This window comes from Myotis yumanensis, unplaced genomic scaffold, assembly GCF_028538775.1.
Source record: "Myotis yumanensis isolate MYYU_CA2020_CCGP unplaced genomic scaffold, mMyoYum1.0.hap1 SCAF_1, whole genome shotgun sequence".
Lineage (NCBI taxonomy): Eukaryota > Metazoa > Chordata > Mammalia > Chiroptera > Vespertilionidae > Myotis > Myotis yumanensis.
Window position 1 is genome coordinate 76,062,234 of NW_027223752.1, and position 72,089 is coordinate 76,134,322.

At 38.2% G+C, this 72,089-nt stretch overlaps 1 pseudogene; it reads right to left on the reverse strand.

Annotated features, from left to right (window-relative positions):
• Positions 1-15,061: 15,061 nt before the first annotated feature.
• On the reverse strand, positions 15,062-17,636 carry LOC139005419 (N-acylneuraminate cytidylyltransferase pseudogene; annotated as a pseudogene).
• Positions 17,637-72,089: the final 54,453 nt, after the last annotated feature.

A 72,089-nucleotide genomic window follows, 5' to 3' on the forward strand; every position in this document is an offset into this window, starting at 1 on the left:
GGGCTTGCAACTTATTTGCCAAGTTATCTCTTTTAAATGACTATGTATCATTCTCTCTTCTCCAGACTCAGCTATTAGTATCCAGAAAGGGTTGCTAAGGACAGGGAAGAATTTCCTTCCAAGACCTTTGTCATATTCTTCAATTTGAGTAGCAATTCTCTCAAATTGAATTATATTTTATAATGAAAATAAATGCTTTTTGGTTTTGCTGTGTTATTTATTTTCTTCATAGATGGCTGTATGTCCTTTCATAAAATTATAAGAACTAAAGTAAACTTATATTCAGGAAACATATCGTGACCATTTGGACTTTTTTTTAATATCAAGGAAGAAACTTACTAGTCTCACAATCTTTTTTAGGTAATTCTACTTTGATGGCTTATTTAGTCAGTGTTACTGGAGCAAACAACAGAAACAAATTCAATTAATTAAGTAAAAAGTGAATCATAGCACTCCTTACACCATGATTTTTTTTCTACAAGATTTTAAATTTCTAGGTTAGGGCACCTTTGATTGGGTGAAAAAAGGAATATGTAACTGCTTTGTACTTTTTTACGAGGCTTTTGTTCCCATCTATTTTGAAATGTGCTGCAAATATGAAGGGTTTTAAAATTATAAGCAGCCAAGAAACAAATGTCTTTTACCACAGCATTTGCTATCTAACAGTCCCATGTACCATGCCCCCCCAAATATTTTTACATTAAAGATAAAAGTTTCAGTAACAATGACATCATTTCTGTGCAATAAAAAATGTATTTACTTTCTTCCTAAAAGAAAAGTAAATAAAATCTTATAATTGACTGTATCCAGCTTCAAGTCAAAGTTTAAGAGCATTGGCCATTATCTCAGAATTTTTCACCATCTGATCTTAATCTTCTGCACCTTATGAACTAAAATATGTTTAACAACCAACATACCTTACATTTAATTATGAAGGAAAAAGAAAGGAAGGATATATTTAGTTGAAATAACTATATATGTGAATAACAAGCAAAGAAGTTTGTGTAGATGCTACAGACCTTGTGTCTAGAGTTATTAATGAGGCCCTAAGCAGCATGTATGGCTTTCTTCCATGCTTCATGTTTCTTTTGCTTTCAGACAATACCGGGTATTCTTATCCAGTGGGGTGTCCCAAATCTTTGTTCTTGAGAAGCAAGGGCCCTTGGCGACACTGTCTCTATGCAATGCTGTCTAAGAGAGCTTTCTGAGATAAGGGAACTGTTCCACATCTGCCATCTAAAATAATGCAAGTAAGCCCTGGCTGGGCAGCTCAGTTGGTTAGAGCACCTTCTTGATACATCAAAGTTTTGGGTTTGACCCCCAGTCAGGGCACATATAAGAATCAACCAATCAATGAATGTATTCAGGGGTCCTCAAACTTTTTAAACAGGGGGCCAGTTCACTGTCCCTCAGACTGTTGGAGGGCTGGACTATAGTTTAAAAAAAAACTATGAATAAATTCCTATGCACACTGCACATATCTTATTTTGAAGTAAAAAAAACAAAATGAGAACAAATACAATATTTGTATTTGCATGTGGCCCGCGGGCCGTAGTCTGAGGACCCCTGGAACTAAACAGAACAGCAAATGGATACTTCTTGCTCCCTCCTTTCTCCCCTCTCTCTAAAGTCAATCAATAAAGTAAAATAAAATAAAAAAGTAATGTAAGTGAAAGTTGTTCTCTCCTGTCATATTCTGCTTCTATTCCTACACATAATCTCAAATATCAAATATCTCCAACTAAACTTTTCAATATTGTAGCTACTAGCCACATGTGGCTATTTAACACTTGAAATGAGGCTAACGAGACAGAGAAACTGAATATTTAATCATATTTAATATTAATTAAATGCTAAATAGACATTTATTAGACAATACAGCTATACAGCTTTAGTAGTCTTTCATTTATTTATTTTAAATGTTTTTATTGATTTTTTTTAAAGAGAGAGAGGAAGGGAAAAGGAGAGCGAGCCATCCATGAGAGGGAAACATTGATTAGCTGCCTCCTGCATGCCCACAACTGGAGATCGAGCTACAACCTAGGCCAGGCATGTGCCCTGATGGGAAATCAAACCAGTGACCTCTCTGTACATGGAACGACACTCAACCAATTGAGTGAGTCACACCAACCAGGACCTTTCATTTCCTTTTATTCCCAGACATGGAAATACTTGGAGGTACCCCAAGGGATCACCAGGATTCTTTTTATATTTTTTATTGTTTCTCTTTTTTTTTTAGAGTTTTCTAGATCCTCTCAGAGGATATAATTTGATATTACTGCAGCCACTGGGCACTCGTAGACATGTCACTGACTGCACCCCCTTTTTAAATAAACATTTTATTTTAGAATAATTTTATTTTGGGGGGGAATCAAACATTTAGTCCTTAGCAGTGTCTAAATTCAGGGTGTTTTTTTTGTGTGTGTGTGTGTAGATGAATGTCTGTTCTAGCACCATTTCTTGTAAAGACTATAATTTTTCATTGAACTGTCTTTGTTCCTTTGTCAAAGATAGTTGACTATATTTGTGTGGGCCTATCTCTGGGCTCTTTATTCTGTCCCATTAATCTATGTGTCTATTTTGTAATCAATACTACACTTTCTTGATTACTGTAGATTTATAGTAAATCTTGAAGTCCTGGAATGTCAGTTCTCCAATTTTGATTTTCAGTATTATGTTGTCTATTCTTGGAATTTTGCTTTGCATATAACTTTAGAGTCAGCTTGTTCATATAAATAAAACAGTTCATTGGTTCAATTTTTGGTGCTTTTGTAAATGACATTTTTAAAATTTTAAAGTTTAATTGTTTATTGCTGGTATATAGAAAAGTAATTAACTTTTGCAAGTTGTACAAGTCCACTGTAATTGTTATCTTTGCTCTTTCAGATAAGGTGTTTCTTTCTGCTGGCCCCCAATTTCTTTCACGTTTTCTCTTTTTCTTTGGTTTTCAGTAATTAGAATATTACATGACTAGGGGTGTTGGTGTGTGTATTTGGTATACTTCCTGCTTTGTGTTCTCTGAACTTCCTGGAACTGGTTTGTGCCTGTCATTAATTTTGGACAGTTCTCAGCCACTATTCAAAATATTTCTTATGATCCATTCTCTCTCTCTTTTTTACCCCTTGTATTCCAATCATGCATATGTTACATCTTTTGATGTTGTCCCACAATTCTTGGATGTCTGTTCTCTAATTCCCCTTCTCCATTCTTTTTATCTCCAATTTAGTCTGGGAAATTTCTATTGATCTATCTTTATGTTCTTTTATTATTTCCTCAGCTATGTTAAGTCTACTGATGAACCTCTTGAAGACTTTCTTTATTTCTATTACACTGTTGTTTTTTCTAAAGTTTCCTTTTGATTCTTTCTTAGAGTTTCCATATCTCTTACATTACTCATCTATTTTTTAACATTCTTTACATTTTCCATTAGAGCCCTTAATGTATTTATTATAGTCATTTTAAATTCTCTGTCTGATAATTTCAAAATCAGTGTCATATTAGAGTCCAATTCTGGTACTTGCTTTTTCTCTTTAGACTGTCTTCTTTTGCCTTTTGACATCACTGTTATTTTGTTGTTGTTGTTGTTGTTGTTGAAAGCTAGACATGTTGAATCTGGTAATATGAACTGAGGTAAACAGGTTTTTAGGGTAGGATTTAAGCTAATCTGACTAGGACTTGGGTTGTGTTAATGTTTGCTATAGGAGCCCGAGGTTTCAGATTTCTTTTGTGTCCTTGTTTGTATCATCTCTCTTATTTTAGGATGCACTCCTCCTCAGAGAGAGTGTCTGGCAGCTTTTCACGTTGTTATTTCATTGCTATGGTTGTGAATTGTGACAAAGAGAGAGCATTCTATATTCTTGCAGTTATCTCTCAATCTTTTAGTGACATGTGTCCCAAGGCTGTGACCTTCAAAAGTGTTTTTTGGGTGGTGTAGCTTCATATCCTGTCCCCCACTCTCTTCTCTGGCTGTAGTATGTCCAATCTATTTCATTAAAGACCTAGCCAATGGTGATGATGGTTTCCTCCTCCCTCTTAGGTGAAACTGGACATCTGGAGGGAGCAAGAGTGGGAGGAACCCCTTCTTCTATCTGAAAGGAGGTTCCAGCAAAGTATTTTCTTCTGGAAAGTAGGTCTTTGCTATGGAGACGGCTAATGGAGAAGGTCCTGAAAATATTTCACAATGATTACCCTTCTCTCCTTGCCAGAGCCAAGAGGGAATCTTTCTCAGATCTTTACACTGAGAACCTGGTAGAGTTCCTGGAGGTAAAGCCTACAAAAGTGTGAGAGCACTCCTAAAACTATGGTCCCCAGAAATTTCTCATTTTCACACTAGCCTCAAACAGCCACCAGCAAAATTACCATTAACGTGTTCCTACCAGTTTATGGCACAGACAGCTTCAGCCCTAGGGGAAAAGATCTTGACTGGGATTGTCTGATGTGACTGCTTGCCCCAAGACCTCAATTCTTTAGTGGATCTGATATTCATTTGTTCAACTTTTTCTCATTGGAAGGACAGAATGAAAATTTCAAGCGTATTTTCATGTCAGAACTGAATCCACTAGTTTCTCACTTAACAATTGGATCCATTAAAATAATTTCTGCCCTGCCAGCATGGCTCAGTGGTTGAGCATTGACCTATGAACCAGGAAGTCATGGTTCCATTCCCAGTCAGGGCACATATCTGGGTTGCTGGCTCAATCACCAGTATGGGGTGTGCAGGAGGCATCTGATCAATGATTCTCTTTCATCATTGGTGTTTCTATCTCTCTCCCTTCCTCTCTAAAATCAATAAAAATATATTTTAAAAATAATTTATAACAGTTCTTGAACTATGGTATCACTTTCTTAATTTTTCTAGTTCTTTCTTTCAGTAGGCTTCTCTAACAAGAGACTGAGCTCTACTTTTCACATATAAGATTCCTCTGAAAGATCAAGAGTGCCTTGATTCTATGCAGCCAAACAGAAACCTGTCTACCAAATGTTTGATGGCAAAATTTGAAGCATGCTTTTCCCAACTGAGTATGTACTGTTAAATTTATGTACTTAGAATTCTACATATCTTATAGATACCAAGTGATCCTTTAGAATGCATTATGTCACATTTCAATGTAGATAATCATAATTTGCTTGTCTTTTTTTTTTGGACACAGACAAAAACCCTTAATATGGTAAATGAGTTATTCCATGGTTAATGGCCTCTGGCCACAGCCTAATTGTATGCCACTGTTCCCCTCATTCAGTGTCTTTATGACACTGGTTTCCTAAAGTTCCTCAAACATTCTTTCCTATTGCATTACCTTCATATATGCAGTTACTTACAACTATATTATCATCCTCTCCCTTGGGAACTTCAGTTCATACTTAAACTTTCAGTTTGCCAGTTTTTCAGAAAAGTCTTCTGTGGTCCTTTGATTAAACTGTCTCCCTAATATATATTTTCACATAGACTTGTATATTTTAGGGAAATATTACAACAATAATGAATTATTTAAATCATCATGTAATTATTTGTTTGTTATCTGTATCTCCTATTGAATTTTAGCTCCAAGAGGTCAGGGACTGCCTACTTGTTCACTGTTATATCCTTTGCACCAACAAAGTCCTGGAAAACATTTTTTGTATGCATGGATTATGAATAAATGAGCATTCAACCTTCATTTTCATGTTTCGGCAAACCAAATCCTTGATTTGGTTTAGGGACCACAGAAACATAAGGCAGAAATGACACAAGTAGAGGTTCTCAAGGAGAAAATCAGGAGCAGAAATTTAATTTGAGTAATGATATGAAATTTCTCCCTTAGGGAAATTCAGAAATATTTGTAAGAAGGCTAGATTTCTTGCAGTTATACAGATGTTGGATGACATAATATTTTTGGATACCAAAGGAAAGGATGTTGTGAAAATGCTCAAGAATTCAGGAGTACTCAGATTACAGCCTTGGTTATAAATGATTATTTTTATTATCAACTAGCTAATCTTTTCTATTCAAGTTTCTCAAAGATTGGAATGAAACATGAGAAAGTGCTTCAAAATCATTGATGACAGAATGATTTTCTGGGTGAGATTTGTGGTGATCTCAAGTCTCCTGAAGTTATCATAGGACTTTAAGTTTGAAGATGGCCATCAATGACTGCTTCTGGATGAGTGTCACACTCTACTTAATTGTGGGGTGAGCTTGTAGGTACATAACTGTATTATTAATAATTCTAGAGGCCCAGTGCACGAAATTTGTGCATGGGGGGAAGGATCCCTCAGCCTGGCCTTCACCCTCTCACAATCCAGGACCCCTAGAGGGATGTCACAGGGATCAGGCCTAAACCGGCAGTCGGACATCCCTCTTGCAATCTGGGACTGCTGTCTCCTAACAGCTTGCCTGCCTGCCTGCCTGATCACCCCTAACCCCTCTGCCTGCCTGCCTGATCACCCTAACTGCTCGCCTGCTTTCCTGATCACCCCTAACCACCTCTGCCTCAGCCCCTCACCCAGGACCCAGGCTTTCCTCCTCCGTCAGGCCACTGGCAACTGGACCCAGGCTTCCCTCTCTCTGGCCGGCCACAGGCACCAGGGACCTGGGCAGTGCCACCCAGGCCCTGGCTTTGGCAGGAAGGACATCCAGAATGATGTCCGGAAGAGGTCTGGTCTACCGGTCCAATTAGCATATTACCCTTTTATTAGTATAGATTATTATTAATACCATAAAGCGTTTATTATGCAAGTGTTTAAATCCAACAAACTGACCAAATAATTACATTGTACTAGGTGTGTTCTCATATATAATAATATTTAATTTCCAACAGAACTCCACTGGGTAGGCAACATCATTTTTGTTGTTGTTGTTTTTTGTTTTCTTTACAAATAACAAAACAGGTTCAGGATGAATAAATAATTTAGCCATGATCATATAGTTGATTTAGTGCCAAAGAGAAGATATGAACCTTAGTTTTCTAATTCCCTTGAGGTTACAAACCTCATTTTGTGAACAGCTTTATAGTCATTATCTCTATCTTTGGCATTTTTGGAATAGACTTTCACATCTAATCACTTTAAACATTGATAACATTAACCTGTATATTTATTGGGCAGGTACACAGATTAATACTATGTCTTTGTGCCAAATTTTATAATTATTTTCCCAACCTTAATCCAAAGAAAGAATACCCTGCCCTCAAAAACAAAATTCTAAAAAAAAAAAAAAAAAGTCCACTTAAACAAGGAAAACATGGAAATGTGTAGAATATCAAGGTTTTTAAAGCAGCTGTTACGTGTGGAAAGTGAGCATACTTTATGGCAGTTTTTAGTATCTGTTCCAGCTGTGTAATATAATCTGAAAATTATACAGAGTAGTATTCATTTAAATGTGTAAACTTTATTGACAAGAAGACAGCTTCAAAAGAAATAGCAGAACCCATTTTGTCAATTTTGTTTGGAGGAATTTCTTGGTAAATAAGAACAGAACAGAGCGTGATAACTTATATGACACTTTAAATTGCATTTCAGGGCATCTGGCCAAGTTTTCAACTTGCATAGCATGAATAAGAAAGCAATTCTGTCTAATTAGAACACAAAACCATCTTGGTAAATGTGTTATGTGTTGATATTTATATATATGATGTACATGAGCATTGTTACACACACTTGTTACACAGGCTCACCCACAGTTGGTTTTTCTTATGAGTGACTCTTTAGAAGCGACTCTGGGAAAAACATAGCTGGAACATTCATTTTGGGGGATTGTTCAGCGTATTGCGGGGCATCCGTTATCTCTGGATTCTGCCTACTAAATGGCCATTATGGTGGCAACCAAAAATGCACTCATAAATTTCCAAATGCTTCTTCAGGAAATGCATTACTCCTGTTGAGAACGGCTGCTCTGAGGAGTGGCATTGAAATCAAACTAGGTCAATTGGAGTCCTTCCCCAGGGAATTTCAAACTGGTGCTGTCCAATCTATGAGAATGACTGTGGAAACTGCCCGTGGGCATCTCCTTGGCTACATGGAAATGGTTGGTCTGCAATAAGAGAGAGTAAAACTGACATACAGAGCCGAGAGGCAGCAGACAGAGCTAGACTGTACTGATGTCTACCTGCCCTCCCCTAGATTTAGTGACGTTCCTCCTTTTGCTGTAGCTAGTTCTGGTTGGGTTGCTGTTGTTTGCGATTAAGAATTCTAACATGACATAGGTAGTTTTTGAACATTATTATTTTATATTAGGCATAATCAGTAATCATCATCCCTTTAGTATGATGAAAGGAAATGAATAAAGGAGATAGTCAATAAAGGCAAAAAATGAGAATACCAGCAGAGAGTTATTCAAGGTTCTGATGGATTATATTATGAAAATAAATTTCCAGGAATACTTACTGGGTGAAATTGAAACTTTGTATATGTATTTTTAAAATGAAAAGAAATTAGATTATGTAAAGAAAGTGTGTGCTGATTTTAAATATTAGGGAAGAAAATGTGTCCAAAGATAACTAAAACATTATATCTGTTCCATGTAAATTCCTTTCTTGAAATGGTAAGCTAGGGCACTGCTACTCACATAATCTTTACTAGGTGTTATTATGTGCTCTCTGGCAAGGATAATGTTTTCATTGGAAATGGTTACCTTATTAATATAGTAGATGCTTTCAGGAAACCAGTATCTATCAACATTTTGTCTTTGGTCCAACTTTGGTATGGATATTCTTTGGAAAGTCTACAGGAGAGATTTGCATTACAATAAATGTTTAGTTACATAGAGATCAACTATAAAATATGTGGTAGGATATATAATGAAGCAGCAATTCGAAACCAGGCAATGTTAAAGATTGGTAAATACCACTAATTATGTCTAGTGTTGTTTCTGCAGCAGAGTATGAAGCACTCTGGCTGATAATCAACTATAGTTAGAGATGAAGGACATAGATATTGTGTTTTAAGGAGAAACTCATTTAAGGGGAACATTAATGAATAAATTCATGTCATATTCTCAGTTTATATTTTTAAAATATCTAATATTCAGACACATGCAAATATTGATTTGTGGAGACTGCAGAGTAAAAAAAAATAGAGGCTAACATATGTTTACTTTTCAGCTAATTTCCATTTATCCTTGTTCCTCTTATTGAAATTGTTCTTTATTGTTATGAGAACCACCAGTCTCCCAGCTCTTCCCTGTTCTCCTGACTCATGACAATTCTCCTGAATGCCTTTGCTGGTCCACTTACCCGCACACCTCTGTCAAAGCTTTTCAAATGGACACACCTGGGAGCAAAAGGAAAGTCACATACACAATAGATATTGGCTTGGGGATTCAGAATCACGTATGCCAAAGCCTTTGTAACAGTTGCTCTTATTGCCATTTCCTTCCTTAATGCTACAAGGTGGTATAGGCCCTCCAAAAATAAGAGCTTAATGTTTATTTTTATTTATAGAGCAGAACAAACACAAGACATATAGTAGGAAGCAACATCTCTCTATATATTAATATAATATATATTACATTAATATAACACTAAATAATTTTAGTGCAAGGGAATGATATTGTTTTTGTCCTGTTGTCAATGCACACTTCATTAAAATTTTTTGATGCTAATTAATTAACTTCTAATTACTCACACACATTGATTTTATCTAACTGGAAATTATTAATACTATGAAATGAAAGCATTGGATGATAAGATAAAAATTCTTTATTTAGTTATTGATTATGAGAGATGAAAAGAATAACAATAATAATCCTAGTAAAAGTTCACAACCGAGCTTTTACAAGTGTCAATTAAAATGGAAGGAAAAGAAAAATACCATAGGATGTATGCACTCACAAATGAGAAAAAGGTTAGATATTATCAAATTCTGTGATTGGAAAACCAAACAAAAACAGTTTGAAATTATTTGTTTTGATGGAAATACTATGCTCTTTATCATTCAACAATGTGTTTATTTCTCTATTTGATACAGTGAAACCAAGTAATCTTCTCTTTATTGTGTGTTGTACAGACATTCAGGTCTTGAAAACTTGGAATTTTTGAATATAAGCTGTAAGTTATGGTCCAATTCTTAAACAAAGAACATTACGTCCCATTATGTACTTCATTGTTTTGTTAATTAACTTTTGTAATTTTATTGCTGTTATTAAGAACAATATACAATTATTTGTAATATGTTGTTATAACTCTACTTGCTACTAATAGAAGGAAATGATATGGATCAATAAAGCTTCTATATAATTTGCATCTAATATTTAGAGTGTAATAAATTAAGAAAAAAATCACAACAGTTAAATATATTTAGTGACACAGTCATTTCAGTTATATTAGAAATCTTACTGTTTAAGTCAGTAAAATTAAACTAGAAAATAGTTTTTAGGACTAAATGTTATGGAAAATTAAAGTGCCTGAATAGAATGTCAAAATGACCAACCCAACTGTCTTTTCATCTTTAAATCTTATGTGACCTTTTAAATGGATCACTATATCCAATGCAAGAGTTTTTAGTTTGTTTTCACTTAAGCTACTATTTAACATTTAACATTATATATGGAAACATAATCAGAATACTAGAAACAACATCTTTGGTGAAGCTCCTAATTTTGTAAAAATATTTCATATAATCCTATATAATAAAAGCCTAATATGCAAATTGACCAAACTGTGGAACGATCAATGGAATGACTGGTCGCTATGATGCACACTGACCACCAGGGGGCAGATGCTCAATGCAGGAACTGCCCCCAGCCTGCAGGTCCCAGGCCAGTGCCAGCGGGGGGCCCCCCAGTTGCCCCACTGGTCACCCCAGAGATCGGCCCTGATCTCCGGCCAGGCCTAGGGACCCTATCCATGCATAAATTTTGTGCACCGGGCCTCTAGTCTATATATATAAAAGCCTAAGTGACCGTTATGACCGAATGACCAGAACAACCGGTTGACCAGTCGCCATGACACACACTGACCACCAGGTGGCGACATTCAATGCAAAAGCTGCCCCTAGTGGTCAGTGCACTCCCATAGCCAACATTCTATGGCTGTCCAACCTCCTGTGGTCTCTCCCCCTTACGCCGGTCCCTCCCCCAGGCCGACTGGCCAATCTCTCCCAGTCCCTCCCCGAGTCTCTCCCCCAGGCCAGCAGGCTCCAATTGGCCTGGCCCCGATTGGGACTGGGCAAGATGACCCTAATCAGTCCTGATCGCCGGCAAGGCCTAGGGACCCCACCCATGCATGCATTCATGCACTGGGCCAGTGTTGTATATATTTCAATAACATGAAATATGGAGTTAAGAAAGAAAGAGAGAGAGAGAGAGAGAGAAAGAGAGAGAGAGAGAGAGAGAGAGAGAGAGAGAGAGAAAGAGAGAGAGAAAGAAAGAGAAAGAAAGAAAGAAAGAAAGAAAGAAAGAAAGAAAGAAAGAAAGAAAGAAAGGAAGGAAGGAAGGAAGGAAGGAAGGAAGGAAGGAAGGAAGGAAGAAAGAAAGAAAGAAAGAAAGAAAGAAAGAAAGAAAGAAAGAAAGAAAGAAAGAAAGAAAGAAAGAAAGAAAGAAAGGTTGGTTAATATAGTAGGCACTTGGTAAATATTTATTGTATGAATAAATTAAATTATTTCTGTGTTTCAAGATTTTGTTTCTGGACACCATAAAGTTAAAATTAACCAGTTCTTTAAAATATGCCCATAGATGCTTTCCCTCCCTCTCCTTTTTTCAATGCCCCCAGGGTTGTCATCTTGACCTTCCTCACTTCTAAGCTCCAAGAGTCCTTCCTTTGCCTCTATAACTTGTTTCCTAAGCCCATTTCTTCTAGGAATTACTTCTTCTACCGCTGTGATTTTCTAAGTAAATGTAAAAAAAAAAAAAATGCCCATTATCAACAATTACTGCTTATTTGTGTCAGTAATAACATGGCTTAAAATAGCAATTTGGGGAAACAAATACACTTCTGCCCTCTTTTCCCCCTGCTGTCTATATACTTCAATTCTTCAAAATATCCCCCATGCTCTATTTGCAACTTTAATGATTATTTCTTATTAGCTCCAATATGTCTAGAAGGGAGTAGGTGAATGGCTAGAAATGGGAACAAAGAACATAAATGAGAATGGAGGAAAAAATAAATTTCTTTTCTAAAAAAATGGCAGAATGAGTTGTTTTCAATAAATTATGGGCTATTTGCCTACTTAATCCCACCTTCCCCCAGCTCCCAATATGAACCTTTAATGAAAATGAAAGAAAAATGCATGCTAAATATACTCCAAGTCAAATCATGTTGATGTTTTCCTTTCTTCATTTCTGTAACTGATTTTGGCACCTTAATACAGGGATGATAGCATGCAAATCTTTATACAATAACCTAGTTAGGATTCCCACAATAAGTAACTCCCATATCCATCACTTTTAAAGCATCATTGCAAAGACTGGAGTGCAGCAATGTGCCCTTATGTTTCTTATTTTCCAGATCAATCTGTTTTTCTTAATTTTAATTTATAATCAGCACAACTGAAGCTTCCTAATCATATCAGATATGCCAATCCTTTCAGAGGCAAATCTGATTTAACATCAAGGAGCCTGGCTCATGTTCATGGAGGAGGAGTTTTATTCCCACTGCTCTCCAGAAGTTTTTGGCTGGGACTTAACACATTTATTCAGCTGAGATTCAAACTCGTTTCCTCATACTTGGTGGGCAAAGAATCTCTCTCATTTCAGCCAAGCAATCTCTTTGGTCAGCATAGCAGAGGGTGTGCCCAGGCAGGTGACACTGAAGTTTCTTGTTTGTAGTTTTGGTGGAGAGGAAGAGAGATAAAAAATACACACAAAAGGAAATTGCTCTTGAAAAAGTCTGGAATAAAATAAAAGCTGTTGCTTTGAAGGTGAAGGTGTGTTCACCTCACACGTTTAAAGGGATGCATGAGAGATAGAATGTAGGCTTATCATCCTATTTTGTTTTGCATCTCAGAAGAGTTTAACCTAACAGACAAATACCACTGATTCTATCTTAAGGGATACACAATTTTCCAAGGAGGCACTTTGTGGGTATTTTTGGCCTGCAAAACAGATAGCGGTGAGCTTTCCTTGCTAGCTGCAAGCTGGAGCTTGTGTCAGGCTTCACTAGGCACACAAGGCTCTGATTTTGTATCATTAAAGACTCATTATCTCTTTTAACTTCTGTTGAAAGCATTCATCCATAGCTCTAGCTACTACTGAAACAATAGAGGCTCCTCGCTCAGTAATAATGCCTTTTTTTCCCTTTTGCCAGCTTAAAGAGCCTTTAAAGGATGGATTGGCTTTCACAATGCGAAACAAAAAGCTACTGCTCAGGAAAAATATGAAAGGTTATTGCAATAAGTAACTTCAATTTTAAAGAGTGGAGGAATATCATCAGATGTGAGTTTCTCAGAGCTGGGAGCCTGCAGATACCTGAATACTAAATTCCTATTGGGGAAATATTGCATTTTCCAAAGGAGAATGGCATGCCTTACTTACGCTTAGCCTCAAAGAGAGAAGTGCTTTAATAAGAATGAAACAGGCTTGGTGTATTGATCTTGCCAATTTGTTTGGTATTAATATATTTTTGGCAGGGAGCTAAACTCTCCATTGAATTCAACAGTGGATTATATGAACAGTAATTTCTACATTTACTGGCTTTGTTTACACTTTCATTATACCTCTACTGCATTATCTGATGCCTTCATATAGTTTTCAATCTTATAGCCACTTTAATCTCCTCCTGCACTCAGCATATCTGAGTGAGTTTGTTGGCATAAGGGAATTTTGAAGGTTATATTACAGTACATGAATCAACAGAAAATGAAATGCACTGGAGACATGATCAGCCAGTTTTAATTCATTGCAGAAAGTTATAGATACCAAAATGCATTTAATGTAATCTGATCTCTTTATTCAGTCCTGAATTTATGAGCAATTCACCAGGAGTCAAATGACAACTTTGTTTTAAAAATAGTAGTCTATATTGAATGCCATTTTAATATATCTCTGACATATTTACATTTAAAGAGTAGAGAAAAGTGGAATCTTTGAACATAAATTTCTCTGTTCATAGAAAAGAAAAGCCCAGGAAGGATGATACTTTTGTTCACTGAAACATTATCTGTCATTGTAACAGGTCAGGTTGGTGATAACAGTTAAATAAATCCCGCTCATCAGTACAGCTGGTAAACAGATTAGAAACCCCCTAGATTACTGAACATTTCATTTGAAGGAGGAGGCAAATAACGTCATTGCGCTCAGCGCTATAAAAAACATTCTGTGTCAGCAAGCCTGCTCTTTGCCTAGAATGATCAAATGTTTTTGGTTCAGGCTGGTCAACAAGAAGATATGGACGGTGGCTTCCCAGACAATTTCCCTAACAGCAACACAAATAGATGTTAAACATCAATCAATTATTGTTTGTTTATAATACGTGATCCTTCACTTGGGATCCCAAGTTGTTTTGGTAAGGTTGACCCCATCAAAATCACTCCTGTTACCTGGGAAGAGATAAGATAACCCCTTCTCACTCATATTGAGAAATCTTTTCTCACACACCATAGCATTGGAATTTAGGTTGAAGGGCAAATGTGGAAATACTACTTGCTATTTTTATTTTAACATACAAAATTTATTATCCATTTCAAAGCAAATACAATTTTTTGTGTGTGTCTTTGAGAATTTTTTTTCTGTGAAATGTATTTTTTTTTAAGTTAATAGAAGAGCATGTCTTACCACATACACTGTCCCCAAATAAATAAAATATCAGCATCATCAAAAGCCCACAAACACACAGTTCTACAGGGTACAATACAAAGTAAATTTTGATCGTGTTCTTACTTGCATTTACTAAAAATGTGAGAAAGACTGTAAATCAATCTCTAAATAATAATCTTGCATAAAGAGAAAAGTATAGCACAATTATTTCACAGAAGGTTTTGGAGAGATAACTTGAGAAGACTTTGCTTTAAAAGATATGAAGAGATATCACAAATCAAGTCACATGTCTATAACATTAAAACATGGAATTGTACTTCATCAAAAATAAAAGTAAAATAGCTGAAGAAGGCTGTCTACCCCCCCCCCCCCCACACACACACACACACACACACATTATACTAACTTCTGTTTTTGGCAGGAATTAACAACCTTTTCCATTAGTAGGAAAATGTGCTCTGCAAACTCTCTGAGGGCACCATGGCCACCATTACACTTGTAAATACACCAACAGCCTTCTGGGCCGTGGAACAGGCATCAGCAGGAATAGCACTTAGGCCCGCTTGCTTCAGGCACTCCTCATCAGACACTTCATTTCCAAGATATGCCACTTCTTTCCAGCACAGGCCCATTTATTTTCTCCATCCATCTACAACTGCTAGCTTGTCCGGTACAGTGACTTCCATTTTGCAATCCAGTTTTAAGGAAGAGAGTGTCCGCTTTGAACAGGCCCTTTCTGCGATTAATCTCACCTCAATACCACTTTTCTTTAATAAACTTATGCCAATAGCATCTTTTACATCATAAGATATTATTTCTTTTTGGTCTCCTGATACATAAATGTGGCCATTGGTGAGACATCCATCAATACTGCAAGCCAAAATTTTATCTCCTTAAACTTCTCTTTGCCAAAATAGCCATATCTTAGTACTCGTTGTTCCGTAATAGGCCAATCAATATCCACATCTCTGTCCACACTGTGATCAGCGTGCATTTTATAGTAGGCCATTTTTCCACCGTGTAAGTAACCCATCTCTATCAAATGTCTCTTAGCAAAATAAAATGAGCCAAATATATACACAAAGAGCCAGGGTCTGTAACATCCGAAACAACCGAAGGGACGACCGAATGCCAGGCTGTGCATGCAGCAGGCTCAGGTAGGCGGGGACTGGCCAGCAGGATGAAATGCTGACTTCTTGGAGAGAGAGAGAGCGGGGGCTGATCAGCAGCTGCCACCACTGCTTGTGAGGCCCGGAGAGAGAAGCAGGGTCTGATCTGCAGCCTCTGTGGCAGCTGCTGCTCAGCCATTGACTCTCTCTCTTTCTAAGCCTCGCCAGCAGCTGTGCCTCTCTCTCTCTGAGATGTCAGCAGTTCAGCCTGCTCGCCAGCAGCCTGGGGCAGCTGCTGATCAGCCCCGCCTCCCTGATCAGGACCAGAGACTCTGACTGGCATAGAAACCGACCAATCAGAACCAAATCTGGCTGAACTGCGAAGAGCCAATGGCTGCCTAGGAGGCAGAGCTTTTGATGCTGACTGGCATAGAAACTGACCAATTAGAACCAAATCTGGGTGAACTGCGAAGGCAGAACCTAAGGTGGGGGTTGTGGAGGGGTTTTAAGGGCAACAGCTATTTGGTGTAAGGTGTAAGAAAGTGGTTCATTTTTTTAATGAGCAGTTTGGCAGTATAGTGCATATGGCTGGCTATCAGTCCAGATATAGGGATGATGTATTTTTGTCTGCCAAGAGCATTTCCTCCTGCTGAAAAAGACTTTCCCCCCACCCCCATTTAAGCAATCCTATCCTATATAATCTATCTATACTAATAAAAGGGTAATATGCTAATTAGACTGGGTCAACCAGCCATCTTCTGGTCATCTGATTTCCTTCCAGACAAAGCCATGGTAGTGGGGGCCAAGGCAGAGGCAGTTAGGGGCAATCAGGGAAGGGCAGTTGGGGACAACCAGGCAAGCAGGGGAGGGCCATTGGGGGCAAGATCAGGTTGGCAGGGAGGGCAGTTAGGGAAGAGATCATGCCTGCAGGGGAGGGCAGTTGGGGGTGAGATCAGGCTGGCAGGGGAGGGCAGTTAGGGGAGATCAGGCAGGCGGGCAGAGGCAATTAGGGGCAATCAGGCAGGCAGACAGAGGCAGTTAGGAGCCAGCGGTCCCAGATTGCGAGAGGGATACCCAACTGCCGGTTGGGATCGGGCATCCCCTGTGGGATCAGGCCTAAACCAGCAGTCGGACATCCTCCAAGGAGTCCCTGATTGGAGAGGGTGCTGGCTGGGCTGAGGAAACCTCCCCCTGCCCCTGTGCACAAATTTTGTGCACAGGCCACTAGTTTTCATATAACTCTCCATCCCAATCTTGTTGACGAGGTCATTTAGCTGGATTCAAATTCAGAGGTTCAGTCACTTCATGAATTCCTTTCTCAATTTCACTTTATCAAAATTGAAGGCACCGCAAAACAAAGAAAATAGAATCATATCCTTCTTCTTGAATCATTTCTGCAACTTTTTGAAGGTCAGTAGGATGTAAACATTGTTAAGTAGCTTGAATATTACCTACAATGTCAACCTCATTGTGCTAAGAAATGATATGATGGCATCTAATGAGGTAGAGCTGTCTTTGAAACTTCAGAACTTCTTCGATGAACTTGTGCACCACATTGTTTGGCCACATTCTCAATTTCATCATGGTCCATTGAAACCCACACACTCTGGAAGACCCCTGAGTCCAGGGCCGCATGCAGGACCCAGCCAATGAGCGGGACACCTGCCAGATGCTTAATGTTCTTCAAAGGTATGCCCTTGCTGCTACCCCGGGCCAGAATTAAGGCCGCCAGGTGTGAGGCTTCTCCACACACCAGCCCTGGCTGCAGCGGGAGTTGTGCTGCAGCTTCGGGGCCGACCCTGGGATGGCAGCCTCCGCGGGTTGGAGATGGAGGTTGCAACCCTCTTCTCCACTGAATCCATTTTCCTCCCACGTTTCCTCCCCAGCTTCTCCACATCCGGGAGCTCTTCTCTCGAGAATTTCTTATTGTTTATGTAAAAAAACTATGTAATTTTATTAAGCCCAAGGAAATAACATCCTTTGATAAGCATCTTAGCTTATTAAATGTGGGAATTATTTTCATTATTATAAAAACATACTGTACAGCACTTATAAAGAACAATTACATTTAATGATTATGTTTATATTAGTTATAAATATAATTGTATAAAAATATATTTTATTAAGTATGTGAAATAAAATTGTAGGTTTCATAACCAATTTTTTGTAATAACTAGTGGCCTGGTACATGGATTCATGCACATTGAAAGGAAATTAATTAGAAGAAATATTTTAATATCGCTATTTGCCCTTTCTCTATAATGGAACTGTCAACCAAATTCACGATCGACTATGACAGATTAAAACACAAACATGCAATTGGTGCCAGTGAGAGCTTATATGTATCTTGCATGTGTGAGTCAACGTTTATTTTTAAATTGCCAGTGTGAGTCATATGTTCCTGCCGGTTGGTCGGTCAGATGGTCAGACAGATGTATGGTCAGTCACTTAGCATTAATATACATAAATAGCCTTCTGATGGAGGTCATTCTGAGTGATTAGCTTAATTGATAATTTTGTAACTAAAATTGAATTCTGCATTACTTTAGAATTAGGACATTCATTGAAAACATTTTACTAACAACAATAAAATGACTATTCTTATTTAAGAGTTGTAAATTTCCATTCTAAAAATATTCCTAACCAAAAATTGACTACTTTTAAATAGTACTTTTATTATTTAGTTCATTTTACACTGGAAAAATTATGACATAGTACTATATTTCCTTTATATTTATTTTAAATGTAGATCATAACACCCTGGCTGGTGTTTCTAAGTGGTTAGAACATTGGCTCACATACCTAAGGGTCTTGGATTTGATTCCTGGTCAAAGGCACATACCTGGTCAGGACAGGGTGCAACCAATCAATGTGTTTCTCTCACATTGATATTTCTCTCTCTCTCTCTCTCTCCCCCCCTCCCTTCCACTCTCTCTTTAAAAAAAATCATTGGAAAAATATATCCTCAGGTGAGGATTAACAACAAAAAAATAAAAAAATAAAAGTAGATCATAAGGATGGTAGAAAAAAAAAAGAGTTGACATATTGGAAAAGAAAGAATTAATTTGCAGAATCAATGGCCAGATATCCTAAATTTTTTAGTTTAGAAATCAGTAGTAAAAACAATTCGTTAGAATCACACAACGACAGTCTGTCCAAATAAACCTTTATCCCCAGAGAGAAAGCTTAATCCAATCTAGTTTAAACAAAGTGAAGGGTGATTTTTCCAGAGTCCAGCAAACGTCATTGTTAGAAACTACTTCTTAATATACAGCCTGAGTATTTCCTTTGCTCCATTTCATCTAACTGCTCAATTTCTTTTGTGTTTCTTTCAAAAACTGACTAGCCATACCCTTCCTCAGTTTCCACCCCTTCAAACTACATTTAGTTCTTTATGTTTTCATTACAGTTCAATTCCTCTAATCAAAGTTGTTTACATTTCTCATTTTTACCCTTTTTGGGGGGAGGGGAAAAATCTGTGACACAATAGTGTTTTAATTATGCTCTTTTAAGTGGTATAATGAAAGAGGCTTTTCTAGCTTATAAACACTGAATTTGTAATACTGTAGCTCAATTTGTGATGCCTATGAAAATCATATCCCAGGAGCTTTACCATATTAATAATTTATTGTATTTCTTCCTTTTAAATATCTATATACTTTGAAATTCTCAGGATAAATCTCAAGTGATCTTTATTTTCTATACCGGTACAACTTTTCATGGTTATGCCAAGTTTGCCAAATAGAATGAGAATTATATATTATAACTATGAGCAATCTTTTACAATCTTAATAACTATTTCAACTATATTTAAACTAGAAGCCCAGCATCTGAAATTGCGCGGTCCCACCCACCCACGTGGCCTCGCTGTGCTCGCAGACCTGCCCACCCATGCATACCCCGCCACACTCACAGCTCCACCCACCCGCTCCGGTCTTTGGTAGTTATGGCTCGGGCCACAGGCCTTTTTATAATATAGATTGCAAAAGTGAGCACAGCCCTAACTGGTTTGGCTCAGTGGATAGAGGCTCGACCTGCGCACTGAAGGGTCCCAGGTTGGATTCTGGTCAAGGGCATGTACCTTGGTTGCGGGCACATCCCTAGTAGGGGGTGTGCAGGAGGCAGCTGATTGATGTTTCTCTCTCATCGATGTTTCTAACTTTCTATTCCTCTCTCTTCCTCTCTGTAAAAAATCAATAAAAACAATAAAAATATATTTTAAAAAGTGAGCACAACGAAAATATAATATCTTTAACAGAAAATGGAAGCATTAACACCATCTTGGGTACACAGTCTTTAAATAAAAATAATAAATGATTTAAATTGTCATTATTTTGTTTTACCTTTGGGATGAAATGCCAAAAGTTGTATTAGGCATCAGAGTTGATTTTCTTTGACTTTAAGGCAAGAAGAAAGGTGGTGCTGCTGGAATAAATGGAATAATTGAAGGCAGTAAGGTTTATGATGAGGAACCATGAGAATGGAGTCTTACACAACAGTTTGGAGGAGGATATGCCTTTAACTTAACAGCAAGGGCTTAGAAAATTAAAATCAGTTTTTGCGGAGGATAAGTGCCTGTGGTCCACTTACACTATCTCAAACCCCAAATCAACATTCTCTCATTCTTTTGCATCTTTCCCCATTCTTTTCTCCAACTCAGCACTTCTCCATACCTACCTTTAGGAGTTGGCTTTTAAGAGGTTGAGATTTTATCCATTCTAGGAAAGTTAACATTTTAACAAGATTTTGCAAGTGAAAAGATTTCAAGATTTCAGGTGTGTAGAAGATACTTTTATTTTTATTATTATTTTGTAATTGTTATTATTGAAAATGTTACATAGATTCCCCCTTTTTTTCCACATTAACCTCTCCCAGCCCACTCCCGTGCCCCCAATAGAAGATACTTTTAAGCCAGATGCTGTTTGCATAAATAAGTCCAACGTTCTTGAGTGTGGAGTCCATATACTTACTTCCTTCAAATTTCAATTGCATTATAAATGTTGCAAATCATTTAGATATAATAGTAAAAATCCTATATAAAAAAAAAGGATAATATGTAAATCCACCAAACGGCAGAATGACCGTCACTATGACACGCACTGACCACCAGGGGGAAGATGCTCAATGTGGGAGCTGCTCCCTGGTGGTCAGTGCACTCCCACAGCGGGCGCGCTGCTCAGCCACAAACAGGGCTGATGGTTGGCAAGCGCAGCAGCGGTGGCAGGAGCCTCTCCCACCTGCAAGCAGCACTAAGGATGTCTAGACTGCGAAAGGGTACAGGCTGGGCTGAGGGTACCCCCCCCCCCCCCCCAGTGCACAAATGTTGTGCACCAGGCCTCTTGTATTTTATAATTATCAGAAATGTGATAGAACTGATCAAGTATATAAAACCAGTTGTGCAAATTGGCTAGTATGAGTAAGAATTCTTTCTTTGGTGCTAACATTGAAACTTTTTCATTTTGGTAGAAAATACTAGTAAGAAAAAAATATATGAGGGTCAACTTTTTTTGAAATATCAATCATTATCTTGTCCTGATAACCTGTGCCTGCTCCACCAATTTCTGTTCAGTTACATCTCTGCAGTATGCTATCTAGGACACCTCTTCATTTTGCTGCATGGGCAGTCATGTCTTCTTGAAAACCATGGGTCTGCTTACCATAAATAATCTTAAGAACAGTTACGCTCTTGATAGGAACAAATGAAGCAATGGTTAATTGATGACATTCATAAAAGAATAAACAAAGCAATATTACAAATATTAATACAATCCGTGGTCTTCATACCAAACTTTGAAATTTGTTTTTACCTACTGGTCAGTAATTGAATACAATTAAACATTGTTCCATTATATGTGCATTAATTTGAATATTTATAATTCTTTCACATTTAGAAATTTGCTAACTATATTGCCAGTGCTATCGTGGAGTGCAAAAATAAAAGAAAGCACTGATAGAGAAGTCAAAACAGAAAATAAAAACTCTGAGTGTAGTTGAACCCAAAGGTTAGGGGCAATGGTGTGGGAAGGAAAGCTGGGATACAAAATGATGCCTGTTAATTCATATAACAACTGCATTTACCCATTTGAGGTAATGCAAATGCATGATAAAAGTAAAATGACCAGATCCAATTATATGCATCAATTCTATCTTCTTGAGCAATTATCACTCTTTCGTAAACTGTAATTTTGGCCACTTGTGTGTACCAACCCTTAACTGTCAGTAATTCTCTAGTTTTCTAGCATTTTGTAATGAGATATTTTAGCATACAACACTGCCGCTGCCAGCTATTTACATTGTAGAACTGAATTGCCAAACAGACATATAAAAAACATGGGAGGCAGCCACTTGCAGCATTCTTAAATATTTTGCTTACTTAGTTGATATTTAAAGACAGCAAATTATTGACAGAATCAGTGGTAATCTTGAGGGTCCAGGGCCATGGCTACTATTTTTCTTTCCATGTCATAATCTCATTAAGAATTATAGAAATCTTTTTCCTGTTTTAAATGATACCATGTAGGCAAGAAAAATCACAACTGCTGCTGTTGGTTATTTGGTTGTTACTAAAACTCTCTACTTTTCTTGGAAATATAATTTTTAACGAACTCCAGAAATAGAAACTGGTCATCACATACAAACCAATTTTTCAAAAAAAAATGTACTTCCTACAGGACTGGAGACTTGAATGTTTTCCATATAACCATGTCAGTGGGGTGGTGGCATTGTCTAGGAATTAATGTTAGGGGGAGTTTAGGATGGACATGGTTAGGAACACTCCCTAGATTGCTTCCCTCTTTCTTTAAAAAGGAAACCAGTGGGAATCTTAAATGCATGTTACTAAGTAAAAGAAGCAAATTTGAAAAGGCTTCACACTGTATGATTCCAACTACATGGCAGCCTGGAAGAGGTAAAACTATAGAGATAATAAAAAGATCAGTGGTTGGTTATCAGAAGTGGGGGTGTGGGGAGAGATGAACAGGCAGAGCACAGAGGATTTTTAGGGCAATGAAAATCCTCTGTATGGTATAATGATAGATATGTATCATTGTACATTTGTTCATGCCCATAGAATGTACAACATCAAGACAGAACACTAAGGTAAACTATGGATTTGGGGTAATTATGATGTGCCAATGTAGGCATACCCTTGGTAAAACATGTCCCATTCTGGTGAGTGGATGCTGAAAATGGGTGAGATTAAGCATGGGCACCAGCAAAGGGAACATGAGAAATATTAGTACCTTTGGTTTAATGTTTTTGTAAACCTAAAACTATTCTAAAAAAGATAGTCATTGTGTAAAAGAAAGCTATTGCACTGGTTCATCTCAAAGGTGCTTCAGAGTTTCTAGTGACTTTTAATGACACTTTATATTGGTTGGTTAGGAGAGGGGATGCTGATGGCTAGTAGAAAAGGGTGGCCAGGGACTCAGAGATTTGGATTCTCTGGAGCGTTTGTTCCTCACTAGTTATGTGATGCATGAATGCAGCCTGAGGGGTCTGAGGTCCTCATCTATCTAATGAAAACATTGACTTATATTTTTACTAGAGGCCCAGTGCATGAAATTTGTGAATGGGTAGGTTCCCTAGGCCTGGCTGGCGATCAGGACCAATCTGGTTCCCTGCCTCCTCACTTCCTCCTTCCTTCTCTCCCTTAGCTCCCTGCTGCAGCCACAGCTGGTTGCCCACTATGTTCCGTGCTGCCCCCTGGTGGTCAGCACACGTCATAACAAGTGAGCGAACTCCCAGTCTCCCCGTCGAACTCCTGAGGGGACACTTTGCATATTAGCCTTTTACCTATACTATATAATAAAAGCCTAATATGCTAAGTGTCCAACCGTTTGACTGTTCAACCAGTCGCTATGACATGCACTGACCACCAGGGGGCAGACACTCCGACCGGTATATTAGCTTGCTGCTGGGGTCCGGCCCATCAGGACTGGGTGAGAATGGCCGTACATGCCTTGGAGCCCTCCCGCGGTCCCTCCTTGGCCCCAATCACTCACCGGTGGGGTCCCTCAGCATGGCCTGCACCCTCTTGCAATCTGGGACCCCTTGGGGGATGTTGGAGAGCTGATTTCAGCCCAATCCCTGCAGGCCAGGCCGAGGGACCTCACCGGCGCACGAATCCATGTACAGGGCCTCTAGTATATAGATAATACCTTCAGATCTCAATATTTCTTTTGTCAGTTGTATATTTTCCCAAGTATTTCCTTGCTCATGATTATTTAAAGCTATTTCTATATATTTACTGTTCTTTGATTAATATCCTTGTATTTGTTGCTTTTTAAAATCTTTCAAAAATAGAATTAGTATGAGTATTTTGAAATGAATAATTTCTTATTACTTCTATTATTTGACCCACCTTTTTTCCTATTATTTTTGGACTACTCAATTAAGATTTTTAAAAAAATTCTTCTCTTTCCAAATCTCTCCCTGTATAGATGCCTTACTTTTTGAATTTGATCTTGTTTGCCATTTCTTGTAATGCTTCCTTTGGTCTGTGAACATCCCAAGCATATCTTTCAGAGATCTTCTGCACACCCTATTCTTTTTAGGGTGTCTTCATTGATTATTTATCAAAGCCTAGACTCTCTCTTTGAATTTGGAATGTCTTCCAACTTATCCTGTAGTTTTGTTTATTTTTTAGTTTCAACTAACATTCTATTAAGTCCATTTATATTTGAATATCCGTCATCTTATGTTGAAAACTGTATGTAGTACCTTCTCATGCCAAGATGTTTCTGAGTTCCCTTTCTTCTCTGAGAGAATGATGTCATTATCCACAAAGTCTCAACTGCTGGAAACATTGGTGGCATCCTCAGTCTCTCCTTTCTTATTCTTCATCTCATAGGTCACCATCCTTATTGCCAGAGTATCACCTTATGTATCCTTATTCCATATGCCATCACTCTGGATATATGTTTTATAATGCAAACCTATGTGAGGGGAGTTCCAAAAAATTGAGGGTGCTTGCAAGAAGAGAGACTGGCATCTCTTTTCTCAGTTGGTCATTTGGCTGAGCCTCTGACTTATTAGTTTTCCCCGCCTCTGCCTGGGCAGGACAAAAGAGATGACAGACCAGGGGAATAGAGGCAAAGCATCCTCAGTCACACAAAGGTGTGTGAGTTTCCTACAGGTCAATGGGCGTCATAGAGCAATGGGGGCTGGTCCCAGGACTCACAAAGATGCCGTGAGGTATTTTAATGGGGGCAGGAGCTAGAAGATTTGGAAGAGATTGAGCTGGAGCTGCTCGATGGCTTGATGAATACATGTGTGAGCAAATCAATGTTCAAAGCAGTGTGCAAAGGCAGATGTGAGGAACTCAAAAAGGAGAATTCGGCAAAAATAATATCTGCATTCCTCTGGTACAGATGCTATTTAAGTACAAAAACATGTATTTTCACCACTAAAATTGAAAGTCATACCAAGATGCATGTTTGTACTTCATCCTATACCCCTTTCCACCTTGGCCTCTCTTTTACTCCACGAAAGACATAGGATTGCTATTGCATTTTAAAGTGCCTCTTGTGTTTCGTGGTCATAGTTACTCACTGGCTAGTTCCAGGTGTTAACTACCATATAGTTACTGTGAAGACAATTATGTAAGGCCGTTGTTTTCCCCGGGGTCATCATTTTCCCTCTTCCCATTTCATAATGCAATACTCTCAAATCATCTGACATAGTTGCTTTACCAGTTTTTAAAGCTGCAAACACAATTTTTTTTCATGGTTTTAGACCCATGCGCATGTGATACTCTTTCAGAAAATTGAAGATATGCTACTTTTCTCTCTTAAAAAATAGTACTTTTCATTGCTTTCTGCTGCAGAGCTGCAAACCAATACTGCCATCCACTGTTCCTTTGGATAATCTTTTCCCCAGCAGTTCTTGCCAAGATGTTTTGAAGAAAAACCTGACAACAAAATTAAGTTCTTTGAAAAGATGGGGAGTTTGTTACTTCCAAGCAAGTGCTGCACTGAAGATCATAAAGGAATCAAACATCATGACTTATCTTCTTTTTCCAAATGCCTTGATGGAGAAAATGCTCTCTCAAAATGTGAGCAAGTAAATGAGCAATCTATAGAGTCCACTTCTTCCCGGACATCACAGGACGGGAAAAATCACCTTGTTCTTCTTTGATCACTGTTTAACTTTGCTTCCCGCAGCTCCCCAGACTCAGGGCTATTTCTCATCCCAGTCACAGTCTAATGATTCAGGAAGAAAACCTGTGTTCTCCTCCAAGCCAGCAAGCAGGGCATCTCTGTTAGTTTTATACTGCGGTCAGAGGGCATTCCTAATATCTAACACCTTTGATTTTGTGCCTTTTTTTTCTGCTCTCACATATCCCATCTTTTTTATGTTACCTCTCTTTAGTCTTATTTTTCCTATCTTCAGTTCAATTTCCTATGAATAAATCTATAACGAAGATCAGGAGGAATTCCTTATTTTTCTCTCACATGAAGTAGAACCGACCCTTTAGGTAATATAGGCAAAACCCAGAGGCCAGAATTGAAGGCAGATAATGGCACGGTTGGAAGGTCTTGAGGTGACCTGGTCCAATTCCCTGGCTCTATGAGTGAAGAACGTGAAACCCAGAGAGGACCAGTAAAACACCTGGGGCCAGGGAGTCAGTAAATGCCGGAGCCAGGGCAGGACCCAGACCTCTCTGCCCTGGTCAAAGCCTTATTCCTGCAAAATGCTCCTCCAGAAGTACAGTCCTCCTCTCTGCCTCTGGGTTACAGGACATCATAAATCGCTTTAAAAAAAAAAAAAAAAGCGCATATATCTCCCTGAAGGCGTCTTTGTTTCTCCATGCCTCTCCTACCCTTCTCTTGACTCCCACCCCCCGGAAAAGTAGCAGGATGTCTAGGTTGAGAAAGTGCTCACAACAGTAACATCCTTCTTCCATTTCACCCAGGAGAGGAGAAGGTATGTGAGTGTGATGGCCTGGAAAGGGGAAGGGAGGGGAGGACTGTCTGTCCTTCAGTCCTGTTTTATTAGGACAATTGAATGTTATTTTACTTACAGAGATTTATAGCTTCTACATTAGGAGATCTCAGTTCCTTCATTCATTCAGGCACCACTAATGTCTGAACTGCTCTTTGAATTTATGCAGGTCATATTTCCTTATTATCTCTTAAAATAGCCCTAAGGCAGCCCGCATGATAATATTAGAAAGCTGGGTAGTGGCCTCAATGTTTGTTCAATGCTATTCATTCAGCAACCACAACCTGCTTGAGAAAACACACCGATCTCTGGTTCCTGTTCTCATCAGATCTTAATCCAATGGGGTGCTGGCTTTTTTTTACTTTATGGATTGACCTTGTGTGGGTGTGCATTTGAGCTGTACAAAGTTTTACTGCAGAAGAAGATGGTGCTGGAATGCTTTAAGGAAAATCATTCCTTTCTCTAATAACAGGGTTTGTTCTAGAAAATGATTATCAAAGATAAAATTGATTTAGAAAAGTTATTAGGGATGGGTGTTTATATAATACACTAGAGGCCCGGTGCACGAAATTCATGCATGGATGGGGGTGTGTCCCTCAGCCCAGCCTGCACCCTCTCCAATCTGGGACCCCTCGGGGGATGTCCAACTGCCCGTTTAGGCCCGATCCCTCAGGGCAAGCGGACATCCCTCTCACAATCCAGGACTGCTGGCTCCCAACCGCTCGCCTGCTTGCCTGCCTGATTGCCCTAACTGCTTCTGCCTGCCTGCCTGATCACTCCCTAACCACTCCCCTGCCAGGCTGATCGATGCCTAACTTCTCCCCTGCTGGCCCAATTGTCCCTAACTGCCCTCCCCTGATGGCCTGGTCGCCCCCAACTGCCCTCCCCTGCAGGCCATCTTGTGTCCACATGGGGCAGCCATCTTGTGTGTTGGAGTGATGGTCAATTTGCATATTACTCTTATTAGATAGGATTGTGAGAGAAGGCCCACAGTGGGCACAAAGGGAACTGATTAGTTTGGTTAGAAGGTGAAAGGTAGTAAGAAAATGACTGCTTCCCCAAATCATATTATGTACCAGGCATTGTTAGGAATTTTTAATAAATTATTTTATTCCTTACAAAGCTCTGGAAGTAATTGTGATCATATCCACTTTCCACATGAATAGACTCAGACTGGGAGAAAAGGGATTTCCCTGATATCACTTAGCAGATAAGGGCCAAGTGAGTCCAGGTGTATCCGAATAGAAAGCTTTAGGCACACACTGGCAACAGGAAGTTGATTGACTTGTTTGGAGTAGAAATCTCATAAGGAATATTGGGACAGGGTCCTAGAAAGATGGGGACTCTAAATGCCTGGTTAAAGTTATTTAATTTTATTCTGTAGACAATGCTGAATTATTGGTGCTTTTAAATATAAGAAGAGTGTTCAAAATTACAATTTAGAAAAAGAAATCTGGTAGTCATGTGCAAAGTGGATGTTGAAAATAAGACCAATTTGCTATTCCAAGAGTTCATGAGTAATGTTAATGGGTAGATGAGAAATAACATTTTTATAGGATGACCTTAAAGTATAACACAAAATGAACTGACAATGTCAATAATTTATTCATTGATTTCATTATTGCTTATCACTGTGCTAAGTACTGGCATCTTATACTTCATTCAGGAACTTATATTTTTAATTGAACATATTATTTGAAAATAATTATAAATTAGTATATAATTATAAGAAATAATGCAGAAAGGCCCTGGCCGGATAGCTCAGTTGATTAGAACATAGTCCCAATATGCCAAGGTTGCAGGTTTAATACCTGGTCAGGGCACATACAAGAATGAGCCAATGAAAGCATTAAAGTGTGGAACAACAAACTGATCTCTCTCTTACTCTTTCTCTCCCTTTCTCTCTCTAAAATAAATAAAAAAAATTTAAAAATATGATGCAGAGCTAGCTTGTGTACCCTTTACCCAGTTCCCCAATTGGGAGTGTCTTGCAAAATTCTAGTGTAATATCATTTCCAGGATCTTGACATTGATACAACCCACTGATCTTATTCAGATCCCTCCGGATTTATTTATACTCAATGAGTTTACAAAATATTGGTTATTCAATAGGCCTAGTACCCTGTTACTATGCTCAGTTATTCAGTGTCTGTTGTAAATCCTCACCAGTTCCCCAGCTCACCACAAGGAGAGTCTCAGAGTCGTTAAAATGCACCTAGACCAGCCTTTCCTTCACTCAGGTTCCAAACTAACAGTTCTGAAACAGGGATTAAATCGCATTTCTTGTGGTTGAAATCTGCCTATGCTTTCCTTCATCTGGCTTTCATCTATCCTGAAAGTTATTTGGAATTTGTTAAGTATTTTTCTTCTATCATTGAATTAGACAGAGTCCATTAATATACTGGAAAGGTCTTCATTCTTAGAAAGCTGGTTATTCTACTGCTGTCAGGATTCATATTCTTCTCTAACCTGCTTGAATCTGTCTACTTGAAGACCTCCAAGTGGAATATACCAGACCCGCAGATGTTATTTCTGACTCAACATGAGCAGTGTGACTTAGAGTGATGTTTTTAACCTCTCTGGGCCTCAATAGTGCTTTCCACTTCAAAATGTCATGATGCAGTGTAAAGATGATCCTGCATTTTCTGCCTTTTTTCTCCATATTTTGTACCTGCTTTTAATCCTCTTGGTCCCCCAGGGATCTCATATTGCCTGCTGATATCCCCTAAAACCTCTTCTTAGGAGAGGATCTGCGGACTTATTGTACACTGTGTACATGGCTTGTGCTGCTAACAAGGAGGAGCAAATGTGGGATCGCACTTGGAGAAATCCAGGGTTGGCTGTTTGTGGGAAGCAGCATAAATGTTAAGAGCAGTGGACTCTGAAGGCAGACAGTCTGGAACTGAATCCAGGCTCTGCAACTTACTGGTTATGTGATATTGGAAATTACCATTTCTGAGCCTCAGTTTCTTCATTTGTATATGTGAATAGTAATAGTACCTTCTTCACAGCATTGGTTTATTTCTTTTCTTTATTGATTAGGGTATTACATACGTGTCCTTACCCCCCCCCCCCATTGCCCCCACCACTCATGCCCTCACCCCCCTGTTGTCTGTGTCCATTGGTTAGGCTTATATGCATGCATACAGGTCCTTTGGTTGATTTCTCTCCCTTACCCCCACCCGCCCCTACCTTCCCTCTGAGGTTTGATGGTCTGATCGATGCTTCTCTGTCTCTGGATCTATTTTTGTTCATCAGTTTATGTTGTTCATTATATTCCACAAATGAGTGAGATCATGTGATATTTATCTTTCTCTGACTGGCTTATTTTGCTTAGCATAATGCTCTCCAGTTCCATCCATGCTGTTGCAAATGGTAAGAATTCCTTCTTTTTTACTGCAACACAGCATTGATTTCTAATATAAGTTAAGTATATTGCATAGTACTTGACACAGTATAAGTATTTAACTATTAGTGTTATAATTTAAAAAGTCATAGATATGAGTGGCGTATGGCATTCACAGAGTGCCTATAGTTCTCCTGATGGCTAGATTATTTTTAAAAACTGTCTTTTTATATTTCCCAAATCTCTCCTTTCCTTCATAGTTGTTGTATGGTTAGATATCTTAACATTTTAACAAATGTATTAATTTTGTATCTAAAGAGTAATAAAACAGAATTTTATGAAGCCTTTCTTGTATCTATGTCATGCTCCAAAGATATCTATATGTGTTTTGGAAAAGGGAAGAGGACCAGTGCATTGTACTAAGTGTAGTCCTGCACTAAAACTTTAGACTTGTAACTCAAAAAATCATATATATATATATACATATATATATATATATATATATGTTAATCCTCACCTGAGGGTATTTTTCCATTGATTTTTAAAGAGAGTAGAAGGGAGGGAGGAAGAAAGAGAGAGATATAGATGTGAGAGTGACACATCGATTGGTTGCTTCCTTCAGCCATGTACATGCCCTTGACCTGGAATGGGACCCATGACCCTTCGAGGATTGGGCCAACACTCCAACCACTGAGCACACTGGCCAGGGCAACTCAAATAATCTCTAAAATAATCTTTTGGAGGAGGTATCAGAGTCTTCATTGTTTACAAGAGGACGCTAAGACTCAGAAAGGTTAAATAATTTGTCCAAGGTCACAAGTCTAATCCCTGCCAGGTCAAAAGTAGAACACAGTGATCTTTACACTCTAATGTATTGTCTCCTCTGTGTATTCTGTGTGTTCTTAGAGAAGCTATAGTAAAGTGAAATGATGGGGTAATACATACGTTAATGCAGTACAAAAATTCAAGAATTTGGTGACCATTTTATGTGAAAATAGTTTCTTTTTTCCTGTTAATCTTCACCCAAGGATATTTTTTCCATTGATTTTTTTTTTCTTTAGAGAGAGTGGGAGGGAGAGGGAGAGACAAAGAGAGTGAGAAATGTTGATGTGAGAGAGACACATCAATTGGTTGCCTCCTGCCACTGGGGATTGTAGTTGAACCCACAAACTGCTTTAGTCCAGGGGCCCATACTCTAACCACTGAGCCAAACCAGCTAGGGCAGAAAATAGTTTTTAAAGGCCCATTTGAAGTGCAACTTCCAAGTCTATATTTTCATTGCCAAATTCCAGAGAAATCTCAATGAAAGACATTAAAATAAAAATTTAAAAACATTTTTACTTTTTAATTTTTTAAAGGGTGAGTTAAAATAATCTTAATAACTCAATGAAAGTGTTTCTTTCTCTAATGTCTTTGTGTTTCATGCTTTGCAACTTGTACCTATGTTAACAGTCACAAAATACTTTAATATTTTAAGAGAGAAAATAAAAACAGTAAAACCAATGATTTGGTGTTATTCAAAAATGCCAAAATGTTTTCAACAAAATGTTGATTATCACCATGTCTATTCTCTTTCCTCTTCTCCAACCTTCTAGAATTCTCTACTAGGAGTCACGCTAAGGTTGAGAAGTATAACGAACACAGCAAATGCTACCCTAAACCAAAAACTGAACTAATAGCTAGGCAAAATGCCCTCTGAATAAATGCTTGTAAGATCAGTTCTAGGAGGGAAAAAGTCATTTGAAGAAAGGAAGGGTAGAGCAAGAAGCCCCCGAATTTATACCTCAAAAGGCCTTACTGCCATTTTCAGTCACAGACAAATATAATTTATCTGCTTCTTGTCCAATCCTTACTAATTCTGGAAGTTTTCAGCAACTTTTTTTCTGATTATTGATGATTGGTCCTTATGGTCTGATATGTAATATCTTTCCACTTGATTATTTAATCGTAATTTTTCCTATATGGCCTCTGGTTTTGTTTGTTTTATAAGTGACAGAAAATAAAATCTAATTCAATTATGTAAAAGGAGGAGTTTATTGAATCATGCAATCCAAGAGAAAGTTAATCAACAGTTAAACTTGGATCTACAAAAAAATAAGTAAACTTTGGATCTAGTTGAGGATCTATTGGCTTCAACTGTAATATTTGTGTTATTCACTAAATCTTGAATGTCTATCTTACAGCCTTCATAATCTGCCTAAGAATTTTAGAATAATAAATATATATTTATTTTGTTTATTTATATTAGCAGTTCTTAGTATTATCAGAAATTCTAATCGACTGCCAGATAGCACCAGCATGTCATTGACTAGGTTTCTTGCCACATGATTTAAATCTCAAAATTTTTGCCATAGAGGTCGTATGTAATCTGTTCAAAATCATAATATAAAATTTAAAAAGACCATAAAAAAATTAGGAACCTAAGCTCCACATGCACTTGAATTACATTGAGCCATAGCTGGTGTGTTTTAAAAATAATAAAAACTTTATTTTGTCTTACATCTAGACTTCTGATTACATTACTAATTCTGAAAAATGCCTGTGTACTCATTCAATGATTACTTAAGAATGATGAGTACACCAGACCCTATAGATTGCTAATACTCAGAACAGCTGAATTGTTAATATATATTCAAAATATAAGATGGTATTCCCATAAAATTATCATTTATCTCTACAGATGCTTTTGCTGGCATTGTATAAATGGGTGATTAAGATAGGTTGAAAAATTTGAGATATTGGCTTCATTAAATTCATGTTTACTATTCAATTTTAAAACTCATTTTTAAATTTTAAAAACAAAAATATTTTTGCTATCACTATCTATTCCATATCAATATTTTATTTTCATATGGGCTGATGTGATCTGCCAAATCCTATCTAATAAAGAGGTAATATGCAAATTAACCATCACTCCAACACACAGGATGGCCGCCCCGAGGTGGACACAAGATGGCCAGCAGGGGAGGGCAGTTGTGGGTGATCAGGCCAGCAGGGCAGGGCAGTTGGGAGGGACCAGGCCTGAAATGGATGGCATTTGGGGGTGATCAGGCCTGCAGGGAAGGGCAGTTAGGGGTGACCAGGCCAGCAGAGGAGGGCAGTTGGGGGGGAGGGGCAGGCCTGCAGGGGAGGGCAGTTGGGGGGACCAGGCTGGCAGGGGAGGGCTGTTAGGGGTGACCAGGCCAGCAGGGAAGCAGTTAGGCATCAATCAGGCTGGCAGGGGAGTGGTTAGGGGGTGATCAGGCTGGCAGGCAAAAGTGGTTAGGGGCATTCAGACAGGCAGGCAGGCGAGCAGTTGGGAGCCAGCAGTCCTGGATTGTGAGAGGGATGTCTGACTGCCCATTTAGGACCTAAATGGGCAGTCGAACATCCCCCGAGGGGTCCCAGATTGGAGAGGATGCAGGCTGGGCTGAGGGATACCCCCCCTTTCATGCACAAATTTCATGCACCGGGACTTTAGTTTTCAAATAAAATTGTATATTTTAAAAATCTTTTCATCCAATCAAAACCATTACTGTATGCACTTTCATATGAAAGTAAGATGGAATAGTTCTTGCCATACCAAAGCTCCTACTGAGAACAGTTAGAAAAGATAGATTAATTAAAAGACTATATGTTTAACAGCATCAGAGAGCTGTTGAAGCAATGAGGAATAGGAAGGCTGGGTATATGGAGAGGGGAGGACCATGAATTAGTAATATGACATTTTACAGTGTCTTTTACTGTGGTTATATTTGAAAATTCTGGGTATGAGCAAGAACCCGAGTTCCTGGGTTTTGTCCAGGCAGAGAGTAGTCTGCTGCCAAACTTCGAAGACAACAGAACATTTGGCAATCTTACAAGGCTGCATTAACAAAATTGGAAGCTCAAGAGACCTCAAATTCATGGTCAGTTTTCTCCTTAAGACACTTGCTGAATTCTGAATTTTGGGTGTGGGAAGATAATAGCTAAGTGGAAAATAGAAAAGCAGAACAGAGTTTCCTACAATTTTATAGTAAGGAGACAAAGACCTTAAGTCCTGACAGAGAAAGAGACTTTGGTAAGGCATCAGGGTCTCATTGAAAGCCCTGGTGAACTGTGCCATATAAAGAAAAAGTGAACTAAAATTAGACTGAATTCAGCTCACTCCCTAATTGGATTATGTTGATAAGCCTCTGCATTGCCTAGCTGAGGAAAGATTAAATAACTCTGGAAGATGAGCTAACTTATAGACTCTAAATGTCTATATGCAAATTTATGGCACTAAATCTAGTTATTAGGCCTACTAAAAGACAAGACTATGATATTGAATCTCAAGAGAATCATCAGAATACAAAAATATAAAAAACAGACCCAAAGGTAATTCACCTATTAGTGTTAGCAGACATGAACTTTAAGGTTGGCAAAGATGAATAGTTTTAAGACTAGATGAAAGATGAAGAAATGTAGAAGAAAAAATGGAGAATTTTACCAGATAATTTAAAATCTATAAAGTAGAATAAATTGACATTCTAAATCTGAAATCACATATCTGAAATTAAATGAATAGCTATATTAATCCACATATTCAAGAAACAGAATTTGAAAATATCCAAATTGAGTATAGAAAGAAAAAAATAACTGAAAATACCAAAAAGAGCAAATATGCAGAACAAGTTCCAAAGCCTCATCAAGCATATAATTGGAATTCCTTATAGTTGAAATAGAATGGGTTAGAAGATGTATTAGAAGGTGAGTAATTTTCTAAAACTAATGAAAGATAATGACTCACCAATTTAAGAAGTGCAATGAGCTAAAAGCAAAAAGATACAAAAAAACAAGACTTAGGAATTTTACAGTTAGACTGTTAAAAACCAAAAACAAAGAGAAAAATCTTGAAAGTATCAAGAGTAAAAAGACACTTCATGTAAATAACAAATTTACACTTGACTTCTCAATACAAACTATGGAAGCTGATAGAAAATAGAAAGTGCTGAGAGAAAAGTGTCAAATTATCCATCAATAGTAAAAATAAAATGAATAGAATACACTATTCATCAGTAAGTGAAAATAGTAAAAATTAAGTAAAAAAAACCCCACCCTTTTATTCATTAATAAAAATGCTCTCTCAGGAAAACAGTAACTGAGATATTTTTGTCAACAGCAGGCCTTCACTAAAACAAATACTAAAGGGTTTTCTTTAACCAGAAAAAATGCCCCAGAGGTAAAAATAAAAATGCAAAAGGGGGAGATAAGTGAAATTAAAGTATTCCTAAATACAGCATTATTGGACAGGAGATAAAAATAATAATTTGTAGTAGTCTGTTCTAGGTGAAGAATGTATATTGCAATCTCTAACATCACCAAAAGGATAATAAAGAGTGCATAACTAAGAAAATAATAGGGGTAATAATTTTTTTTATTAATCCTAAGGATGACAAGAGAAGAGGAAAAAACAAACAAACATAGAACAGGTAGGTCAAATAAAAAACAAAAGCAGGATGGTAGATATAATTAAAATGCATCAGGGATTATATTACATACAAAGAACCAACTATAAATCTCTAAGAAAAGGAAGATGCCCCAGTAGAGAATTGGGCAAAAATATTTGACTAGGTACTTAACAAAAGTGTATTACTAAATGACCAATAGACCTGAGAAGCAAGGAATTTTATTAGTCATCATGGAAATATAAAGCACATTGAGATCCATTACAAATACTTCAGAATGGCTAAAATTAAAAACAAATAAACAAAACAGGTGACATTAAGGATTGTTGACAATGTGGAGAAATACCAGTTCTTACTCAGTGCTGGTGGGAAGGAAAATTAAAATTGGTAAAGCAATTTGAAAACATCTTTGACTATTTGTGAAACTAGACCTACTGAATTACACTACATAGTAAATATGAACACAATAACTCAGTTATTTCCTCATATGTTGATACTCAGTACAAATGTATATAAGTTCACCCAAAGACATGCTTAATATTCAAAACAATGCAATTCGCCCTAGCCCGTTTGACTCAGTGGATAGAGCGTCGGCCTGCGGACTGAGGGGTCCCAGGTTCGATTCTGGTCAAGGGCATGTACCTTGCTTATGGGCACATCCCCAGTTGGGAGTGTGCAGGAGGCAGCTGAATCGATGTTTCTCTCTCATCGATGTTTCTAACTGTCTATTCCTCTCACTTCCTCTCTGTAAAAAAATCAATAAAATATATTTTTTAAAAACCAGTGCAATTCATAATAACCTATATACTAGAGAATGGATAAAGGTGTGTTATGTGCACTTGAGTTGGCTCTGACTCTTGACTACTCATGAAAGAGTACATATTGTATGACTTTATGTAAAGTTTAGAAATTAAGCAATGCTATAAGAAGTGAGGATACTGGTTATATTTGACAGGAGTAATGGATATGGACTTAAAGGTGCACAAGAGGGGCTTCTGGGGTCCTGGTAATATTTGGCAGCCTGATCTGGATGCTGGCTCCACAGGTATGTTCACTTTGTGATCACTCCTTTGGACTGTGCATTGGAAGTACTTGCATGCCTCAGTATGTATGTTATCTTTCAATAAAGAGTTTACTTATAAGTTATTAAGCACGTGCTAAATTTATATGACTGAGCTATGTGAGTCTCTCTTATAAACTGCTTTTCTATTACTCTGCTAGTAAATGCCCATTGTAACATGCCCTGACATATTATAGAGTGGCAAAATAATAATGATGATGATACATTGTTTATTATGTGTCATTTACCATCCCATGAAAATTTACATATATTTCTCCAAACCTCACAATAATCCTGATTTCGATAATGTTACACAAAAAATAATTTATTTGTTCAAAGAATTATTGGAAATAAAAAGCCAAATAAAACAAACATTTCATAATAATAAACTGAACGACCAAAACTCATGTGATTATTCAAAACATTGAAATCTGCTAAACCAAGTAGCCTGGCATCGAAAACTTTGTGAATTGCATCTGTTTGTATGGCAGTTCAAAGAGTCAATTACTATTTATTGAAAGTTTACTATATGCCTAGCATTGTTAAATACTGTGGTTCCATTCTTTGAGAATCAAATAAGTGATTCAGGACTACAAGAGTTAAACTTGCAAAGCAATGGAAAGAACAACACAAAGAAGTGTAGTTGAAACTATTGAATTATGTTGGGTATTCCATGATAGTCTAAAAATGAAAGATAGATGTAGGATGGAGTGATGGGAAGACATATTGGAGGAAGTAGGCTGGAATGGGCTTCAGGAAGGTGATTGACCAGCAAAGTTTCTTGGAGATCTAATTAACTCATGTGTTGGACAGATGAAGATTACCTTTTTATAATAGTATGAATTGATATCATAAATGGTTCTGATGCCATTATGATGTATCATGTGTGAATAATTAATGCTTAGACTAATGGAGCTATACATGGAACTGCAGGGGTATTACAAATTAGAATTTATGTGCTTTGACATAGCAGTGGGTAGATGCTGGTGTAGTGTTTGCCCCCTTCACTATTCACTATGCCTTACTCTTACCAGGGCGTGTGTGTGTATGTGTGTGTGTGTGTGTGTGTGTGTGTTTGATCATTAGGGCCACAAAATCCAGCTATAAACTGAATTCATAAAAATCTTTCTCAAAATAATTTGTAAAAATTTTACAATGTCTGGCCTGAGTAAAATGATTTGCAATAGAATTTTACAATTGGTCCGGTCTTCTGAACATAGTTTTAAACTTATCTTCAGTTAGAATTTTAGTTGAGAATATAATTTGGTTAAATTATCTTGAAATGCTAAGTGTAATTAGAAAATTTACTGGATAAGCCCACTCTTCATTTTATATGGATTTTTCTTTTTGCTCTGACATTATCAAGGCTAGAATATTAATTTGATAGACATCTTTGGGGAGAGGGTCAGGGACATAATTTAACTCATAACAACTAATTACTCTGTAACTAGTATTTATTAAGTTATGATATTTTATATCTTAGTTTCATTGCCACACCACCGGCATAGCAAAACACAGTGTTAAAGCTATGCCTTGCTCATGGTGTAGCATATTACCACTTGTATGTGAATGAAGTCATTTAGAATAATAAGTTCATAGGGCAGAGTATTTTGAAGGTGACTTTTACCTTTGTTAGATAAATTCTCTCTGCGGGAACAGGGGCCCAATTCACACTTTGGTGTTGTTACATTCACTGAGAATTGGAGACTTTAAAGGTTCATTAAATCCCAAATGATGACCCAGGAAGGGACTCATGCTCATCTATGATAAGGGTTTTACCATTCTGTACCAAAGCGAGAAAAAGCAGACCCATGCCATCTCTTGATTTAGCTAGCTAAATTTTTATATGATGAAGTTATGAACTATCCTTTATAAAAATAAAATGGTATTTGTTTTTTCAGGTTGCCTTTAATCTGAATATTATATCATCTTTGGTTTTTATTTAAAATATAGTTTATTTCATGAAATGATGCTGATCATTGGTTTTGGTTTGAAGTTCATTACTGGGCATCATAAAATATTATATATATATATATATATATATATATATATATATCCATGAAGTTTAGTTTATATCTGGGACTCATTAATCTAATCAAATGATGCATTTGATTCTTGAATTCCCTCAACAATATGCCCACCATACTGTGGTTAAACATCTTTAAAAAGAAGAAATGCCACCACTTTCTATTCTCATACAACTTTCTTAGAAAACTAAAAAAATTCAGTGGAGATTTTCTTGAAAATTTCTCTGTTGGCTTTTACTTCTGAAATCATACTGAAGCATGTAATCTATTCTAAATGCAGCCCTTCAAATATATAAAAAGGTATTGTTTTCATCCCATGTCTTCCCTTGACTAAACAACCCCCTTTTCTTTTTTCCTCAGACAAGGTGATTACAAATCTGATTTAGTTTGTCAATGATACTGAAACTCTTGACACCTAGGACTGAATTTAACATCAACCAGATATTCATACCTATTAGAAAGGGAGCATCATTTCCCAGTTCTAGATCCTATGTTTCAGTACCTTTTACTATTTCATTAGCTGTTTTGTGAGTTGTAACCCAATGTTGTTTTGCCTTTGGTTTACTGTTCTCACCCAGAGCCCTAAACTAAAGCAGGGCCAACACACTACAGCCCAGGGCCAGATCCACCTGTTTCTGCAAATAAAGCTTTATGCGAACACAGCCACAGCCACCATTTTGTATCCTCTGTGGCTGCCTTTGCACTGCAATGGCATGATTGAGTAGTTGCTACAGAGGCTATAGTGCCCACAAAGCCTAAATTATTGATTATCTGGTCCTTTTAAGAAAAAAAAATTGTTCATTGCTGAGCTGCAGGAGCATTCCTACCATGGCATTTTTGCAATAAGAAACAGGTTAAAGGAGCGAAGAGAATAATAAGAAAAGGTGAGAGAAGCGTTCATGTTTGCCTAGAATTAGAGCTAGTTCTCAATCTACCCAGAAAGAAGTCTGTACGGGAGAAGAAATGAACAGCTCTGACCTAATTGTTATAGATGAGACGTTTATTTGGGAAGAGGTTAGTTCCATGTAGCAAAGCTAACAGATCAGATGCCACAGTGCTGGGCTGCTCTAGAGAAGGCCAGACTGTGCTGGGGTAGGACTTGGAACTGTTATTTCTGATGTGAATCACATTAAAGTTCCTTTTGTCATAATGCTCAGGTCTCCTTCAACTTGAAAAGAAGGTGAGCCAAACAGTTCTATGATTCCCTATGTAATGTTCCTCACAAGGGATATTTTTACGAGCTGACTAAACAGATCCAAAAAAAGCCAAATACACCTTCATACACATACTGTACTGCTGTGGGGGATAAAGAACTAGCATCTGAAGAGACACACTGTTCTCAGTGAGAGCAGTTTCTGTCTTATCAAATGCATAGCAACAGGAGGCTGATCCAGCAGTTATCATTTATATCTGGGTGGTGGTTTTACAAAGGTTCTTTTATATTATGAGCAAACAAGCGAGAAACCAATTTATTCTTAATTTCTTTCTATGAAATGCATCCTGGCCTTCACAAAGGAAAGGCAAGAAAGACAAACAATGAAATGATATTAAAAATGTCCATGTAGGAATTATTATATTTGTGACTGAACAAATAGACACATGAAAAATCACCTTTGCAGTGAAGGAATTAGCATGAAAGACCACAGGCACAACTATGACCTATGCAAAATTCTGTTTCACCCTCATCTCATTCCCTCCAGCTTGGTGCTCCCCTCCCTCCCCTCACTAGGGATTTAATGCTCTTGTGCTGACTAGGCTGGTTCAGGGCATCTGCAGTCCTGCTGGTTAGTCTCAATCTCCTTCGTGGTCCTGATGTTTCCCTTTCATCAGACTGTGTTGTCCTGTATGCCATGCTCTCAGGGCCTCTGGATGCCATCATGGATCCTGCCTAAGAGACCAGAAGGAAATGCCCATCTGTGGCACCAGTTTTAGGAGAAAACTAAGAATGTCAGTCCTTACAGAATACAGGATTCCTCCATCAGATGATGCCCCTTGACTGGAGAGGTGACTGATCTACAGTGCCTTGCGGAGTCACATTGGAGCCTGAGGCAAAAGGAAAACAATGTGCTGCTCTCCACATGTATCAAAATACCTTCCCACAATTTTAATCAAGTGCAAAAGTTAATAAAAACTCTGTAGTTAATTTTTTTTTAAAAAAAATGATATTTAGAAACCTGCATGGCCCACTCTCTTTGCCCACCATTACTCATCCATGACACCTCCCTGGAGAGGAGCATGGTCACCATGTGGGTCAGGAACCCCACTGACTGGAAATAGCTGTTTCCTTTGCTCCAAAATACAAGATCTTGAAACAAACAACACAACACAACACAACTGCTACCTGTCTTTATTTTAAATTTTGATATGTTGTTCACCATGATTTTGTGCATTTGTTTTTGTTTTTAAAATATTATATGAAAATTATTTATCTTTGTTTACTGAGCTTTTTGTCTCTTTGAATCTTGCCCCTGAGAGGCGCCTCTCAGTTGCCTCCCCCTAATTCTGACCTTGTTAGTCTGTTATTCAGATTTTGTCTGAGGTGTTAAGTTACTACTTAAGGAGCAAACAATTTCTAATATATGTTATTACTAACCTAGTGTTTTTCAAAGGTCCTAGGAGCTCTAGAGATATTGTTAGTGTTTCAACAAAACAGAACAAAAAACAGACGAACAAAAGGCATTTTTATTGTTCAAGAGTTTTGGGAAATCCCAACTGTGTCTGTCCCTGTCTCTTTCTCTGGAAACTCACAGTCACATTAGCATATTAAGGTTCAGAGAAGTCCCGAAGCAAAGATAATGTTGGACACGTGTTACCACACTTATTGGACTTTTTGTTTCACGAAGCTTCTATTGTCATCTTAGTAGCCACATATACTTAAACTATTGCTGCATAACAAATAGCCCCACAACTTAGTGGTATAAAATGACAAGAAACATTTATTATTCTCACAGTTTCTGTGGGTCAGGATTTTGGAAGGTGTAGCTAGCTACTCTATTAAACAACAATAAACCTGGATGGTTGTAAGAGACATCTGTTGCCTTTGCCTTCCTCCCTCTCTGATACTAGCATGGGATCTGTCTCAGGAGGTTTAGTCATGATGTCCACCAGAACCGCAGCCTCTGAAAGCTGGACTGGGGCTACTGACCAGCTTCCAAGGTGGCTGCAAGTGTGGTTGGCAAGTTTGGTGTTGGCTGCTGGCAGAGGCCTCAATTCAGGAAGGTTCACACATGGATCTTTCCACAGGATGCCTGAAACCTCATCATATTCTAGCTGATGTCCCCCAGAGCAAGAGAGAGAGCCATGCACAAGCTATGCTTTTTATGACTTGGCCTCAGAAGTCCAATACCATCATGTTCAGGTCTTCACAACATTATTCATTAAAAGCAACTCATGAAGTCCAGATTGCACCCCAGAGGAAGAAGTTAGGTGTTGCCTTTTGAAGGGAAGTGAATGAAGGAAATTGTGAACTTATTTTCAATGATCACAGAACATCATGTGAGAAATTTTATCACAATCTTTTCTTCTGTTTTCTACCCAGATATTTGTACTCACTGAGGACAGAAATTCACTTAAAACTAGACCCAAAGCTGGCTAGCTAGCTACTCTATTAAACAACAATAAATCTGGATGATTGTAAGAGACATCTGTTGCCTTTGCCTACCTTCCTCTCTAATTATGGAAATCCACTTTTCTTTTGGCTAACTTTTCCCATGTGGGCTTGGTGGGAATGCCAGTCATGGTGCCATCAGCATCATTATTATCTCAGAAGTGAGCTCAGGACCAGGTGGCCAATCAGAGACCTCCAGTCCCCTGTTCTAATGATTGCATTAGTGATAGGCACATGGCTCAACACAGAACCATAATATTGGATTTTATTTTGCTAAAAGAATAGCAGATATAGTGTTGCAAGGAAGAAACCATTGTAATGAAGAGAAGAGAAGAGAAGAGAAGAGAAGAGAAGAGAAGAGAAGAGAAGAGAAGAGAAGAGAAAAGAAGAGAAGAGAAGAGGAAGACAGCAATGACAAGGGAGAGCACGAGACCTGATGATTCATTTGAATCCCTGGATCCAGTTCTGTGTGAAGCCATTTCAGTTATGTGAACCATTCTCTTATTTGAAATCTGGTGTGAATTGTATTTTTTAAAAAACTGAAGGAGTCCTAACAATTCTAGTATCATGACCCAGCATAGATAACAGGTGATTTTTCAATAGTGCCTTTTAAGCAGTAAGCAAAGCTGAGAAATACATTACAAAAAATCTGAGGAGCAATGGGTCTATTGGAGATAAAATTATTTTTGAAATGCTTCATTTTCTTTACCTACATTATTCATGGTTATTTTTATTCATTTTTTATACATTGGGTTATTTTTTGAAGTTTTTTCTTGTCACTCTTAGCTATTAATAAATATCCAATTGTTTAGCCAATAGAAAGTATCATCAAGCCTAATATTAAATACCCAAATTCTCATGAAAATACCCAAATTCTCATGAAAATTTAGAATTTTTAGCGCTGGTCAGGTACCTCAGCTGGTTAGAGCATCATCCTGATCCACCAAGGGTGAGGGTTCTATCCCTTGTCAGGGCACATACAAGAATCAACTAATGAGTGCATGAATAAGGGGGGCAACAAATCTCTCTCTCTCTCTCTCTCTCACTCTCTCTCTCTCTCTCTTCTCTCTCTCTCTCTCTCCCTTCTTCTCTCTCTAAAATTAGTCAATTAATAAAAACATTTCAAAAATGTTAGAATTTTTACCTTTCTTCTTCCCCAGCTCAGGCTAGACACAGTTTAGCTTTTAACTCTGTGCCACTCTAGTCAAAATTAGATAGCAGTTAAGGTCCCATTTGATTATTCTTCACAACTCCAACTAGTTTTTAGAATAGATTTTGGACAGGGAGCTTTTGCCACCAGTACATCTCACCCAGTGCACCTTTTTATTACAATACTCATTCACATCTGCTTATTACAGGTAGTGATGTGTATTGAGTCAGGAAAGTGTATTTTAAACATTTTTTTGTGGAAATTGAAAATAAAACAGTCAGAGTTTTTGTCTTTGATTTGTTTGTTGTCAGGTGGATGTGGTAGAGCTATCACAAATGGGTTCCCAGTGACATGATTGAGAGACATACATACAACCCCCTGTAGCTCACCTTAAAACATATTCTTTAGTTGAAAGAAAGGTGGACAGAGTCAGAAAGTCTGAGAAGATCTAAAAGAATTCTTGAATGAATAGAATAAGTCCTCACTTAATGCTGTTAATAGGTTCTGTGACGTTAAGGGAAATGACATATAACAAAATCAGTTTTACAATAGGCTAATTAGTATAAACAAGAACGAGGTTCCTATGGCATATCATCAACATTATAACAAAATGACATAATTCAAGGACCTGTTGTAGAATCCAACTCAAAATAGTCATTGTTAGCCTACTTTGTACAAGGAATATGGTATTAAATTTTGTGATGTTTGTAATACAGAGATCCTTCCCTTAAGGAATTTACAATTTTATAGAAGTTATAAGATATGTGATAAAGTACATATAATGAAAGGACATTATAATTTTCACATTAATTTACATATTTTGAACATAGCTCACTTCTTAACAAATATTGACTAGAGCAGATGATGAACACTTGATTTTAGACTCTGACCTTGTAGTTATTTGGTTCTTTTAAAACAGAAATGGAACCACCTGTTAGAGCAGTCACTTCCAATCTTTGAACTGAATGAAAGCTACTTGGTACAAGTGTTCTTTTATTGATTTTTAAAATGCTTTAATCAATAGTGTTGATTAGGTTTCCTTAAACCAGCGGTCGCCAACCTTTTGGATCTCACAGACCACCAGTGGTCCACGGACCACTGGTTGGCGACTGCTGGAAACCATTCATACCTAATTTTAAGTGCTCCCCTTATAACTGTTTTCTATATCTTTTTTACTTCTTCCAAAATTCACCTCGAATGTATCCATTTTTATCTGTGCTGGCAATGTTGGTTTTCCCCATGCAAGTTATTCAATCATATAACTTTAGTGCAGTCAATGAGTCAGTGTTATAACTTCACAAATGTTACCTTGAGAGATAGGTACCATTCTGTGATTTTATGGTTGTTATTTATATATAAATATCTAGTACCATTGTCTATAGCTTAAAGTATTGGTCAGACAGCAGGTAAGATTGAGTCAGCAAATTCCCAAATCAGTACTGTATAAATTCTTCTTTAAAAAACAAGATAATTTAACATTTTTTCCTTAGGATCTGGATTTATGATGTAAGTACCAAGTTAAAGGTCCAGGAATTTCACTGGAATAATGTTCAAAATCTTCAATGTAGCAAAAATATTGCAAGAAAGAACATAGATTTTTTGTGGTAGCAAAAACAGGTCAGTGGTAAAGAGACTCAAAAATCAGCCCAGAAGAGAAGTCCTTCTCTTGCCTCGGAATCTTCAGTTAGGTAGAGTGCAGGGAACCTTACAAAATGCCAAGTAGGCCTGGAGGAGTGTACAGTAGGAGGGTAATGGGGTAGGTCTAGGGATGGCAAAAACAAGGTTGGGGTTAGATTGTGCCATTGTTCAAAGAAATGTGTGGGTGTTTGGTCTCTGTCCTGTAGGCAGAAAGATGCCTTTAAAGAATTCTGAGCTTGATCTAATCTGTTGCTGACCTCAATGTGGGAGAAAGATTTGAAAAGTGAAAAAGTTAGAGGCAGAGTAAAAGCTAATTAAGAGATTGTTATAATGATCTCAGTCATGTATGGAATGTTACCCTGAATGTTGGCATTAAAAATTAGTCTAAAACTTAAAACGCATATCAGAAAGTCTCACTGGTAATTGTTAAGTCAAATGTATTTAGGGCATCAGAGAAATGTTGTCACCAGCCCTGTGTTAATGGCCAATAATAATTCAGATGTGAGTCAAAGATTCTGATGCTAAATCTAAAGAATTTTGCTTCCAGCCAACCTTTCCCTGTGTCCTACCCTTGTCCTCCAAATTCCATCATCAGAAGTCTAGGCAAGGAGAAATCTGGGAGTTAGGACATTTTAGAGTTTAAAACATTATAGCTTTAGGTATTTCACCTAAAAGCTGATAAATTTCATAGTGAGAGTTCCTCCTAAGGAATAATTAAGGTTTCAAGGTTAGGTATAAGAAAAATCTAAAAACCCGGATGATGAGAATTGAGTATTGATAGATGGACACAATGTTTAAGTGGTTGAAAGAAGGCCTATTGGGGCTTACAGTCCTTTCTACTTTAGTTATTTAGCGAATAATGATCTACTTTTATTCAGTTTTATGCAATGATCACCCAGAGGAGTATTAAGAGAAACATGATTTAGAGAACGATAGAGCAACGTTTTGGAACAGACAATGGATACAGCTTTGATATTGCAAAGATTATGGATCTAGATAAGGCACTTAAATAATAATGAAGGCTTTAGGTTCTCATGTTGAATGATTCAGTTAAGCACTATAAAATCCCAGGATATTCTGGCTCTTACCATTTGAAGTTAGTAGAAATAAAATTAGAAAGACCCAGGCTTTACATTTATACTTAAAATCATTGATATACTATCTTCCAAGAATAAAGAGATTTAGATTTTCAAGTGTTTAGAAAGAGCAGTGTGTGTGCGCGCGCGCATGTGTGTGTGTGTGTGTGTGTGTAGTATTAGCTTTTACTTGGCAAAATACTGATCTTTGATGAGGGAAACCAAAATTGTTTCAAATTATATGTCACAGACCTCAATTGCTCTGCAGAACTATTTTCCAGTTTGGTGAGTTGTTTTATTCCTTGACTCCTGTTTATACTTTTCCAACCCAGCCCGGGAAAATGAAATGGGTCCTAGTCAGCCAGAATTTTCTCCTGCAGTCTTCTGAACTCAGTGGCTTGTTAACAGTGCAAACCAGTCCAGTCTTTCTATAGGAAAATTTCTAAATAGGCTTCATCTCAACTCTGTTCTATTGAGGGGACCCACAGCATTTTCAGGGAGCATGGATTTTATGACTGCAGCTTGGATGCAGCTGTGCCTTTTCCAATCTGGGGCCAAGAGACAAAATGCAACATGAGATTTTTAAACATTCCAAGGCCCATCTGCCATGTAACCCACTTATCTTTGTGGCTGCAAGTTCTTTATTGATCCAAAATGGTAAAGAAAAAAAAAAAGGCAACAAAGGGGGGAAATGTAGGGGGAGAGAAAAGCCATAAATCCATTCTTTTGTTGTTCTTCCAGCAGCATCTGTGAGCAATTGTCACAATTACTAGTCAAACTGGATTTGACTTGTTGCCAACATGAATTTTCCAAAAATCCAATGTAAACAAACTCTGCAAGTACTTCCTCATTTGCCAAGCCAGTAATTATTTACTTTGTTTGGGCCTAGCATTAATGTCAGTTCAGCTTTACAGCCTGTAATGTGTTTGTTAATGAAACCGTGAGGTCTAAAGCTACATATTAACCTTGCCACCCTTCAATTTTGAGCTCAATAAAGTTGCACCATGGTTTTGTAAACTAGTGTTGGAGGACAGGCAAATGATTAATTATATTTTTCCCTTTTCCTTTATCCAAGCAAATTGTTAATCTTTAAACCTGCCTCTCATTTTAAAGTTAACAAAGCAAAATCCAGCCGCCGAGAGATATGATATCATTTAGACAAGTGGCTGTGGCTGTTTTGATGCCATATGTAGGGGTTGTCGGCTTTGGTGCTTGCATTCGTGTTTAGCAACCTTGCAGGCACTGTGTGCTTCTTGAAAGGAAGGGAAATTCCTCAGGGAATCAGGGAATATCATCTATTTGGTAGGGAAGTGATGGAATTCATGGTTGGGACCTAGAATTCATTTTGTGGAGTCTAAATGAAAGTCAGGTGGTTTGAGGATGTCTGAGCAATTCAGCTGGTAAAAGACGAAAATTCCTGATCTGCATGAGGAAGCAAAGAGGTTGGGGAAAGGAGAAATAGGAGCCTAAGAATATAATATTTTTCTCCCAGACAAAACAGCATCTGCTTCTGTCTCCAGTCTATTGAACATGATGGTGCGCGGATGGTGAGAATGACAGAGGACAGCCACAAGCCCTGTTCTCATAGAACTTATAGTCCAGTGGGCCATGGGGAGGCAGATAATGAACAAGGAAACAAATAGGCAATGTAGTTTTCCATCTTGATGAATATTACCAAATCAGTGAAACTAAGGGAGATCACTTTGAAGACCTCTCTGGGAGGGGGACATTAAAGTTTAACAATGTGACAAAGCCCTGATTAGAATGTAGGGAGACAAGCTTTTCAGGAAGAGGGAAGGATAGCAAGTGTCAAAGCTGTTTGAGGTGGACCAGAAGGGAGGAAAGGCCGTGTAGGTGCGCCCAGTGAAGGGGGGTTGTAGTGAGGGGAGTGGGAAGAGATGACTTGTGTACGGTTCCCCAAAGTGGCTTAGGGTGGGAAAGAAAAGAAGTGATAGGGTTTTAGGAAGGAGTACACCTTCTAGGAAGAGGAATTCTCCTGGAGATTAATTTGGCAGTCTGGGTTTGTTTTAGGGAAGGACAAACATGAAAGGGAAAGCATCAGGCTAATACTAGAGAAACTAGCCCTAGAAAAAACATTACTTTTTTTGTTTGGTTTGGTTTTTGTTAATCCTCACCTGAGGATATTTTTTTTCCATTGATTTTTAGAGAGAGTGGAAAAGAGGGAAGGAGGGAGGGAGAGAGAAGAGAGAATGAGAGAGAGAGGCAAACATTGATGTGAGAGAGACACATCGATTGGTTGCCTCCCTTATGCCGGAGATCAAGCCTGCAACACAGGTATGTACCCTTGACTGGGAATTGAACCTACAACCCTTTGGTGCGTGGGGCCCATGTTCTATGCACTGAGCCATACCAGCCAGGGCAAACATTGCTTTTCATAAGCTCCTTCAGGACCCCCTTCTTCTCTGAATATTTGAAGGCTTAAAAAAGCCTCAGGAACTGTCTAGACATTTGACTTACAGATGAAATTTAGTCCTTTACTGTGGAGCTATGACTGTTTGATTTACCTGACATGGAAATTGACTCCAGATAGAGGTGTCTATTTTATCAAATGTAAAGCTATAATGTTTCAGGAAGTGTGATGATTATTTTTTTCCCCTTATCTCCAGAGAAGGTGTGAATAAATCCCCCCAAAGGGATAATTTTGTTTAGCATCAGAAACTGATGGTTATGTTTGATTATGTAGTTCTCAGCTCAGAATAGGCATTTTATGCAAAAATCAATATGAATTATGGAAAGAATCTAGCATTTTAGTTACACAGTGTACAGATTTTATATTTAGCTACAGTGAGGAAGGAGACTACAGAAGGCAATTTCAAGAATCTTTTAGGAATGCTTTTTCTGGGGGAACACTTTACACTTAACGGTTTACTAGTAAATTGGTGGAAAATGCACACATTGGACAGTCTCAACCTAAATAGTGAGAAAGAATGTAAATAATCTTATTAATAATGTCAGTTCCTTACGACAAAACATATTTTAAATTTCTCCTGTGCCAAGTGTGCTTGCATCCATAGCTTGTGGATTTTGTTTGACACATTTATTTGGAGGTAACCTTAGCTTATGAGCTGACATTTTCAACTTGTCATACCAAAAATATTTTTTAGAACAACAGCCCTCCAACCCAAGTGTACAGAAATCAGAAACAGAACCTAAATTGGTGGATAATTGGATTGAGCTCTGAGCTTAAAGATGAAGGGGACCAAAGAATGTCCCAAAGCTGTGCTTGATAGTCTTAGTCTTATCTGTGGATGTTTTACACCAGGCGAGGAGGCGGTGTTTGTTTACAGTGATTAGTGCTGTTTGTAGCGCCATTTTATTTGAGCTGGTATTTTGTATCCAAGCGAAACCATCCATGGATGAGGGCTCATTTTGCTCTCCCCCTTGGGTTCAAATGTGATACTAAAGCCACATCACCGTTCCTGGTGGCCAGGTTGGCAAGGCGAGGAGGTGGTTTGAGATACAGGCACACAGGCAGCAAGGATGGTAACAGGAGACGATGACATGTCACTGGAGCTTTGTGACAGCTGTAGCCTTCACAGGGGCAGAATCCGTGCTGCCAGCATCCTTTGTAGATATAATGTACAGAACTCAATAAGCTTAAACTCACTGGCGTTGGGACTAATTGCAAACTGACTACCTCACAGTTTATGTTTCTCAAGTAAATCTTGAAAAATCCCCAGTGATGTCTCAGTTTTTAAAAAGCTTCATCTTTTGTTCTAATGATTCCTGGAAGATATGCAGAAAGTCTCCTACACACTGTTTACGGCTGGAATCTTAAAGAGCCACTGCTTTCTCGTTAATGATCCTACGAACCACACATGTTTTCATGCATATAATTGAGTCATGCTAGACAGATGGGCACTGAGTAATGCTCAAGGCATTTTCCACTTTTTTCTTGTTCATAGTCTTTCATATCTTTTTGTCCTTCTTCTCCTCACTCGTAGCCATTGTTTCTGGAACGTTCTCTCCTAAGTCAGTGATGACAATCAAGTTGAAACTAATGTCAGCAGACATTGTGAAGCTAAATGCTCAATGAATTGGTGTTTTAAAAATTTTAATTTATACTTATGGGTAGCAAAAACCTTTTTTGATTTATTTTTACAAACATATTTTAAAATTTTCTGTCCATCTTTGCAAAGTTAGAAATGTGGAAAAGAGAGAAAAGTTCAAAAATGTGGAAAAGGGAAACCATTGTGGAAGATAAAATCTATTCAACAAAGATGCTTATTTTGTTTTCAAAATGTACTTGTGGAAACCAATGATGGTACCCATACTTAAAGTAGATTGAGGGTCATCCCAGAATTATAACTGAATATATGGAAGACAAAGACTTGGTTTAATCAGTGCTGCAAATTTTAAGAAACTCCTGGAGGCAGCAAATATTTCAGGCTTGTTAGACCTCTCTCTCTCTCTCTCTTTCCCTCTCTCTCTCTCTCTCTCTCACACACACACACACACACACACACACACACACATGCACACACACACACACACCTATGGCTTTTACTAAGATACCCACATGTGGTTGAATTCATGTTTATTTTAATATTGAAGTGATGGAGCACTATGTCTTCCTTGCCACACATACCAGTCGTATATTAATCCATCTATTCACTTGCTAAATTATTGATTCACTTTTAATAAGTGCCCACTATGAGAAAAGTACTGAGGAAATACAGATAAATAAGACCCAGGCTCTGTCCTCAGGGACCTGATGACTTAGGCACATTTGCCTGTACTCACACACATATGTGCCCCCGCCCCACACACACACTTGCACACATGTATATACTGCTGAAGTGTTTTATCTGCCAAATTATGGCCGTGCTGAGTAATCTATCTCATGGTTGGAGTGTGAAGAAAAACTTATCATCAGCCTTTGGCCCAGGAAGTGACTGAGATTTCTCTGACCGGATACAAAATAGTCAGGATTTGAGAAAGACTTTCCTTTTCCCTTTAGAATAAATAGTATTGAACCCTTTGAGTTTTCAAAAAATATTAGATTTATGTATCTTCAACTACTCATGTCTCTAAATATACTTTCATTATAGCTGTTAAATAGGTTGTAATGTCTCGCTCTGAATGCGGACATGGCAGACATAATCCCTCCAAATTCTGCTTCTCTGAAACCTTAGAAATCCTGAAGCAATAAAGTATCTAAAATCCTACAAATATGCACATTGGTATTTGTGATTTTTTCATCGTCATTCTATGTATATCTTCCGAATTGCCATTTTGAATGAAAAACCTAGCTGTTCTCAGTACTGGTGACCCAATATCATGGCTGAAAATTTATTTTGCTTTTTTGGGTGGTACATTTATTTATGCTGAAATGTTTGATATGTTCATCTGTTTATACCTTGGATTCTTCCAAGTATTATTGAAGAGGCTGGTCTAAATACTCATATTAGTCTATACCTGTTTATATAGATACAATGGTGTGTGTGTGTGTGTGTGTGTGTGTGTGTTTAAGAGTTCATTAGATTTTAAATTAAGCATCAGCTCATGTCTGTAAGATGAATGAATAACTCTGTAATCACACTTCTTTTCTTTTAAAAAAATATTTTAAAACTGATTTTTTAGAGAGAAAGGAAGGGAGAGAAACATTGATCGGTTGCCTTCTGCATATGCCCTTCCAGTGCTAGAGCTCACAACCCAGGAATTGAACCAGCAACCGTTTGATGCTTAGGATATTGCCCAGCCCACTGAGCAACACTAACTAGGGCTATAACCATGCCTCTTATGCTGCATTATAGCTCTTCTTTTGCCATCAACATGACAGTGAGCCCACTGGGGGCAAAAATTGTCTGGTATTTATCTCTATAGCTCCAGGACCCAGCTTTGTGCTGAAACATAGGAAAGCATTAAATAAATTAGATATAAAACAGAAACATGATAGGGTCAATCAGGTAGGTGGCAACAAAGTGTAATTCCCAAGGTAAAACATTTATGAAATGCACGTTCTTGGTTTGAATTACAGTCTGTGTGCCAGATGTTTTATATATATTATCTCATTTAATCTTCTGAAAAACAGGAGAGATAAGTGGGGGAAATTACAGCACAGCAAAGGAGATGTTGTGGTCACTGAATACAAACTCAATGCGAGCAAGGAGGCTTTCTGTTTCTTGCTCTGCTGCTGGTTTGTATCTCTGGTCACTAGAAAGATGCCTGGCCCCAGAGGTGAATTTACCAAAAAGACTGTGCTTGGGGCTTCTGGGGAATGTAAATGTTTAAGAGAAGGTCTGTACCCTGGAGGCCTGGAAAGAGCTTTTGGAAGTATTTGGCTTTTAGAAGAGCATTTGTAAACTTGGTGACAAAAGGTGCTTCAGAACATTTGGGACTGAGGCCAGACTGCAAAGGGCTGAGAATGAATACAAGCTGTAGAAGTCAGCAGAACGCGGGGCACATTCTTCCAAGAAGTTTGATGGAAAGAAGGAGAGAGGGGAATAATCTGGGGGGAGTCAGGGCTGGAAGATTTTCTTCCTATTGGTTTTCTCAGTGAGGAAACTGAATCCATCATTGCGAAACCTCGGGCAAATAAATGGTGGAGAAGAATCTAGTAAAAATCCAAGGGTGGAAGCCAGTTACAGGAAGTGCAAAAAGAGGTAAGAAAAAGATCACTGATGTACAATTCTATCTAAATGCATTTTTAAATTCAAATGAATCTTTTTTTATATGCTTATTTACACCCTATGTGATATCCAGTGGAAGGCTTTGATTATACTGCTAATATAACTCTCATTAAGCTAATCATTTACTATGATTTCACTTAGCCAAGATAGTTAATGTACTTTTAAATAATATTTTATTAAAAATAACAGTTGTTGATAGAAGTAATACCTGTCTCTTGTAGAAAATATGGAAAATGCAAATGAGCCAAATAAATTTTGTATTTTAATCTAAGTCTATTCATTACCTTCCCATCAGTAAGAGTTATGATGACCATAATCACTACGAATTCAGTCTCTCACTACCACTTATCTATATTTTGAAAAGTCCTATTTCTCTTTCTAAAACAAAAATGGGATCATATAACAAAAACTATCCTAAAATCTGCTTTTTAAAAATAATATTTTAGCAACTTTTCATGTCATTCCACATAATGCTGTCTCATCATTTTGCTAGCTGAAGAAAATTAAATTATATGCATTTGTTATAATGTATTGAGTAATCTCTTATTGCTAGGTATTCTAGTGCTTTCGATTTTGATATTATAAACCCCCCGCTAGGATACTAGGAGTGAATTGCTCGTAACAATATGCATCATTGTATAGCTTTTGTGCAGTTCGCCCCTCATAGAGGTAGTGTCAGTTTACACTACCACCAAGAAAATATGAAAGTGGGCGTTGCCCACATCCTGGATAATTCTAGGAATTAGCATTAAAAAATCCTTTTCAATATTAAATTTTATTTCATACATATTTCATTATGGTCCTACTTTGCACTTTCACTATAAGGTTGAAATTATTTCTACTGGCTCTTTCTCTGTTATTTCTTGCTTATTTACTTGTATAGTTATTTAATACATTTTGCATTATGGTTGAATTTCTCAGTGTGTTGCAAGCACTTTTTAAATGTTATATATTGAAGTAGGAACCATTTATAGGCATTTATAGTTGGTAAATATTTCTTCTTTTTGTCATATGCTGTTTATATGATTTAGATCATGCATATGTTTCAAAAATTTGATGTATTAAGCCTTTTGCTTTATGGAATCTACCTTTTCTGTGAGCTATGTGTAAATATTCACCTATTATGTGTATGGTGTGTCACTTTTTATATTTGAATATTTAAACCATTTGGGATTAATTCCATTGTATGGTTTTAGATATGCAATTAGAATTTAAGATTACTTTTATTATGGCCAGTTGTCTAAATACCACTTACTGATTAATCAATTCTCTTCCTCACTGATTTGAGGTGCCATTCTTACCACATATTAAGTTTTTATTAATACTGCATTTTAGGACTACATATTATAATTTTCTCCATTGCTATGTTTGGCATTTCCTGTAATAATATTACATTGCTTATTTTATTATAAATTTATAATGTCATTTGGATGATTACTTCATCTTTTACAAATGTAAAATAAGTTGGCTCTTTTAACATGGTAATCTCAGTTATTTTGGTATCTATATTCATACAATGAAGTATTATCAACAATTAAAAGGAATAAACTATTGGCACATGCTACATCAAGGATGACCCTCAAACATACTCAGTGAAAGAGTCAGACTCATGATCTTATAATGTGTGATTGCAGTTATACGAAATGTCTAGATAAGTCAAATTTATAGAGACAGAAAGTAGATTAGTGGCTACATGGAGGCTGAGGGGAGGGTGGAAAAGAGAATTAATTGGACATGAACATGAGGAATAAATGAACATGAGGAATCTTACTGGGGTGATGAAATGTTTTAAACTGACTTAAGTCCATGGCTTCACCATTCAGTAAGATTAACTAAAATCATTGGATTGTGCACTTGAAATAAGTAAATATTGAAAATATACTCTAGTAAAATTATTATTAAAAAGAATTATTCTGGCTATTTGATAAAATATTATCGCTGTCTTTTGTTTGGAATTGGACTATACTTATAATTTTCAGAATTGAAATATGATGATATTGTTTTGTTGTTTAAACTATGATACTTATTTCCCAGGAAATATTTATAACTTTATTTCTATAAATCCACAATTTTTTTATTCATTCTTTGGGCCATTAGGTTTTTTGGTTGTTTGTTTTATTTTTAGGTGGTTGCTGTTTTTGGTGATTTTCCTCATATTAAATAGAATAACTGTTTACTGATAGTTTAACAGAGGAATGCTTGACTGTTATGTATTTATTTTATAAGCAGTCCCATTAATGAAATCACTTATTATTTCAAACATTCCGCACCAAGAAGTGTGATTATATTAGTGATCTGACTGACCTCGGGCCAAGTCTTTAGAATGACAGGTTATAGACTCAGCCTCGAGTTCAATAATTTCCTGTGAGTTTTCCCCCAAAGTTGTTAGACAGAGGTCACTGGATCCTGGTGATTTATCAACATCTAGTTTGTCAATTTGGTTTAAATTTAGAATATCTAATACCAATATCTTATGACCCACTAACTTGGAAATAGAGTTTTAGAGTGGGGAATTTTATAACAGCATGCTCAGTAAATGAACTATCTCATGTATAACAATGATTAGAATTTCATCAAATTCAAGCATATGTCAAGAGATCATAATCAGAACACTGGCCATCAGGTAAATTAACAAACCATTTGGCTGGGAATAGAATGATTAGCACAGGGATAATCTACTTTGTCGCTGATGATTATTGGCCATGAGACAGTTATCTGATATCCGCATGTTTCAGTAAATCCTGAGAAAACCTTTGCCTCTGAGGAAAGATAAAGATTTTAGTTGCTTACATTCGGTTGCTGACATATTTTCCACTTACATAAACTATCATGTTGTAATGTACACTTTCATTATCAGATAATGATATACCAGTATAAGAAGTTAGAAAGGTTAAGAAGTAGTAAATTCACAAAAAGTTTTTTAAAAAGAAAGAAAATATATTATTTTGGAATCCATTTAGGAATGTTAAGCAGTGTGAGGATAGTAGTGAATTTGGACAAATTAGTAAAACTCTGGGGACTGTAACTTGATAGGGGGAAGTTATGTAAGACAGGGTCAAAATTGTGATCTTAACCTCAGCATTTCTGGCACATCTAATATAGTTAACCTAAAGATTTTTGTTCTATAAATTAAGTAGGAAAAGTTTATCATATTTTTACATTTTGAGCCTAGTAAGTCATTTTATTATCTTCTTAGTATACACAATTCTGTCAAGGTTTTTATTTCAGGCAACAAAAGGTGACCCTGGAGTATTTGAGTAGCAACAGTATTTATTTAAAGGATATTGTAGCATGATAGTCCTGCTTGTTCAAAGTTGTAGTAACTTTCACTAACTTTTTATCACTAGATGTCATCACATGAAGAGGTGTTTCAGAAATCTGCTGGTTCCATCTAAGCAATTCCCATTGTGTGTTAATTATAAAATGTTTCCCTGGACAATTAGGTTTAGCCCCCTGGCCAGTATCACATCCTTTCTTTTCACCTTTTGCCTTTTGGAACTACACTGTAATTGCTGGGTTCCACTCAGCTTATCATTGTTATCAGTGACTCATGATGAAAGCGTACATCTCAGGGACACTAAACGTCTAAATCAGTAGAATAAAAAGTTAGAAGGATACGTAAAAGGTTATTAATGAATCACTATGTGGACAAGCAAGAGCCAGCACTCCTATGTTCATCCATTGTGTGATTTCCAGATGCTTGGGATCTGGCTATCAAAGAAGCAACATCATGTATTGGTTCTGGTTTGGTGCAAACATGTCCATTCTTTGTGAGCAGCTTCTGCGTGATGAGGTGGATAATCAAGTTAGTGATGTTTGTGGAATTGAGCCCATTGTGCATCTTATTTTGCTGCAGCTTGTTCCTTGCCAAGGAGCAATATTGTATAGTATTTCCTGATGGAGTATACGGTATTCAGAAACTCCACGGATTTTAGAGTTAGAAATAGCATGACAGGCAGAGGGAAAAACCTTAAATCCGATTGTATTTCATCTGTGTTACATTGGCTTCAATGGGAAGCAGGTTCAGAGACGGGTTTGTACATAGGGTGTTTATTGAGGAGTACTCCTGGGATCATCCCTTGTGGGGGAATGAAGGCACCAGGGTTACACTGTGAGGCAGCCATAGCCAAGTCCTTAGCCCATCCCTGCTGGGCCTTTAAGAGGTGTGATTGGCCTCCAGCTTTGTGCTGAAGTGAGGCATAGACTCTGAGGCTTTTATATAGCTCCCTCAAATGTAAAATCAATTAAATTCCAGGAGGGTTTTTTTTTGGACTTGACAGCTAATTCTAAAATATATATGGAAATATAAAGCTAAGAGTAGCTAAGACGTTGAAGAAGGAAGACAAGGTAGGCAAACCTGTTATTCTAGATATCAAGATTTAAAATAATTGGCATAGAAATAGAAAAAGAGAGGACAGATAAAGGGATTAATCTCTATATATAATCTATCTATATCTATATCTATATCTATATCTATATCTATATCTATATCATCTATACCTATACCTATATCTATTTGATACATTTCCCTAGTTAGACATGGTATAAAGAATGCCGAATAACCAAGTTTGCTGAACTCAAAATTACCTAACCTTACCTGAAATTTTGGGAGTATTTCTCCCCCTTTCATATATCTCTTCAGATCGATTTCTGTGAAATAGACCACATCAACCCACTCACTTCCCACCTTTTGTCAGGAACAGAATCCAAATGGCGGTCCATGGTAAGCAAATATGTAATTAAGATTTTGTTTGGTTCAGTGAAAATATGCCTGCTTTATAAAGATGGCCCCAGGCGAGGTTTAGAGTAGGCAGGTTTAGATATGGTGGATTTATCAGCAAATTTAGCCTAATGTAAGAGGCATGCCTTCAAACCTATTAAAGACATTGCTTATGTGATGTTCTGTGATGTCAATGGAATTTAGGCAATTCATGCAGGTACTTCAGCCTTGAAAGCGGATTTATACCAGAGAAAAGGAAAGTGCTGAGATTTTTTTTTGGTCTGACATCCTCCCTTTGACCACATAATAACCCAGCAACTCACACAAGCAATTCCATATGGAGATGAGGAGCGTCTAGCCAAAACAAGTTGTTTAGCTTAGTAGCCTTGGGCTACCCCGTTTGAAAAGGAGGGGTGGGATGGCAATGTTTGCCTTTTCTTTCTCCCCTCAGAGTTTTAGATGGAAAACAAATGGCTAGTGAGGCGAAGCTGCAGACCAGAAGCTCTGTGCTCAGCTGTTTTCTCTGCACATTTGAAAAGCCTCACAAGTGCAACAGCATAGATTTCTTTGCACTTGACTGGCTGCGGAGAAGGGCACATTGCACCATTCTCATTGTTGTCTCCTTTTGCATGCGATCCTTCTTGGGCAAGACTATCAAGTTGCTTTGGTGTGAATCTTGGCAGAAAAAACCTCTTCTCTCCAAGAAATTGAAATACTGTGAATGGCAAAATAAATTGGCTCCCACTGTAAGCTCCTCGTACAGGAGAATGGAAGACAGCAGAAGGAGAATTAGAATACATTTTATTTTTGAGATCTTCTGGAGACTAAATTTTTTTTTTTTTTTTTTTTTTTTTTTGCTAAGTGTAGAGCATATAAAATTGCATTCAAATTTAATTGTAATGCAATTTGAGATTTTTATTTTCTTTCCTAATCAGGTCAATTAGAAAATGAAGTTGACCCTTTTGTCTCTACTTAAAGTATTAATTGTCACATCATGCAATTATTTTGCCTGCCCATTTTGGCATCACTCAGATTCACAAAATAAAGGACAAGTCACTGAGTATTAACTTTTCCACCAACTCTTACTCATTGTGCACATATGTTCAATTTTTCTGTCTTTCTGGTTCTCTTTCTCTCCCACCCTTCTTCCCTCCTTCTTTTCTTTTAAAAAACCACGTACACTCACATTCAGATAGACTAAGGAGTTTTTGAAACTAATTCTGGAAAGAATATTAGCTGCGTGTAATATAAAACTCTTTCATAAACATAATCATAAAAGAGTAAATAAAAAAAATTGAATTACCACAAATTTCCAGATTTCCCTGCCCCTCTCTCCCTTCTTAAAGTTATTGATTGTCTTTTGAGGGAGATTCTCTAGTAAGTAATTCTAGTTTCTGCAGCCTGTTAACTAGGCTAACTCGGCATGACACCCAGTGGAAGACCCTGCTGAAAGAGCATGAACAGGTAAACCACACATCCACTTGGCCTGCCGTGTGATTTTATGTCCCCTCCGTCCAACTCAACAAAACCCAAGACACTGAGAGAAACTTCCAGCAAAGAGCAACTGTGGCAGCCACTCTCAACAGGGCTCCTTTTGAATGGTGGCAAAGCATTTGCATGGTGTACAATTTGCCAATAATTATTGATGGGCCTGACCTGCATCTTTGTAAATGTTTGGGATTGTTAAGTTACCAGATTTACTTCTTTGAGTTTGTGTACCATGTCGTTTTGTGAAGAAAAGAGATATTTTGGACTTCACAGCAAGGGACTCGCCTTTTAATGGATGCCTTCTTAGGAGTTTCCAAAAGAAATCCTTTAGAACTTACAGTGTCCTGAAACATTCCAACATCTTTAATGACTGAGAATTTCTAGTTTATGATGTTGGGGTTTTTTTTGTTGTTGTTTGTTTGTTTTGTAACGCACAGATTATTTACATGGAACAGGATCAGATAATTTTTTGCTCTTTAAATTTAATTCTAATTTTTGCAAAACCCTATATGAGGTCATTTGGGTAATTTTAAGATGTGTCCCAACTTCTTCTAAGAGCCTAAAAGAAAAGATAAAGCCCATAAAATAACTCAAGTACATTTATAACATAACTAGAGCCCTGTGCACGAATTCGGCCGGCCCACCATGATGGGGACCCATTGGGCCAGGTTGATGTGGGGAGGGGCTGCAGGTGGTTGACCAGCTGGCCCCGCCCCCAATTAGGGTGTTGGGGGACGATTGGGGGTGGGGCCAGCTGGAGGGAGAGACCACGGGCAGTTGTCTGGCTGGCCCTGCCCCTAATTGGGGTGGGGGGGCCCCAATCAGGGCTTGGATCAGGCTGGTTGGCTACCACAGTGCACATCATAGCCACAGGTTGTTCTAGTCATTCTGCCATCTGGTCACTGGGCTTTTATATATATATAGACAAATTTCGTGCATGGGGGGAGGGACCCCTCAGCCCAGCCTGTACCCTCTCCAATCTGGGACCCCTATGGGGATGTCCTAAGGATCGGGCCTAAACCAGCAGTTGGACATCCCTCTCACAATCCGGGACCACTGGCTCCTAACTGCTCACCTGCCTGCCTGCCTGATCGCCCCTACTGGTCCCCCTGCCAGCCTGATCACCCCTAACCTCCTCTGCCTACCGGCCTGGTCACCCCCAACTGCCCCCCTCCACCAACCTGGTCTCCCCCAACTGCCCCCCCGCCAGTCTGGTCACCCCTAACTGCTCCCCCCACCAGCATGGTCACCCCTTACTGCCCCTCCTGCCAGCCTGGTCACCTCACACAGCCTGCTGCTCAGTTGTTTGGTCGCCCCTCACTAACCCCCCTGCTGGCCTGTTCACCCCACGCAGCCTGTTCAGTCATCCGTTCAGTTGCGATAGTCGCTTAGGCTTTTATATATATACTAGAGGCCCGGTGCACAAAAATTTGTGCACTCGGGGGGGAGAGCGGGTCTCTCAGCCCGGCCTGTGCCCTCTCGCAGTCTGGGACCCCTCGGGAGATAACGACCTGCTGGCTTAGGCCTGCTCCCGGGTGGCAGAGGGCAGGCCCAATCCCTAGGTGCAGCCCCTGGTCGGGCTCAGAGCAGGGCTGATTGGGGAGTTGGGGCGCCGCCCCCTGTCATGCACAGAGCAGGGCGGATTGGGAGGTTGCGATGCCACCCCTAGTCACACTCAGGGTAGGGCCGATTGGGGGGTTGGGGCACCGCCCCCTGTCACACTCAAGGCAGGGTTGATAGGAAGGTTGCAGCACCACCCCCTGTCATGCACAGAGCAGGGCAGATCAGGGGGTTGGGGCTCCATACCCTGTCACGCACAGAGCAGGGCCCATCAGGGGGTTGGGGAGCCCTGGCTTCATCCAAAAGGTTGTCCAGAAGGACGTCTGGTCTAATTAGCAGATTATGCTTTTATTATTATAGATTATATTGCATAATTAATTTACCTTGTTTATTAATCTTCACCTGAGGATATTTCACCAATTATTTTTAGAGATAGTGGAAGGGAAGGAAGAGGGGAGAAAGAAAAAGAGAGAGAGAGAGTGAAAGAGAGAGAGAGAAACATCAGTATGTCTGGTTGTCTTCTGCAAGCACCCCAACTGTGGGCTGGGGTTCGAACCTGCAACCCAGGCACATGCTCTTGACCAGGAATTGAACTTTCTGTGTGGGTCCCCACACTCTAATCACTGAGCGCACCGGCCAGAACTCACTTAACTTATTTAAACTATGTTTTCCACTCAGGCTACCTGAGTTCAGTGCTCTTTCCATTATGCCAAGCTGACTCTCATTTGAGTAAATGCATGAGGAATGCAATCCCAGAACAAGCATAGGGAATAAACAATGAAGGGGGTGGCTGAGTTACAGGGAGTCATAGTAGAAATAGAATTGGAAAAATAGCCCAGGATCAGGTTATTGAGGGTTTAAATGTCATTAAGTGAGTAGCATTTTGTTTTATGTTAATACATATACATAGACCATATCACAACTAGTGACCAGGTTTCCTCAGCAGAATCTCTTGCTATATGTGAATACAGTAGAGGCAAATTGCAGTCAGAACACAGTCTGCATTGACTTTCCATCAGGGCTGTATGATGTCAGGAGTGTTGAATATAACCTTCACCATTTTATCGATGTTTGAAATACCACAATGCAAGCTTTACCCTTTGCCCCACTGTTAAACTCTAACCTCTGAAGGAGGCAAACAATGAACATACATGAGATTGCTGGCTTTTCCTGGGAGCAGCTTTAAAGAAGCAGGACCCAGAAAGATAGAGGGTGAGGAAAACCTAACATCACAGAGAGAGAAAGCTTCACAATTTTTCTTTATTGCACCTTTACTTCCAATCATCTGGATCAGCCACAGGCCGTCTCTCCTCATAGAAAGACAATCCTGAGCCAAAACTACAGAAACACTGGGGCCAAATTTTGAGTAAGGCAAGGCTACTCTTTTCTATGGGTGCCATCTCCCAAGCTGCTTTTCTCTTAGGGAAAACTCCAGGGTGGGGAAACATGTGCAGAAAACAGAGGAGGGAGAAATCTGGTAAGTGGAGGATGACAGCAGAAGCCCTCCCAGCAGCAGACCCTGCAGTTTCATTGTTGGCGGGCTGTCAGCATCTTCCTGGCTTCTTACTTGTGGCTCTTGCTGGGTGTGTCCAGGAAGCCTCACAGGCTTTGATTCAAATTGCATTTTGTTATTCTCCTTGAAAGGTTTCTCATCTGGGATCCCATGATAGGACCTGCAGAGGCATGTGTTTCTATTTTTAAGACAACAATAGATGTTGAAAAAAATGTGAACATAAATGGGAAGGCCAAGTCCTGTGGCAGAGAGAACCCTTGGCCTACTTGGTACCTTTAAATGGTGCCCAGCTTGATTTGGCAGCTACACCTCAATTTTGCTGTCAACCAAGGGTGAACAGCATTCCACAGAGTTGTGCAGTTTGTTTTAAGATAAGGAAAATTGATTGGTCTTTGTAGATTCCCTGAGATTGTCAGGGAGGGTCCATCAAGAGGTGCATAATTGTACATCAGCTTCTGGAGGCAGGGGCCACATCTTTCTATCAATCACTTAACCCAGTATAGCATCTTGATTTAAGTTTGTGGAATGAATGAATGAATGAATGAATGATGAGATGCATCCATGATTGCAATGAATCTCTTCTGAAAATAGTTTTTATCTTGTTGATGCAAATGCAAGAGTTTAGATTATTCATGAAGTAAAGGAATGTGACATTGAAAGAAGGAAATTCCTAATTGAAGCTTAATTCTGGGTTTTGCTTATAAGTGAAAAAGAAATCCACTCACTCCATCAAGTCCTGGTGCTTATTGTTAGACATCAGAAATCACACTGGCCATGCTAGCTGATGGTAAAACTAGACAAACTAACAAGAATGAACACAGTTTATAGATGTTCAAGACTTAGAAATTTTATCATCCACAAACTAAGCCTCAAAGGATTGTTCAGGATGGTTGGTTGGACAAAAAGCAAACACATTAACAAAAACAAAGCACACAAAAAGCTAAGATATAAATGTAGGTTACTAGAAAGTATAAGAAACAAGAAAAGTGGAACCTAGTATTATTGTGAAGTACTTGCTAATGAAGGTGGTATAATTGTATATCTGGAGAATCAAAGAACTTTCTAAGAGTGTTCAATATAAGAGTGATAACTATGGTCCTGACCAGGTAGCTCAGTTGGTTAGAGCGTTGTGACAATGCACCAAGGTTGCTGGTTTGATCCCAGAGCACATACAAGAAATAACCAATGTATGCATAGATTAGGGGGGAACAAAAAAAACAATATTTCCCTGTTTCTCTCTCTAAAAAAATGATATATGTCAATATCCAAAAAAAACCACACAATGATTTTCTTATATATCAACAATAATCATGTAGAAAACAAAATGAAGAAATTCCCTTTTGATAATCATAACAACAAATACATAGCAATACACTTAATATGTCTTCAGAGCTTATAAGAAAACTGTAATTCGACTGAAAAACATGAACAAAAACTTGAGCAAAAGGAGAGAAATACCATTTTTTTGTATAAAAAAAGTCAACATTATTAACATGCAAAAGCTCTTAATGAATTAATTCAACAATATTTTTTAAAAACTCCAATGGCAAAGCCCTGGCCAGTGTGGCTCAGCTGGTTGAGCATAATCCTGTGCACTAAAATGTCCCCCATTTAATTCCTAGTCAGGGCACATGCCCAGGTTGCAGGTTTGGTCCCCAGTCAGGGTGAAGGAGGTAACCAATCAATGTTTCTCTCTCACATTAATGTTTCTCTCTCACATTTCTCTCTCTCACATTTCTCTCTCTCACATTTCTCTCTCTCTCTCTCTCTCTCTCTCTCTCTCTCTCTCTCTCTCTCTCTCCTGTCTCTCTCATCTCTCCCTTTCCCTTCCTCTCTCTCTAAAATAAACTAAAAAACATATTTAAAAAATTCCAATGGCATAATATTTTAGAAACTTGTCTAAATTGTTCTGATACTCAAATCCTAGCTAATAAAGAGGGAATATGCTAATTGACCCTCACACCGTCTCAAAGATGGTGGCACCCACAGCCAATAAGGAGGGAATATGCTAATTGACTGCCCCACCCTCAAAGATGGCAGCGACCACAGCCACAAGATGGCCAGCAGGGGAGGGCAGTTGTGGGCGATCAGGCCAGCAGGGGATGGCAGTTGGGGGGACCAGGCCTGCAGGGGAGGACAGTTAGGGGCAACTGGGTCAGCAGGGGAGGGTGACTGGGCCAGCAGGGGAGGGCAGTTGGGGGCGATCGGGCTGGCAGGGAAGCAGTTAGGCCTCGATCAGGCTGGCAGCTGGCAGGGGAGTTGTTAGGGGGTGATCAGGCTGATAGGCAGAAGTGGTTAGGCGCAATTGGGCAGGCAAGCAGGCGAGTGGTTAGGAGCCAGCAGTCCCAGATTGTGAGAGGGATGTCCGACTGCCGGTTTAGGCCCGATCCTTGTGGCAGTTGGACATCCCCCGAGGGGTCCCAGATTGGAGAGGGTGCAGGCTGGGCTGAGGGACACCCCCCCGCTCCCCTGCATGAATTTCATGCACTGGGCCTCTAGTGAGAAAATAAGACTCTATAGAAAAATTTTTCAGAGAAACAATAGAAGGACTTACCTTATCACATATTAAGATAGACTAAAAAAGTCTGTTTTTAAAAAATATGTTTTTATTTATTTCAGAGAGGATGGGAGCGGGAGACATAGAAACATCAATGATGAGAGAGAATCATTGATTGGCTGCCTCCTGCACATCCCATACTGGGTATTGAGCCCACAACTCAGGCATGTGCCCTGACCAGGAATGGAGCTGTGACCTCCTGGTTCATAGGTCAAGGCTGAACCTGACCCATAGAGCCGTGCTGCCAAGCAAAAGAAAAAAAAAAAAAAGGTATTTTTGCTAGTGAGATAGACATGCTGGTCAAAGCCTTGTGGTATTAGAGATTATTTGGTGTAATGGGATTAATTGTCTTCCCCCTCCCCCAAATTCAAATGTTGAAATCCTTACCACCCCCATACCAGTAGCTCAGATTGTGACCTTATTTAGAAATTGGGTCATTGCAAATGGAATTAGTTCAGTAAGAATGAGGACATGCTGGAGCAGGGTAAGGTGATATGACAGGTGTCCTTATAAGAAAGGTAGATTTGGACACAGATGCACACACAGGGAAAATGGCAAATGAACTTGAAGTCAGAGATCAAGGTGATGCTTCTACAAGCCAAGAAATGCCAGGTTGCCAGAAAACCACCAGAATCTATGGAAGAGGCATGGAAGAGACTTTCTCATAGCTCTCTGAAGGAACCAAGCCGTCAGCACCTTGATCTCAGATTTCTGGCCTCCATTTCTGTTGTTTAAGCCATCCAGTTTATGGTACTTGACTATGGCAGTCCTATGAAACTAATAGAATCAGAAAAGAATGGACTATCAATAAATGATATTGAGAAATTAATCAAATATCTGTCTCATTCCTAAACTGTTATTAGTGTTTAATGTTAAATTACAGCTGTTATTAGTGTTTAATGTTAAAAAAAGGATTGGAAGAAAATATTGGTGAATATACTTTATAATCCTAGAATGAATAATTTTTCAGCATTATATAATCTATATATATAAAAGCCCAGTGACCTGAACGGAGGAACGACCAAAAAGACCAGAACAACCAGTGGCTATGACGTGCACTGCAGCAGCCAACCAGCCTGATCCAGGCCCCCATCAGCCCCCCGCCCCGGCTGGCCCGGCCCCCATCAGCCCCCAACACCCTGATCAGGGACAGGACTGGCTGGCCAACTGCCCGAAGCCCTTCCCCCCCACCAGCTTGGCTCAATGGGCCCGCATTGGGGCAGGCTGGCCGGACCCCACCCATGCACGAATTTGTGCACCAGGACTTTAGTCTCTAATTACTGTAAAAGACTCTTAGCTATTATGTTTTTACCTTTAAAACTAGTAAACATTTAAAATATTGATAATATAAAGCATTGGCTAACATTCTAGCAATGGTACTTTAATACTGGAGATTTTTTTTTATCTAACAGAATATAAATTCTGTATATAATGTATAAGTAATGTAAAAATGATATATTATGTTATTATATATCCTTTAGCTCAGTAAACATATTCCTACATTCTTTATCTCAGTAAAACTGTAAAGAATTTATTCCAAAGACATATACTGTATATGTGTAGATATATATGTATTCATGTAGCATTATTTATAAGACAGAAGAATTAGAAATAAACTAAAAGTCATCAGTTGACATTAGTTAAATAAATGATTCTTTATTTACAAAATGGAATTGTCTTCATCCATTAAACATGTTATACATCTATTTAACAATATGGAAAGATCTCCATGACAAATTGTGGAGTGAAAAAAGCAGGTTAAAAAGGGTATATTCTGATCTCATCTGAGCACCCGCTTACATACACTCACATCAAGTCTAGTCATCTGACTTCTAGAAAAATATTGAGCAAAATTACAATATTAAACACAATTGTAATAGTGATGAGATTTAGGGTGACTTTTAATTAATGTTTATACTTTTCTATATTGTTTGAAATTTCAACATGAGTGTTCATTAATAATTAGTTAAAGTTCTTTTTCATTATGAACTTAGTTGAGAATAAATACATATTTAAAATATGTATTCTGTTTTCCCCAGTAATTTTATTCTAGAAGTATATATTAAATAACTAGAGATGCATACATGGATTTATATGCAAGGATATTTGTTTATAATTTTAAAAATTAGGAAACACCAGAATATGTAACAGCATGGACTTTATTACCTAAGTTATGCTGCATCCAAGTGACAAAATACAAAACACAATAGAGCCATAAAACATAGTGTATGAGGTAGGAAAGACTGTATGATTGCAATTTGTGAAAACACATATGTGCACATACTGAGAAAAACTGGAAGACATATATAACAAAATGTATTTTTATTTCCGAAGGATAGAATCACATTACTGATATTGCTTTTTAATTCTTTATAATTATTACATAAGAGAATAAACATATATAATATAGACAGTCTTTTGTTGTTGTTCCCAGCGCTATGTGTGCATATTCAAACAAACACACAATCTGCATATATTACGGAAAAACACAAGTTTGAGATACAAAAATGTTTCCCTCCCTTCCCAAGTCTGTGTCCCTCTTCACACATGTTGCTCATCTAGAGGCAGTCCTTTCTGGTGCTCCTTTACCCAGAGCTCCATGAGACTGTCCTGTACTCAATGGGAAGCAAAGAACTACCATCAGGAGACAGACAGCCCTTTCCCAGAAAAGAGGCTCTTATTTTCACCCTTCCATACCCCTCCCTCTTCTCTTATTTTAATACTTTGGGAGATTAGAGATTTTAATTGTATGGCTTGTGAAATGCCGTTTTTCTGCCAACAGCTGTGTTTATGGTATATAATCTATTAGCTGCCTATATGCCAACATTTAAAAGCATTCTGATGGATAATACTCAGCAAGGGATTAATCTTTTCCAGCATCACCCTCTTGACCTGCAAATGTACATTAGTGGGGGGTATAATGCCTGCTCTGACATTTGTTTGCAATGTATCCAAATACATTCTGGAATGCACATTCAGGTTTCCTGGCATCGAGACAGACAGGCGAGTCAGCACTAAGACATATAGTTCCCATATGCCAGGGTTAGGGGAACTAGGACTTGTGGAGCCTTTCCATGGAGCTCTGCACTGTGTACTTGCATGTCGTCCCTCTCCCAAGTCTGACTCTGCAGCACATCAACCGTACTACCTAAAGGACAATGAGGTCAGACAATAAATAAGATGTACTGAGGCCAGGTTTGGGTCTTCTCTCATGTGTTTACTGCACATCATTTGGTCAGGATCACCCTAAAATGTAGGCCAGCAGAGGATTGCCTTTTCTGCCCTCCAGGTTCTCTCATGATATTTGAAATTTCAGTTTCAAATCCTGGCTTTGCCATCTGCTATTCTTGAGTAGATCACTTAGTATTGTGAAACTCTGCAGTGGGTATAATATAATTTATCTTCCAGGGATTGGAGCAAAATAAAATAAATCATGTAGGTGAACCAGTGTAGACCTGGAGCATAATTATTCTATACATGTTTGTGGAAACATAATAACATTTATGTTTTAAGACTGTTTTAAGTCATAAAGGAGTATTTTGTTAGTGTTTATGATTTCTTTCTATAAAAAAAATTGGTTTATAATTTCCTATATAATAAAAGCCTAATATGCTGAGTCAGCCGTTCAACCAATCAAAGCGTAAGATGCTAATAATACGCTAAGGCCACTCAACCGCTCGCTATGATGTGCACTGACCACCAGGGGGAAGACACTCCGACTGGTAGGTTAGCTTGCTGCTGGGGTCCAGATGATCGGGACTGAGCGAAATGGGCCAGACTCGCCCTGGAGCCCTCCCATGGCCCCTCCCCGGCTGACCAACCTCCTACGTCCCTACCCAGCCCCACTCGTGCACTGGTGGGGTCCCTTGGCCTGGCCTGCAGTCTCTCACAATCTGGGCCCCCTCAGGGGATGTTGGAGAGCCGGTTTCAGCCCAATCCTGCAGGCCAAGCCTAGGAACCCCACTGGTGCATGAATTCGTGCACTGGGCCTCTAGTCTTTCTATAAAATGATTCTTGGGAGCAGCAGTATGATAAGATGGAGATAATTGACCATTAATTCAGGTTAATTGATAACTACTTGAAATTAATAAGACTCACCAGGGAAGGATCACAAAATAAATCTATGAGGGGATCAAAGAAGCAATTATTTCATTAGTCAATGGCTATGATTCTCTGCCATCAGTTATCTTTCACTCATGTTCTACTAAATATAAGCAATAAATTTTCTCTGAAGAAACTGTACTATTTTATTTACAGATATCTACTCTTGTGGCTCTTAAGCAGTTTTTATCTTTTATTTTATTCAGCAATTCAAAAGAAGAATACAGTATGAAGAATAGTAAAAATGTTGGTAATAATGTAATAGTTTTTCCTAGTCTTAGTTTTGGAGTTTGAGTTTAATCTACCTAATTATGAGACAGAAAGGAGGAGTGGAACAAGCATTATCTAGATCTTGGGTCAAATCTTTCTCTGCCACCTTATTAGGTGAATTCAGAGCACGACACTTAATTTTCCCTGCCTCAGTTTCCCTGTTTGTTAAATGGGGATAATGATATATATTTCAGAGATTATAATAAGGATTAGATAAGATATGATAAAATGCATCTATTATAGAATTGATATGTTGGCAGGCAAAATTAGTAATCATTGTAATTATTTTATTATTTTGCTAGCTTCTGTCACATCATTTATATTCTCAACGAAAATTATTTGAGAAAAAGAAGGGACCAACATGGACTAGTCAGAGTATGAGGTCCACTCTGCAGTAGTCATGAGTTCACTGGATAGACTAAAAGGAGATTGGAATCCTAAATAATTATAAATGTGATATATTATTTTTCTGCTTAAAGATCATTTCAAATTCTGATTCATTTCTGAGAGAACTAATATTTCAACTGTGGACATCGAACACCATCACTGAAATATATCAACGCCCTCTCGCCAAAGAGCTCTAGGAACACACATAAGAAACTGGTTTGCAATGAGGGAGAACACACCATGAACTTCTAAGAATGATAGTATTAGAAAGGACTTCTGGCATTGGAGCTTGTTGTAGGGGGTTTACATTGGATTGGATATTCTCTGATTTGGTACCTTAATAAATCTTACATCGGAGAGAACATGGGAGGCATAAAGCTAGGCGGATGGAGCAGTTCCTCCTATCAGCCAGGATAGGGATACCCTTGGTCTTGTTTGTGCTTTGTCCTTTGGTGAGAAGTCTTCTTATTGTCTTGATCCATCATGGTCACAGAGTAGCCTTGTCTGATGTTGGCATTCTGTGAAATTGCTTATGTTACACAGGGTTGTCCTGGCAACACCAAGACCTAAACCAGGGCGCCAGGCCAGGTCCCATCTTCCAGGGGCTGTTTTCCTCACTCAGTTTCTCATTCTCAAAGAAAAACACTTACAGGTCAAAGAGGCGTCCCTAACCAGCTTTTTCACATTTAACTCATGACAAAATTATAGCAACACCAGGGTTTCCCAAACTTCATTCAGTGCCATATTATATGATTATTTACATAATATTTTAACCAATTTTATCTTAAATCAAATGAATATATTTTATAATGAAATTTTATGTCATTACTTTAAATGAACATTAATATTACTTTCTCACAAAAAGAAGTAAATATAAAATAAAATTAAAAAGACAATATAATAAATTCTAGATGGATTATTTTGCCTGCTAAAGGTTATGAGGTGGAACGCATCTCTATGTCAAAGGGAATGCTGAATATGTAGAGAGATTGAAAAACTATAGCCAAACTGAGATTTTCCACTAGGTATAACTTGAAGGATTGAAAAATAAGCAAAAATGAAATAAATTTAATACTATGATAACCAACATTACTTAATAGCAAGTTTGTATGCTATCTTAAAAAGTCACACTCACTATCTATTTTAACATGATTATACACCTCTCAAATTTTGAGAAATACTAACCTGTATATTATGGATATATAATTAGTTCTGTTAGTTTAAAATATCCAGACAGAATTTTTACTTTTGGTGATTTATTATAGCTGCCTTATCTAAAACAGGATGCCTATGTGACTTGAAATTATAAGAAAGAGATATGCTCTAATTTGTTTTTTAATTGTTTAGCACAAGTTGTTTTGCCCATTGAAGGAAGGGCCTTGTGTACTGCATGGTGATTTACATAAAACCTAGTTTCTAATATAAATCATCTTGTAGTGCTCTTTCTTTGTTTACAATTGTCCATGCTTCTTTAATTTCTATAGCAGCAAGATCAAATGGTGCAAAAGAAATAAAACTATGCCAAGTAAAAGGCACTTGAGCTGGGCTGGAGTCACTCAGTTGGTTGAGCATTGTCCTGTGCACTGAAAGGTTGCCAGTTTGATTCCGGGTCAGCTCACATACCTGGGTTGCGGGTATGATCCCCAGTTGGGCAGTGTACAGAGGGTACCGATCAGTGTTTCTCTCTCACATCGATGTTTTTCTCTCTCTCCCTCCCTCTAAGTATGTCCTCGGGTGAAGGTTAAAAAAAAGAAGACATTTGGGTATTCTTCTTTCAATAACTATTGGTGTGATGTTGAGCACACACTTGCCTTCACTTTTCTTTTTTTTTTTAAATATACTTTATTGATTTTTTACAGAGAGGAAGGGAGAAGGATATAGAGTTAGAAACATCGATGAGAGAGAAACATCGATCAGCTGCCTCCTGCACACCGCCCACTGGGGATGTGCCCGCAACCAAGGTACATGCCCTTGACTGGAATCGAACCTGGGACCCTTCAGTCCACAGGCTGATGCTCTATTCACTGAGCCAAACCAGTTAGGGCCACTTTTCTTATTATTAAAGTTAATAGGAAAGTCCCAACCCCTCTTTGTGTAAAAGTTGCAAGAATGAAATCGATAGGCTGAATAATAACAATATTATTTACTAATAAGACTCAAAAGTCATCTACTTGAGGCAGCTTGTGTTGTACTCTTAGGTTTATTGCCTTAGCATGCTTTCTTTCAGTGAAAGACTCCACAGCAGTTCATCTTAAGCACGTAACTTTTCATGTACATCTAAACTTTAGTTGTAGATTAAACGCTAAGTTGTTTTCCTTTCTTTTGAACTTTGAAGGCCTTTTTCCAGATGGTGTCATGTGGCACACTGTTTGTGTCGTAGTTTTTGATGATTTTGAAAGCTCATTCCATCAGAGATGCCTCACTACCCCACCAGGGACCCAGCACAGCCAGCCTTCCCATATGTTTCTCCATCTCTGCACTCTAAGCTCCTTCGCTGCCTTGCCTGCATAACAAATACAAATATGGCTCTGGACCTGCATTCCTCCCAGATGAGCAGACTTCAAAGCAAGTGTGAGGTCTCCAGGAGAAGGCTTTTCCTTTGTCCATCTGTGTGCCCACTGCCCGCTACGTGTCTGGTTTTCTTAGCGATTGAGTAATTAAAGAAGGTGGCAAAAGTAGGGAGAAGGAGAGAGTCCAAAGAGGTTTATGATTTTCCAGAGCTGGAAGTAAGTGGAGGAAGCAAGATAAAATTAAATTTTCCATCTGGAACAACAAATTAGGTTGAGAATGACAAATTTAGTGCAAGTAGC